The sequence below is a fragment of the Pteropus vampyrus genome, unplaced genomic scaffold (assembly GCF_000151845.1).
Source record: "Pteropus vampyrus isolate Shadow unplaced genomic scaffold, Pvam_2.0 Scaffold404, whole genome shotgun sequence".
In the NCBI taxonomy this organism is placed as follows: domain Eukaryota; kingdom Metazoa; phylum Chordata; class Mammalia; order Chiroptera; family Pteropodidae; genus Pteropus; species Pteropus vampyrus.
In genome coordinates this window covers 2,183,848-2,255,936 of record NW_011889185.1, presented here as the reverse complement: position 1 = coordinate 2,255,936, position 72,089 = coordinate 2,183,848, and the positions used below count along the sequence as shown (strand labels likewise).

At 36.6% G+C, this 72,089-nt stretch overlaps 3 pseudogenes; all 3 read left to right on the top strand.

Moving 5' to 3' along the window:
- Positions 1 to 21,615: 21,615 nt before the first annotated feature.
- Positions 21,616 to 22,892, top strand: LOC105305923 (annotated as a pseudogene).
- A 9,547-nt stretch (positions 22,893 to 32,439) lies between these two features.
- Positions 32,440 to 33,012, top strand: LOC105305922 (annotated as a pseudogene).
- Positions 33,013 to 47,021: 14,009 nt separating this feature from the next.
- On the top strand, positions 47,022 to 47,140 carry LOC111731857 (annotated as a pseudogene).
- Positions 47,141 to 72,089: the final 24,949 nt, after the last annotated feature.

Genomic DNA, 72,089 nt, shown 5'->3' with positions numbered 1-72,089 from the left:
CATACATTTATCAAAACTAAAAATCAACATGGGTATAAAACAATTAACTAAACTACTGGCGTTATTAGGATTTCATTAGATATTTCCACAGTAGGCCATAAACATATACATCACCTGAAAAACTTTCCTCTCACCTATTTGGGTTAATCTTTTCTGGGACTCTTTGACCTTCCTGGGGTTGTATTTATACTTCCTTTACTAAGTTAGAGAAGTTTTCCATTATTATTTCTTCAAATAACTTTTCAACTTCTTGTTCCTCTTCAGGTACTCCTATGACCCGGATGTTTTTACATTTAATTTTGTCTCATTGGCTCCTTAAATTGCTATCATAACCTTGGCTTCTTTTTTCTTGCCATTCTGATTGAGTGTCCTTTGCTTCTCCATCCTCTATATCAGTGTTTTGATCCTCTTCTTCCTCTACTCTTTTGATTCCTTCTAATATACTCTTCATCTCACATAATGTATTCTTCATTTCTTACTGGTTCCCTTTTATAATTTCCATTTCCATTTTTATGTTTTTTTAATCTCTTTGTTGAAGTTCTCACTGAAATCATCTACACTTCTCCTAAGTTAATTGAGCTTCTTTATAACCAGTGTTTTGAACTCTGCATCTGTTAGATTGCTTGACTACATTTTTTCTGAATCTCTGTTCTGTTCTCTCATATGGTTTCTGCTTCTTTGTCTTCTTATTTTCGTTGCCTTTCTGTGTTTGTTTCTATCTACTAAGCAAAGCTCTTAAGTCTCCCAGTCTTATTACCATGGCTTTGTGTAGTAGGTGTCCAGTGGCACAGTCCTGAGAGGGTTTCAACTGCAGGCCAAGTTTAGCCTCAGCCTGTGCCCCTCCGGGGCCACCTATTAAGATTCAGCAAGCAATCCACAGATGTCGTGCTTATAGTTGCCTCAAGAGGCCACACCAGAAACTGCGGTCAGCTGCCACCAGTGTGAGTGTTGAAGTTGACTCAGTTAGGAGCACTAGGCTCACCGAGGATACACTTAGCAGTAGTTTGGTTGGGGCTGCAAGTTGGGGGAGGCATCATTTCAAGGAATCCTCAGGACAGAGAGACTTCTGTTATCCAGTTTGATGACGTCTCAGCTATGGCAGCTCTGCATCCACATACTGAGAGGGCGGGAGGGCTCAACAGGGGAACAATGGATACCACCTGCACTTCTGCCCAGGAGAGCTTTGCATCTAGCCCTCTCTCTGACCACTCTGTCTCCTTGTAAGTCCCTGGTACCCCCCGAGCTGCCAACCTGGCACTGGTGATCAAAGAATGCAGATCTATCACCACACAATTTATGTTGCAGACACAGTCCCTTTAAGAGGCATCTGCAGCTGCTAGCTGCCGCTGCCATAGCCTCTGTCCCACTCAGCTGCTGGAGACCGGGCAGCCTCACATTTTCGCCACATCCTACCTCCAACCATTGCAAAATGATTTCTTATTTCTATCCCTAGTTGTAGAGCTTCTGTTCATCTAAATATCCAGACAACTCTGCGTGCTGTTTGCTCCGTGCTTCTCTCTCAACTTTGATGTGGTCACAAGAGGGGATGAATGAAACTTCTATCATCTATGCCATTTTGCCTGGTTGATCTTTTTAATGTATTGTTGAACTTGGTTTGTTAATATTTTGTTGAGGATTTTTGCATCAATGTTCATCTGAGAGGGCGAGAGGGCTCAACAGGAATATTGGTTTATGGCTTTCTCTTTTTGTACTGTCTTTGTCTGGTTTAGGAATCAGAGTAATGGTGGCCTGATAAAGAGTTAAGAAGCCTTCTCTCCTCGAATTTTTTTGGAATAGTTTGAGAGGAATTGGTGTTAGTTCTTCTTTAAATGTTTTATAAAATTCACCTATAAAGCCTTCTGGTCTAGCACTTTTGTTTTTTTGTTGTTGTTTTTGGGGTTTTTTTGGAAGTTTTTAAATTACTAATTTAATTTCATTGGTGGTAGTCAGTTCAGATTTTCTGTTTCTTCTTTACTCAGTCTTAGGATATTATATGTTTCTAGGAATGTATCCATTTCTTCCAGATTGTACGGTTTGTTGGTATATAATTGCCAACAAACTGTAGTATTTTCTTATAGTCCTTTGTATTTCTGTGGAGTCTGTAGTTATTTCTCTTTTATTTTTTATTTTATTTATTTCAGTTCTTTCTTGATGACACTGGTTAGAGATTAATCAACTTTTTATCTTTTCAAAGAATGAGCTCTTACTTTCATTGATCTTTTGTATTATTTTTCTAGACTCTATTTCATTTATTTCTGCTCAAATCTTTATTATTTCCTTCCTTCTACTCACTATGGATTTTGTTTACTGTTCTCTTTCTAGTTCTTTTAAGTGTAAGGTTAGGTCATTTATTTGAGATTTTTCTTGTTTCTTGAGATATGCCTGTATTGCTATAAATTTCTTAGGATTGCTTTTGCTGTGTCCCATAGATTTTGAGTCATTGTGTTTTCATTTTCATTTGTCTCTAGGTATCTTTTGATTTCTTCCTTGATCTCTTGTTAACCCATTTATTGCTTGGTAGCATGTATTTAGCCTCCAAGTGTTTGTGTATTTTTCAGTTTCTTTCATGTAATTGATCTCTAGTTTCATACCATTGTGATTGGAGAAGTTTTATATGTTTTTAATCTTCTTAAATTTATCGAGAATTGTTTTGTGACCTAACATGTGGTCTATCTTGGAAAATGTACAATGCATACTTGAAAAGAATGTATGTTCTGCTGCTTTGGGGTGAAATGCTCTGAAAATTTATATTAAATCCATCTGGTCTTGCGTGTCATCTAATGGCAAGGTTCCTCGTCGATTTTCTGTCTGGGAGATCTGTTCACTGGTGTCAATGAGGTGTTAATGTCTTCTACTATGTGCATATTATTGTCAATCTCTCCCTTTATGTTTGTCAATAATTGCTTTATGTATGTAGGTGCTCCTATGTTGGGTGTGTTTATGTCCTCTTTTGTATTGATCCCTTTATCATTATGTAATGCTCTTCTTTATCTCTTATTATAACCTTTGTTTCAGAGTCTATCTATTTTGCCTGATATAAGTATTGCTACCCCAGATATTTTATTTCCATGTTTACAAAATGCCTTTTTCCATCCCTTTACTTTCAGTCTGTGTGTGTCATTTTATCTGAAGTGAGTCTCTTATAGACAGCATATGTATGAGTCTTATTTTCTTATCTATTCAGCTACCCTATATTTTATGAATGAAGCATTTAATCCATTTACATTTAAAGTAATTATTGATAGGTACACGATTATTGCCATTTTATTATTTGTATATAGGTTTTATTTCCCCCTTCTTTTTACAGAAATCCCCTTAACATTTCTTGTGATTCTGGCATATATTCCATTGTCTTCCTCCTGTCTGGGAAGGACAGTATCTCTTCTACAATTTCAATTGATAGCCTTGCTGTGTAGAATAGTCTTGGTTGTAGGTTCTTGTTTTTTATCACTTTGAATATTTTGTGCCAATCCCTATTGGCCTGAAAAGTTTCTGCTGAGAAATCAGCCGGCATTCTGTGAGACTACCCTTGTAAGTAATCGGCTGCCTTTCTCTTGCTGCTTTTAAGATTCTCTCTTCATCTTAAACCTTTGGCAGTTTAATAATGATGTGTCTTGGTATGGATCTGTTTGGGTTCCTCTTGTTTGAGGCTCCATGCTTCCTCAACTTGTATGTCTATTTCCTTAATGAGGTTAGGGAAGTTTCCATCATTATTTCTTCAAATAGATGATCAATTCCTTACTCTCTTTCTTCTCCTTCTGCTACCCCTCTAATGCAGATGATGGTAATTTTGATATTGTCCCAGAGGTCTCTTAAACCTTCCTTATTTTTTTAAATTAAATATTCTTTTTGCTGTTCCATTTGGGTGTTTTCTACTACCTTATCTTCCAACTCCATGATTCAATACTCTATTTCATCTGATTTACTATTGATTTCTTCTAATTTCTTCTAGGGTCTTCTTCATTTCAATTATTGTATTCTTCTTTATGGTTTCTATGTCCTTTTTTATACTTACTATCTCTCTGTTGAAGTCATCACTGAAATCATCTATTCTCCCCCTAAGTTCATTGAGCACCTTTACAACCAGTGTTTTGAACTCTGTCTCTAGTAGGTTGCTTGTCTCCATTTCATTTAGTTTTTTTTCTGGTGTTTTCTCCTGTTATTTCATTTGTGGCATGTTTCAAGGCATGTCTCCTAGCCTTGGCCAGGTAGTCTTACATAGTAGATGTCCTAGGCAGCCCAGTAGCACAGTCTCCCTGATCACTTGTGCTGGGGGCTCTGTGTGTGTTCCTTGTGTGGTTGTGTGTGTTCTGTCATAGCTAAGCCTTGATTGCTGTTAGCACATCAGTTGGTGGGATTGACTCTTGGGCTATCTGGCTGTGGGTAATGGCCATGCCCATAGGATATGAGCTGCTGTATGGGGCCTGATCCCTCAGAGTGAGATTCACCCCAGCAGTCTCATGTACGTGTTGAGACCACACTTTGCATATGCCTCTTATGGGGTAAATCTGGGACTCTGTTGTTGTCTGACACCAGTGTTCTGGTGTGTTGGTTCTGTTGCCCTTGGGAGGGGCTCCCCTGTAGGCTAAGGTAAGCTGCTGCCCTTGATTGTTTGGGGCTATCTGGTAGGAGCTACACAATGATCCACAGATGGTTGCTACCAATGCTGGATCTGGAGGCAAGTGGGAGAGACCATGCTGTGAGCTGAGGTTGATTACCTCCATTACTGGGCCTGGGGTAGCTTAGCAAAAGGACCAGTGCATCTTCATGCTTGGGGCTACCCGCCAGGTGGAAGAGCCTTTGGGTAGTATATGAATTGGGTGGGGTGGGGACCAGGGAGTCGCCAGGTTAAAAGAAGTCAGTTTCACCTGACCAATGCGGAGTCAGGTTTTGGACCAGTGCTGATTCTGTGGCTTCCAATAAAAGTCTCAGATCAGAAAACATGGTGGAGTAAGAGACTTCCTCAGATCTCTCCCCTTGAAACAACAATAAGTTGAACTTCTAAAACTCAACAAAAAGAAACCACCCAAACTGCATACCAGCGTGTATACCATGGGATCTGCACATAAGAGCTACCACAGGTCAGAACTGCCATTTGCAGATGGCGGACTGGGAGAAATTAAGAAGATTCCTCTCGCAGCCACCAGAGCTTCATGCAGGAGAAGGGGGAGGGGTGAAAGTACGACGACTTCCCTGATCAGCCTACCTGGAAGTGCCAGAAATTCTAGCAACTGGCAGGAGAGCCCATTCATCAACGTAGAAAGCAGAGAAGGGGGACGGGACAGCAGAGAAACAACAGTTGATTTTTGCTGCCCCAGATTCCAAAACCGAGGTGGAGCCACAGCTCCCAACCCCTAAGCCAGAAGGCCCCTCCCCCCATACCCTCTGAGATTGATTACCATGGAGCCCAAGGGGAATCTAAGCAAATGCTACCGAAACTGTTGCTAACACTGACAGGGACTGAAACTGAGAGTAGCAAGTGTGATTAAATCTCTACAAGAAAATTAAAAAAAAGATATTTAGGCTTTATATAAAGCTGGGGTCCAAGAGGCTTAGACGCCACCTACTGGAAACCAAAAGAAAAGTGCCTTCATTGCAGCAGGCTAAAGAGACACCTTTATATAATAAATCTTCTTTCTGGAAAAACAACAGAATACACTTACATTAATTCCTAGGCAGAGAAAAAGCCCATTAAACACCATTAATAATCAAGATGACAAGGTATCTCAGAAAGAAGGAGAAAAATCTCCAAAAAATAAGCTTACAAACATAGAAATATGCAACTAAAATGACAGAGAATTCAGGATGGTACTTCTGAAAAAATTCAATGAGATTCAAAATGATTCAAATCAAAAATTTCAGGAATTGAAAAAACAATTAGATGAGTAGAGCAAAAAGATTGAAACCCTCAAAAAGAACCAAATAGAACTCCTGGAAATGAAGAACACACTGCAAGAGTTGAACAATGAAATAGCAAATTTGGAAAATAGTCCACCAAATGGAGGAAAAGATCAGTGATATTGAAGACAGAAATCTAGAAATAAATCAGAAGGAAGAAGAGATAAACCAAAGAATGAAAATTAATGAAAGAGAAATACAAGAACTAGCTGATACCATCAGGAGAGGAAACATAAAAATAATGGGCATTACTGAAGACAAGGAAAAGGAGCAGAGACTAGAAAGCATTTTCAGACAAATAGTGGGTGAGAATTTCCCAAATCTAAGGAATGAGCTGGAGCTTGGAATTCAAGAAGTCAACAGAACACCCAATTACCTCAACCCAAAAAGGCCTTCAACATGATATTAAAATTATCAAAAATCAACCAATAAGATAGAATTCTCAGGACAGCCAGAAAAAGGAAGACAGTAACTTATAAAGTAAAACCCATTATATTATCATTGGACTTCTCAGTGCAAACCTTACAAGAAAGAAAGGAATGGAATCAAATATTTAAACTATTAAGTGAAAGGAACTACCAGCCTAGAATAATGTATCCAGCTAAGCTCTCCTTTAGATATGAAGGAAAAATTAAGACATTTCCAGACATACAAAAATTGAGAGAATTCTCCACTATGAGGCCTGCACTACAGGTAATACTGAAAGGGGTCAGGTCACCTAAAAAAATATAACAAAACAACTAAAATACATAATTAGGAGTAAAGTGACTATCAGGCAAATATAAGCAGAGGAGTGCAACCCTTACTAAGAACAGGGCATTATAGGCTTAAAAAAATAAAAAGAGAATTGCTATAGCAATATAGTAATGAATAGTCAGCATACATAGGGACAAATAGAGATAACGATGACTGAAAAGAGGAGGATTCAAAGATCCAAATTAACAAAGGGGAAAGGAGATAAGGCACACGCAGAATAAAATGAACGTCTGTGTATATGACTATCCTTTTCATATTCATAATAGAAACCACACACCAAAGATTCAGAATTTAAGTATATAACATAAAAGAAGAAGAACCAGAGGGAAAACCCACAAAAGCCAACCAAAATAAAGAAAACAGAAGCACAAAGACAAAAAAGCAATGGAAATACAGAGCTACCAGAAAGCATAAGATAAAATGACTATAAGAAGACCTCATATTTCAATAATCACCCTAAATGTAAATGGATTGAACTCACCAATAAAAAGGCACAGAGTTGCAGAATGGATCAGAAAACTACATGCAAACATATGCTGCCTCCAGGAGACACATCTCAGCTCCAAAGACAAATATAGACTCAAAGTGAAAGGGTGGAAAATGATATTTCAAGCAAATGACATTCAGAGAAAAGTGGGAGTAGCGGTACTAATATCGGATGAAACAGACTTCAAAATAAAAATGTTAAAGAAAATACAGAGGGACACTTCATAATGATAAAAAGATTCATGCACCAAGAAGACATAACACCTACTAATATCTATGCTCCCAATCTGGGAGCCCCGAAATATGTAAAGCAATTACTAAAAGAACAAAAGAGAGAAATAGACCAAAACACTATCGTAGTAGGAGACCTAAATACCCCACTGTTGAATATGGACAGATCATCTAAACAGAAAATCAGTAAGGAAATAACATCCTTAAATGACATATTAGACCAACTAGATATAATTAACATTTACAGAGCCTTCCATCCCAAATCAGCTGCTTATACATTCTTCTCTAGTGCACATGAAACATTCTCAAGAATCAATCACATACTGGGACTCAGAGATAGCCTCAACAAATATAAGAGTTTTGAAATCATACCAATCATATTCTCTGATCATAATGCTTTGAAACTAGAGATCAACTGCAAAAAGAAAGCAGGAAGAACCACAAATACTTGGAGATTAAACAACATGATACTGAAGAATAACTGGGTAAGGGAAGAAATAAAAAGAGAGATCAACAGATATATAGAAATGAATGATAATGATAGTATAACATATCAAAACTTTTGGGACATGGCAAAAGCAGTCAGAAGAGGAAAGTTCATATCAGTACAGGCCTATCTCCAAAAACAAGAATGAGCCCAAATAAACAACTTAATGGTTAATCTTAAAAAAATTAGAAAAGGAAGAGCAAATGAGGCCTAGAGTCAGAAGAAGAAATCATCAAAATTAGAGCAGAAATAAATGAAATTGAAAACAAAACAAAAAAAAACCAATAGGAAAAATAAATACATCAAGGAGCTGTTTCATTTGGATGGTTAATAAAATTGACAAACCCCTGGGTAGACTCGTTAAAGGAAAAAGAGAAAGAACACAAACAAAATCAGGGATGAAAGAGGGGAAATTATGACTGACATCGCAGAAATACAAAAGATTATACAAGAATACTATGAAAAATTATATAATAACAAATTTAATAACCTAAAAGAACTGGACTAGTACTTAGAAAAATACAAACTTCCTAGACTGAATCAAGAAGAACTGGAAAATCTAAATAGATCGATCAGCAGTATGGATATTGAAACAATCATCAAAAACCTACCATAAAGTAAAAGTCCAGGGCCAGATGGCTTCATCAATGAATTCTACCAAACATTCAAAGAAGATTTAATACCTATTTTTCTCAAAATCTTCCAAAAAATCGAAGAGGAGGAAATACTTCCAAACTCATTTATGAGGCCAATATTACTCTGGTACCAAAACCCGGTAAAGAGAACACATAAAAAAAATAATACCACAGACCAATATCTCTCATGAACACAGATGCAAAAATCCTAAATAGGATACTAGCCAACCAAATACAGCAACATATTTAAAAGATTATACACCACGATCAAGTGGGTTTCATCTCAGGGCACAAAGATGGTTCAATATACGCAAATCAATTAATGTGATACACCACATACACAAATTAAAAAATAAAAACCATATGATCCTATCAATAGATGCAGAAAAAGCCTTCGACAAGATACAGCATCCCTTTATGATCAAAACAGTTCACAAAATCGGTATAAGGAAAATAACTTAGCATAATAAAGGCTATCTATGACAAACTCTCAGCCAACATTATACTTAATGGTGAAAAACTAAAAACCTTCCCTCTAAAATCAGGAAAAGGCAAGCCTGTCCACTATTGCCACTCTTATTCAGTGTAACATTGGAGGTCCTAGCAAGTGCAATCAGCCAAGAGAAAGATATAAAAGGAATACAAATAGGAGACAAAGAAGTTGAACTGTCACTATTTGTGAATTGCATGATTCTCTATATAGAAAATCCTAAAGACTCCACAAGAACACTACTAGAAACAATAAGCAACTACAGTAAAGTCTCTGGATACAAAATCAACGTTCAAAACTCCATAGCATTCCTATGCTCTAATAATGAAGTGTCATAGAAAGAAGTGGAAAAAATAATTCCTTTCGCAATTGCAACAAAAAGAATAAAATACCTAGGAATAAATTTAATGAAACATGTGAAAGATCTATATAATGAAAACTACAAGACTCTATTAAAAGAAATTGAAGAAGATACAAAGAAATAGAAAGATATTCCATATTCTTGGATTAGAAGAATCAACATAGTAAAATTAGCATATTACCTAAAGCATTATACAGATTTAATGCAATCCCCATCAAAATATCATCAGTATTTTTTCAAGAAATAGAACAAAAAAAATCATCAGATTCGTATGGAAGCACGAAAGACCCCTAATTGCCAAAGCCATCCTGAGAAAAAAGAATGAAGCTGGAGGCATCACTCTGCCCTACTTCATATTACACTACAAAGCGACGGTAATCAAAACAGCATGGTATTGGCAGCAAAACAGACACACAAACAAGTGGAACAGAATCGAGAATCCGGAAATAAACCCATATTTATATGGGAAAATAATTTTCAACAAAAGCCAAAAACATATAGTGGAGAAAGGAAAGCCTCTTCAATAAATGGTGCTGGGAAAATTGGATGGCCACCTGCAAAAGAATGAAACTAGATTGTTGTCTATCAGCACACATCAAAATTAACTCAAAATGCATTAAGGATCTGAATATAAGACCTGAAACAATCAAATGTATCGAAGAAAACATAGGAACTAAACTCAAGGACCTTGGACTTAAAGAGGATTTTTTAAGGGTAAGGGAAGTAAAAGTAAACAGATGGAACTACATCAAACTAAAAAGCTTCTGCTCAGCAGAAGAAATCGTCAACTAGGTAAAGAGACAGCCATCCGAATGGTAGAATATATTTGCAAACAATGCCTCCAATAAGGGCCTAATATCCAAAATATACAAAGAACTCATACGACTCAATAACAACAAAAAAAACAAATGATCCAATCAAAAGTGGAAGAGGACTTGAACAGACTCTTCTCCCTAGAAGACATACAAATGGCCAACAAATATATGAAAAGATACTCAACATCACTAGCTATTAGGGAAATGCAAATCAAAACCACAATGAGATACCATCTCACACCTGTTAGAATAGCTATAATCAACAGGACAAGCAATAATAAATGTTGGAGAGGATGTGGAGAAAAAAGAATCCTCATACACTGCTGGTGGGACTGCAAATTGATACAGCAACTATGGAAAACAGTATGGAAGTTCCTCAAAAAACTAAGAATTGATCTACCCTATGATCCAGCAATCCCTCTACTGGGTATGTATCCCAAAGACTTGAAAACCATATCAAAAAAGATATTTGCACACCGATGTTCTTAGCAGCATTATTTACAGTGGTCGGGACATGGAAGCAACCGAAGTGTCCTACGATAGATGATTGGCTAAAGAAGCTGTGGTACATATATACAATGGAATATTACTCAGCCATAAGAAGAGATGAAATACTGCCATTTGTGACAACCTGGATGGACCTCGAGATAATCATGCTAAGTGAAATAAGCCAGTCAGAAAAAGTTGAAAATCACATGATATCGCTTACATGTGGGATAGAAACCTAAAAGCAACAAATGAACAGGACGAACAGAGACTCAGGGACTTGGACAATGGACTATTGGTTACCAGAGGGTAGGGGTTCGGGGAGGAGAGGTAGAAGGGGTAAACGGAGTCAAATATAGGGGGCTTGAGGGAGGGTGAAGTGAGTAAAGGGGACCAAATATATGGTAGTTGAAGGAACCTGGACTTTGGGTGTTAATCACACAATAGTATATATATATATATATATTATAATATGCACCTGAAAATTATATAATTGTATTAACCAATGTTACCCCAATAAACTTGAAAAAATGTCTCAGATCACAAGAAGGCCAGCCAATGTCTGCCTCAGGCCCGCAGATCCCCACAACCTATCAAGAGATATTGCAGCTCAGGCTGGCAACAGTGGCCCACCACCAAAGTCTCCTCCAAAAAGTGCAGGCTGTGCATGTCAGCCATGTGAGCTGATGGCTGCCTCCTGACAATAAATGTGCAGTCCAGGGAAGGTGTGGCTGGTGCTATCTGGCAAAGGACCGCTGTAAGCAATGTTGGCTGGGTGGGGTTACCATAAGATTTTATATAATGAATCATCTCTCTTAGGTATTCTGCAGAAATAAGTACAAAGAAAAGCATTATTTTATTCATCAGAAAAAGCAAAATACATGATCCAAAGAGATCAAATACTTTTCCACCTATAAACTTCTAACATATATACAAAATTTCAAAATGTTTACTAGATGCACTCTTTTTTTCTGTACTAAAAATTTCTTGCAAGAAACAGTTTCCCCTTTTACTAAGTGTCAAAGCCTTGTAAAATTATCATGACACAAAATATTCCTTCCTACTGCTACAAACAATAAACAACAGTGAGAACTGAAGAAGCAATGTGACTTCCTCTAATGATCCACCTCAGTTCTAAGGCAAAAAAGATATTGTATCAGAGCCATTTGATCCTATTTCTATTTTAAATTAATTTTCAGTAAAATGTTCATATTTTCATCTTTGAAATGAGTTTAAATAAAACACTAATTATTAAATGTGTTTATGAGTGTATTTGTTGGAGTGAGCAAAGTTTTGTGAGTGTATGTGTATATTCTAACTCCCTTACCACCATCACCAGAAATTCATGAACAAATATTTCATTTTGGTATTTCATCAGACTCACTAGGGCTATTTTACATTATAAACTACATTTGAGAACAAAATATACAACCTATCAATAAATATTTTAATAAACAAATATAATGTAATGAAAATTACCATAATATGAATTAATAATATATTCAGTTCATTGGTCTATTCATTACTCATTTTTTGTTTCTGCCTCATAGGGTCATAATCAATAATGCCAGGAAACATAAAAAATAAGTATAGTAGTCATTAATACATTTATGACTGATGTAACAATGTGAGCAAACTGGATAAATATTTTCAATAAGTATTTATGAGCACTTGTGCTGTTCTCACCATGGTCTCTTCTCTTAAAAAATGTATTGTGCGGGTGCAGAAAAACTGCTTTTTGTATAACATTCCCTTTGCCAAGAACACCTTGTCTGCATCATCTATATTCCTCCTTTAGAATAAGGGTCAAATAGTAGATTTTTTAAGCTTTATGAGGTATGCAATCTCTGTCACAGCTACTCAACTCTGCCCTGGTAACTTGAAATCAGTCATAGACAATATTAAATAAATGTATATGGCTGTGTTCCAATAAAACTTTATTTACACAAACATGCAGCAAGTCATATACAGCTTAAAGACCATAGTTGACTAACCCATGGTTTAAAACTCTCTGCATATATGGAAAAGCAATATAATGTAATGGCTAAAACATGGGCTGTAGAGCTAGTTAACTTGGTTTCTAATTAAAGCTCTGCCACTCGTGAGTTGTGTGAACTTGAACAAGTCATATGACTCTCTATGCCTGTTACCTCATCTGTAAAACAAAAATTATAAACCTATGTATCTGCATAAAGCTTTTGTGAGCTGTAAATGAGTAATGGATTTTAATGAGGTTAGGAAAGTGCTTGGTATATAAGTGCTATATAAGGGTTATCTGTTATGACTATGTAGCACTCCACATATTTCTTATCCCAGGAGATTTAAAATATTGCTTCTTTAGACCACGGATGCAAGAATTAAACAAGAGACACAGATAGAGTCAACATTAATAAAAGTGTTAAAAGGCCTTGAAATGAGAACACCAAGTTTAATCTAAATAAGAAAAAAGATAGCCCACTAAAAGGAATAAAAGGGTATAGGAATATAGCAATAACTAAACAGAAGTCTTCAGTGCAGGATTTATAAAAAGGATATAAAGGAGAAAAATGTAAAATGGAGAAAAAATATTTTTAAAATGACTGGAGTAAAAGCAGGGAAAATAAGTAATAAGTAAACAACTTTAGTGTAAATGAAGGAGAAAGGAGGTATCTAAATTATAGCCCATCTCTTGAATTCCAGGTTTCAATGGCAGGCCACCAGTTCTGGTTACATGAAGACCCATTTGACCTCATGGAATGAATGTTAGGTATAAATGTCATGACTGACAGCCAGATACTGGAAACAATGATTTAGCAGGAGAAAGACAGTTTCAGGTTCTAAGAGGAGTGCCTGGATGTACAGAGTTTCACAATTAGCAAGGCCTCTGCACTGAGATCATTATTTGAAATAACTAAGAAGGAATTACTTTAGAATGATGCCAGGTAATGCCTCTCATATTATTTCTGTATCAGATAGGCTAGAATAGGTAATGTTTTATTAGCATATCACCCCAAAATCTCAGTGGCTTAAAATGACAAATGTTAAAAGCTAAAAACATTTTCCTTAAGGTCAGGAACAAGACAAGGATGTTCACTTTTACCACTTTTATCCAAAACAGTGTTGGAAGTTCTAGCCACAGCAATCAAACAAGAAAAAGAAATAAAAAGCATCCAAATTAAAAAAGAAAAAGTCAAATTGCCCTTATTTGTATATTAAATGATACTATATAGAGAGAACCTTAAGATTTTATCAAAATGCTATTAGGACTAACAAATGAATTCAGTAAAGTGGCAGGATACAAAATTAATATTCAGAAATTGGTTGGTTGCTTTTTTATGTACCTATAATGAACTATCAGAAAGAGAAATTAAGAAAATAATCCCATTTATAATTGCATCAAAAAGTAAATAAAATTCCTAGGAATAAATTTAGCTAAGCAGGTAAAAGACCTGCACTCATAAAATTATAAGACATTGATGAAATTGAAGAAGATACAAATAAATGGAAGCATATATCGTGCTCATAAATAGGAAGAATTAACTGTTAAAATGTCTATACTACAGAAAGCAATCTACAGATTCAAGTAATCCCTATCAAAATACCAATGAAATTTTTTTCTTTACAAAACTACAACAAATACTCCTAAAAATTTTATGGAACCACAAAAGAACTTGAATAGCCATGGGAATCTTGAGAAAGAACAAAGTTGGAGGTATCATGCTACCTGATATAAAACTATATTACAAGTCTATAGTAATCAAAACAGCATGGTCCTGACATAAAAACAAACACATAGAATAATAGAAAGACTAGAAATAAGCCCATGCCTATATAGTCAATTAATCTGTGACAAAGGAGATAAGAATATACAATGGGGGTAAAGACAGTCTAATCAATAAATGATGTTTAGGAAACTGGACAGATGCATGCAAAAAAAAATGAAACTGGGCCACCTTCTTACACCATATATAACAATAAACTCAAAGTGGATTAAAGACTTAAATGTAAGACCTGAAACCATAAAACTCCTAGAAGAAAACATAGGCAGTAAATTCTCTAACATCGCTCTTAGTAGTATTTTTTTCTGTTATATCTCTGTACCACGTGACTCTCTGAGACTTAAACTAATAGAGGAGCTACAACCTGGAACATTACCTATCATTTTGACAGTGGGAAAGATAACTGTAGAAGGTGTCACATTGGCAATTTAATGTTCCAGACTGGAAATGACACTCGACACTTCCAACTGAGTTTATAGGACAGAACAGTCAGGTGGCCTGACCCAAATACAAGAGTACCGAGAAGACAATCATACTAAGTGATAAGAAATTTGAGAACCAGAAGTATTTGATGAGCAGCAACTAGTGATTCCCACAGTTTTCAACCTAATATGGAAGATACTTATCACAGCTTTCTTTAAAGAGGTTCTGAAAATATTAAAAGAGCCAGCTTTGTAAGCCTATTGAATGAATTGCAAACACTACCAGGGAGAGAAACCCTCTTCCTCCCAAGCAGTCATGACTAGTTGAGCAAGCACTGGAAACAGTAATTGCTATGGATGTCACCATAGGAGGACATGACAGCAGCATTGGTGACAAAGAATGTGCTAACCTGCAGTTAGCAAACACTCCAACCACCCAGAATCCACAGGCAAAAGTAGGAATGGGGTATAGCGCAGAAGAGGATTTGAGGTCCCAGCTTTTATCTTTGTGGGAATTTGAAGCCACAGGCTTCCAAAATGACATCCATGTCCTTGAGGATGCAGACACCTGGGGCAATGAAGGGTTTGTTAGTGCTGCCTCCTAGTGGACACAATGATTTATTATCTTTGTTTAAAAGGCTTGTGTTTTGCCTAGAATCTGGCAAGAGACTGTAGAGTAAATATAAAGCCTGTATCCTCAACTTAAAAGTGAAGTGAGGAGAGACTTCCAATACTGCAAGGATGGATTAAGCCTATTGATTGTATCAAAAACTCTGGACATATTAGGCAGATTGGGGAGAGGAATCAAAGATGCCTCTCATATGGAGGGGCAAGTTATCGAGGTTTGTTTTTCTCTTTTCCCTCATGGTTTTGACCCAAATATGGGCACTGGTTAAGATGTATGGCAGTGGCTTCACAAACAATAAAATCTTCAAGACAAACACCATTTTTCTTGTTATAGGACCAGAAAAAGCAGTCTCTGCAAGCTGAAGGGATGGGGGCAGGCAGAAGAATCCCAGAAAAGAAGGTACTGGAGAAGATGATTTCTGAATTCTGTGTATCAGTCCACACAAGACATCAGCTCACACCTGAGCTGTGCATGCCTGGGACAGACACAAATTAGTATAAGAAAAATTTTGAAACTGAACTAAAATATAAATTATCTCCAAGTTCCAATATAACCCCTGAGAGGCATTTGCAGGGGAACAGAACAAAAACAAGACAACAAAAGCCTTAAGAATGGAAATACAATATAAACCACTCCCCACTCTGACTCCAGAATTGCACATGTCTGGGACAAACCCAAAGAAGCAAAGTGAAGCCTTTGAAAAATGTAACAGACATTGGAACTACTGCTAACAGAGGATGAGACAGAACTTATAGTCTAAACCTAACTGGAGTGCTTTCCTGCTATAATGAAACATAAACACATACTCATCAATATCTTCAAAATGACCTTTAAAGGATTCAGAGTTCTACTTCATAATATTCAAAATGTCCAGAATATTTCCCAAAATTACTCAACATGCAAAGAATTAGGAAAATGTGGACCATTTCCAAGGGAAAAGACAATCAACAGATGTCATCCCCAAGATGGCTCAGATGTTGAAATTATCAAAGACATTAAAGTAGCTATTATAACTATTTTCCTTGAAGAAAAGGTAAAACACACTCGATGAGAATGGAAAGATAGAAGTTGACAGCTGTGATATGGAAACTTTTTTAAAAATGGAAACTTTAGTATAGAAAAATGTGATTTCTTAACGAATTCACTGGTTGATCTCAATAACAGAAGAGAAACAACAGAGACAGAGTAAGATAACTTGAAGATGGGTTAATAGAAATTATCTAATCCAAAGAAGAGAAGAAAAAATATTTTAAAAAATAAACAGAGACTCAGGAACCTATGGGACAATATCAGAAGATCTAACATTTGTCTCAATGTGTCTCAGAAAAAGACAATAAATAAAGAAAACGGTTCAGAAAAAATTAAGAAATAATTATCAAAATGTAAAAGTTAGGTGAAACATATAAATTTTCAGATTCAAGAAGTTCATTACACCTTAAACAGGATGAAAAATCCAAAGAATACCACACTAGAGACACCATAATCAAGCTTCTGAAAACCAAAAATAAAGAAGAAAATCTTGAAATCAGCCAGAAAATAAAATTGCCACATTGCAAATAAGATAACAATTATTTGAATTACTATTTATTTCTCATCAGAAACCACAAGGCTATATGACAGTGGAACATTTTAAATTGCTGGAAGAAAAGCATTTACCTGAAATTCTGTATGAAGCAAAAATGAGGACAAAATGAAGACAAAATAAAAACATGCTCAGATGAAGGAAAACTAAGAGAATTAGTCACCAGAAAATCTGCTTTAAAAGGAGTTTTTAGGCAGAAGCAAAATGATTAATGAGGGAAATTTGGAACTTCAGAAATGAGGAAGAGCAACAGAAATCATAAGTATCAAAGTATCAATACTATCAATACTACAAGACACTATTTTTCTCTTCTTAAGTTTTTTTCTACCATAAAAAAAGAAAAAAATCTTGCCATTTGGGACAACATGGATGAAACCCGAAGGCACTCTGCAAAGTAAAATAAGTCAGACAGAGAAATACAAATACCATATGATCTCACTTATATGTAGAATCTTTAAAAAAATGTTATAGATGCAAAGAATAGATTTGTGGTTGCTAGAGGCAGGGATTAGGGGTGGGGGAAATGGGTGTAAGTAGTCAAAAAGTACAAACTTCTAGTTATAAAATAAATGAGTCATGGGGATGTAATGTACAATATGTTGACTATTAATAGTACTGAATTGCATGTTTGAAAGTTGCTAAGAGTAAATCTTGAAAGTTCTCATCACAAGAAAATAATTTATAACATTGATGGTGATGGATGTTAAGTAGATTTAATGTGGTGATCATTTTGCAATATATATTAAAATCGAACCATTATGTTGTATACCTGAAACTAATATAATGTTATATGTCAATCATACCTCAATTAACAAATGAAAAAATTAGAGAGTGGGCAAGATGGCAAAGGAGGTTAACACTGTGCTGGCCACCTTCCATGACCACATTCAAATTAAAACTATAGAACAATTACAATTATAAAATAATCAGCCTGGAGAACCATCTGAAGACTAGCTGAATAAAAGTCCTATAATCGAGGATGTAAAGAAGTCACGTCAATACTGGTAGGAGAGGCAGAGACACTAAACCAGCTGACCCACACCCACATGTAGCAGTTGAGAATCAGGAGGGATCTTTTGGCTTTGGATATCCCCCCTGAGGAGCAAGGGGTCCCAGTCCCACACCAGGCTCCCCAGCCAGGAGCATCAGTGCCAGGAAGAGGAGCCTTTACAACATCCGACTGTGAAGAAGAGTAGGGATTTCATTCATCCATGTGAGACAGAAGACTGCTGGAAACCCAGGTGTCCTCTTAAAAGGTTCATGTACAGACTCACTTGCTCACACGCACTTACCCTGGACTCCATTGCAGGAACTGCAGCTCAAGACGTGCCAGAGACATGAAGGGAGAGATAGAGTCGTATGCCTTCAGGGTGTGAGCTGGAGGGACAGCTGCCATTGTCTCTGTGTTAATCCCTCCTTTTGTGCAGCCTACTTACAAACAGGCACCATCTTTCCTGTGTTGAGCCCTTACCCCGCAAGTCCAAACCTGAATCTGCATTGGCCTGAAATTTGCCCACTTCATCCTGGGGCTCCCTGAGATTCCGCCCCACCCAACTAGCACACTGCCCGAGGCATTTTTGGCTGACCATAGAAGGCTCTTTCAGCAGCAGGCAGCCAGCCCTAAACCATGCTGCTGTAATTCTTGGACAACTCTCAGGGGTCCGTGAGCCCCCAGTGGGAGACAGCTGGCCTCAGTGAGCCTTTTGCTAAATGGCCTCAGGCTCAGCACCAGTGGCAAACCTGAATCTGCATTAACCTGATGGAAACCACTTACCTTCTTCTGGTGACTCCTTGAGACCCCACCAACCCTATTTGCCTAAGGCAGGAAGCTCCGTAAGCAGCTGAGCCTTATGGGTAGCCAGTAGACAGCAGCAAACCTCAGGGTGCCCTGGACCATTTGCTAAGCTGTCTCAGGCCTGGTACTGGTGGCAACAGGCCTCGGTTCACATCATGACCTCTCCCACATGACTCCAAGTCCAGCAGAGGCAGAAAACAAACACAAATGACTTTATAACTCCTATCAGGTAGCCTTAGGCGAGTCACAGGCAGTGGCTTGACCTGCACAGGAGCTCCTCCCAAGAGACCTCAGAACCAACACACCTGGTGGCCAGCTTCAGATCACAACAGAGCATCACCAGATTAGCCCCACAAGCAGCACACCGAAGAATAGCCTCTGCAGGCACCAGAATCCACTAGGACAAATCCTGCTCTGAGGGGTCAACCGCTGTACAGCAGCTGGTACACTGTGAGCATGGCCAGTCCTTGCAGCCAGTCAGCCTGAGGGTCAATCTCAGCCCTTGACCTACCAACAGTAATTGAGGCTCGACTACAACAAGAGGGCACACACAACTCACATAAGGGATACTCCTGGAGCACCTGGCACAAGTGACTAGAGAGACTGAGTACTTGGGCTGAACAAGGCATCTACTACATAAGCCTGTCTGGCCAAGAGTCAAAGATGTACCAGATATATCAAATACATAGAAACAAACACAGAGAGGACGCTAAACTGAGGAAACAAAAATACACATCTTAAATGAAAGAACAAGAGAAAACTCCAGAAAAAGAACTAAATGAAATGGAAGCAAGCAACCTACCAGATACAGAATTCAAAACACTAAGTATTGGATGTTCAAGGAACTTTGTTAGAACTTCAACAAGGATATAGTAAGCATTTTAAAAAAAAGAAAAGAAAAGAAAAACATAGAAACCATAAAACTAAACAGGTCATAAATGAAGAATATAATAACTGAAATGAAGAATACACTACAAGAATTCAACAACAGATTAGATGAACCAGAGGATAGAATTAGCAATTTAGAAGAAAAGGTAGCAGAAAACATCAAATTGGAACAGCACAAAAATAAAAATTAAAAAGCATGAGGATAGTTTAAGGGACTTCATGGAAAATATTAAGTATGACAACATTCACATCAAAAGGCTATCAGAAGGAGATGAGAGAGCAAGGCACTGAGATCCTATATGAAGAAATAATAACAAAAAAAACCTTCCATAACCTGGCAAAGGAAATAGACATAAGTGTCTAGGAAGTGCAGAGATTTCCAAACAAGATGAAACCAAAGAGGCTCACACCAAAACACATCATAATTAAAATACTAAAGGTAAACAAGACAAAAGGAGAATCTTAAAAGGAGCAAGAAAAGGCAGCTAGTCACTTACAGGGGAGGTCCCATAAGACTGTCAGCTGATTTCTTAACAGAAAATTTGCAGGCCAGAAGAGTTTGGCAAGAAATATTCAAAGTGATGAAAAGCAAGGACCTACAACAAAGATTACTCTACCCAGCAAGGTTATCATCTAAAACTTAAGGAGAGTTAAAGAGTTTCCCAAACAAGAAAAAGCTAAAGGAGTTTATCACCACCAAACCAGTATTGTAAGAAATTTTAAAGAAACTTCTTTAAGAAAAAGAAGGGGGAAAAAAGGAACACAAATATAAATAATAAAATGGCAATAACTATGCACCTATCAATAATCACTTTAAATGTAAATGGATTAAATGCTCTAATCAAAATACATAGGGTAGCTGAATGAATAACAAAACAAGACCCATACATATGCTGTCTACAAGAGACCCACTTTAGATCGAAAGACACACACAGTCTAAAAGTAAAAGGAAGGAAAATGATATTTCATGCAAATGAAAATAAAAAAATGATAGAGTAGCAATACTTATATCAAAGTAGACTTTAAACAAAAGCTATAATAAGAGACAAAGAAGGACATTTCATAATGATAAAAGGATCGATCCAACAAAAGAGAAATTCACAGCAATACAGACCTATCTCAGGAAACAAGGAAAATCTCAAATAAACAATATAGACTTGCACCTAAAGGAACTTCAAAAAGAAGAGCAAAAGAAGCCCAAAGTGAGGTGAAGAAAGGATATCATAATGATCACAGTGGAAATAAATAAAATAGAATCTAAAAAATATACAAAAGATCGATAAAACTAAAAGCTGATTCTTTGAAAGGATAAACCAAATTGACAGACCCTTAACCAGACTCATCAAGGAAAAAAGAGAGAGGACTCAAAAAATAAATAGATAGATAGATGATAGATAGATAGATAGATAGATAGATAGATAGATAGATAGATAGATAGATAGATAGATATAGATACATAGAAATAAGATCACAAATGAAAGAGGGGAAATAACTACAGAGTCCAAAGAAATACAAAAGATCATAAGAAAATACTACAAGCAATTATATGTCAACAAATTGGACAATCTGGAAGAAATGTATACATTCCTAGAAACATACGATCTCCCAAGACTGAGTCAAAAAGAAACAGAAAATCTGAACCGACCAATTACCACCAATGAAATTGAATCAGTAATCGAAAACCTCACAAAAAAACAAAAGTCCTGCACCAGATGGCTTCATAGGTGAATTTTACCAAACATTCAAAGAAGAATCAACATCTATTCCTCTCTAACTATTCAAAAAAATTCAAGTAAAGGGAAGGCTCCCTAATTCCTTTTCAGAGGACATTACCCTGCTGCAGAGCTGTGGGAGGATCCACTTAAAGGGCCCACTCACTGCCATCCCCTCTTGCGCCATGCCACTACCCACTATACCACTGCTGCTCTGCCTTCCTTGCCTGGTTGCTGTGGAACCCTTTGTCTACTTCAAAGAACAGTTTCTGGACGGAGACAGGTGGCCTAACTGCTGGTTTGAATACAAAAGTAAGTCGGATTTTGGAAAATTTCTTCTCAGTGCCAGCAAGTTCTATGGTGACTTGAACAAAGATAAAGGGCTGCAGACAAGCCAGGATGCCCACTTCTGTGCCCTGTCAGCCAGATTCAAGCCCTTCAACAACAAGGACCAGACACTGATGGTGCAGTTCACTGTGAAACACGAGCAAAACATTGACTGTAGGGGTGAGAATGTGAAGCTATTTCCAGACGGTTTGGAGCAGACAAATATGCATGGAGACTCCAAATACAATATCATGTTTGGCCCTAACATCTGTGCTCTGGCACTAAGAAGATTCATGTCATCCTCAACAACAAGGGCAAGAATGTGCTGATCAATAAGGACATCTGTTGCAAGGATGATGAATTCACACACCTGTACACACTGATTGTGCGGCCCAATAACACCTAGAAGGTGAAGATTGACAACAGCCATGTAGAGTCCTGCTCCCTGGAGGACAACTGGGACTTCCTGCCACTCAAGAAGATAAAGGAGCCTGATGCTTCAAAGCCAGAAGACTTGGGTAAGCAGACCAAGACTGACGACGCCACAGTCTCCAAACCTGAGGACTCAGACAAACTTGAGCACATCCCTGACCCCAATGCTAAGAACCTGAGGACTGGGATGAAGAGATAGATGGAAAGTGGGAACCACCAATCATTCAGAACTCGGAATACAAGGGTGAGTGGAAGCCCTGCCAGATAGACAACCTGGATTACAAGGGCACTTGGATCCACCCAGAGATGTACGACCCTGAGAATTCTCCTGATAGCAACATCTATGCTTATGAAAACTTTGCCGTGCTGGGCCTAGACCTCTGGCAGTTCAATTCTGGTACCATCTTCGACAACTTCCTCGTCACCAATGATGAGGTGTGTGCTAAGGAGTTTGTCAATGAGATGTGGGGTGTCACAAAGGTGGTGAAAAAGCAAATGAAGGAAAAGCAGGATAAGGAGCAGAGGGTGAAGGAAGAGGAGGACAAGAAGCAAAAGGAAGACAAGGACAATGACAAGGGCAGACAAGGACAATGACAAGGGCAAAGATGAAGATGAGGAGGACAAGGACAATAAGGAAGAGGAAGAGGAGGAAGATGCTATTGCTGACCAGGCCAAGGATGAGCCATAGGAGCCACACTACCCCTTCCAGAGCTGGACTGAGGCCTGAGTGCTCCTGCAGAAGAGCCAGCCATGCCAAATAATGTCTCTATGAGACTTGAGAACTTTCCTTTTTTTCTAGGCAGGTTCACATTTGGGGTGGATTTTGGTTTTTATTCCCTGCTCTTTTTTATTTTTATTTTTTGAATAGTATTTCAACTGATTCTCCTTCCGTCCTCATCCCTGGACCTCACCTTTTTGACATCTTTGTCATTATCTGTTCCCTTCTCTTCCCAGATCTCTTAGTTCCTCTATAACCTGGGAGAATGGGGGTATGGAGGAGAAGCCCCAGGCCCACGATTCCATCAACTCTCCTTGCTGGATCCCAAAGCAGGGCAAGAGAAGAGGGTGGTGCCCAGCCTCCCAGTACTGAGGAAGAATGAGACTCCTAGGGCCCAAGCTCTGTCCCGCCCACCCCCACCCTCACTCTTCCCTTTCTCCCCTGCCTCCAGGTGGAGCCACTTCTGGGTAGGGCAGTGGGTTCCAGCTCAGCTCACACAGAGAATATAAGAACAACGGACAAAATTTCTATTAAGTTTTGTGTCTTAATAAAAGAAAATCAAATAGGACTACGTCAACAAAACAAAAAGACGACCTACTTAATGAGAGAAGACATTTGCCAATTATACATTTGATAAGTGGTTAATATCCAAAATTGACAAGAACTCATATGACTCAATACCAAAAAAGTCACACAATCCAATTAAAAAGTGGGCAGAGAACCTGAATAGATATTTCTCCAAAGAAAACATATGAATGAATGGCCAATAGACACATGAAAAGATGCTCAATGTCACTAATAATCATAGAAATGCTAATTAAATTCACAATGAGATATCGCCTCACACTTGTCAGAAGGGTTATCATCAATAACTCAAAAAATAATTGTTGGCAAAGTTTGGAAGAAAAAGGAACACGTGTACCCCATTGGTGGGGTTAAAAATTGGTGCAGCCACTATGGAAAACAGTTTGATCATTCCTCAAAATTTTAAAAATGGAGCTACTTTATGACCCAACAGTTCCACCTCTGGATATTTATCTGAAGACATCCAAAATACTAATGTGAAAGATATATGCACCCCTATGTTCACTGCGGTGCTATTCACAATAGTCAAGTACGAAAGCAACCTAAGTACCCATCGATAGAAGACTGGATAAAGAAGTGGTGCGTGTATACAACAGAATATTACTCAGTCATAAAAAAAAGAATGAAATCTTAACATTTGCAACAACTTGGATGGACCTAGAGTGCATTATGCTATGTGAAATAAGTCAGAGAAAGCAAAATACCATATGATCTCACTTGTATGTGGAATCTAAAGAACAAAATAAACAAACAGAACAGAAACTGACTCATAGATACAGGGAATGAACTGGTGGTTGACAACGAGAGGTAGGTTGGGGGGCTGGGTGAAAAATGTGAAGGTATTAAAAAATATAAATTGGTAGTTTCAAAATAGTCACCAGAATATGAAGTATAGCATAGGAAATATAGTCAATAATATTATAAAAACTATTTATAGTTCCAAATGGGTACTAGATTAATTGGGGAGATCACTTCATAAATTATATACATGTCTAACCACTATGCTGTACATCTCAAGCTAATATAAAACAATATTGAATGCCAAATGTAATTGAAAAAGAAAAAAAGAAAGTATATATGACTGTAAACACAACAATTACAATGTCTACTTGAGTTTTTAAGTGTGTAGATGTAATACATATGACAAGTATATAAAGGGAAAAGTTGTAAGGTTTTACATTTTACTTGAAGTAGTGAAATATTAGCTCTAAGTAGAATGTGTATGTGTATATATGTGTGTAGATAATAGATAGATAGATAGATAGATAGATAGATAGATAGATAGATAGATAGATAAATAATTTCCCTAGAACAACCATAAAAATTAATACAAGTAAATATAGTCAAAATTACATAAATTAAAACTGAAATGAAGAGGACAAACAAACAGAGACTCATGGACATGGACTGTAGACTAGTGGTTACCAGAAAGTAGGGAGTGGGGGAAGAGGGGGGAGGTGACAGGGTAAAAGAGGCCAAATATAGGGGGATAAGGGGAGGGTGAAGTGGGTAAAGGGATCAAATATATGGTAGCTGAAGGAAACTGGACTTTGGGTGGTAAACACACAATAGAATATACAGATGTCAAATTATAATGTACACCTGAAAATTATTTAATTGTATTAACCAATGTTACCCCAATAAACTTAATTTAATAAATAAATAAATAAATAAATAAATAAATAAATAAATAAAAGTGCCAAAGAAAATTTAAATAATCAAAGAGAAGGCAGACAGTAAAGGGGAACCAGAGGAACAAAAATAGAGGAAATAAAAAGAATACCAGATATACCATGCAAACTCTAATCAAAAGAAAGTTTACCAAAATAAAATCAAGTGAAATCATACAAATATGTCATCTGACAAAAATGGAATTGAACTAGAAATAGATAACAATAAATGACATACTTCTAAATAGCTCATGGACATAAAACCTTTTGAATTGAAGAAAATAAAAATATAATATATCAATATGTGTGGCATACAGCTGAAGCAATGTTTAGAAGGAAATTTGTAGAATTAAATACTTATATTAGGAAAAAAGCTGTGTCTCACATCAGTGATCTAAGCTTCAAGCTTAAGAAATAACAAAAAAAAAGAAGAAGAAGAAGAATTAAACCCAAAGCAAAAAGAAGGAAAAAAAATTTAAGATCACGAATCAATGAAATTGAAAAGAGAACTAATTGAGAAAAAATCAGTGAAACTCTTGCAAGAAATGTAAAAGAAATTCTTCAGAAAGAAGGAAAGTTATATAGGTCAGAAACTCAAATCCACATAAAGAAGGAAGAGCATTAGAAAAGATATAAATGAAGGTAAAATGCAGTTGTCCATACATGTGTGGATCAATTTCTTGAATCTCTATTATCTTCCATAGATTGGTTTGTCTACCTTGATGCTAATACCACATTGACTTGATAACTGGATCTTTACAATAGGTTAGACTCGAAATTAGGTAGTGTTAATACTCTAACTTTGATCTTTTTTTTCAAAATTGTTTTGACTATTTTAGGTCCTTTACATTTCTAGTCGAATTTTAGAATCAGCTCATCAAGGTCTACAAAAAAGTACTGCTAGGATTTTAACTTGGATTGCACTGAATCTATAAATCAATTTGGATATAATTGGTATCTTTCCAACATTGAGCCTTCTAACTAATGAACATGGTATGTCTCTCAATTTATTTATGTCTTTAATTTCTCATAGCAATCTTTCGAAGTTTTCAGTATACAGATTGTGGTTAGCAGAGCTCTAATATTGCCCCCAAATTAGTGCCTCCTGACATAGGTACCCTGTATAGTTTTCTCCCTTTTGAGTGTGAGACTTCACTCCTATAATTTGATTACTAATGGGTTGATTGAGTTAATAAAAAGGGGGATTATTTGGGGTGAGCTTGAATTAATTAGGTGAGTTTATAAAAGAAAATGAAGCACTGGGGAGATAGTCTCCTATTGGCCTCAAAAAAGAAGAAAACTTCTATGAGTTCTACAGCTACAAGGAACTGAATTCTGTCTGTAAGCTGAATGAGCTTGTAGCAGATTCGAAAGCATCAGATGAGATCATAGCTCCAGCTGACACCTTGATTGCAGCCTTGTGAAACCTAACCAGAGTATTCAAGTAGGCTGTGTCCAAGACTCTACAAAAACTGTGAGATAATAAATGGGTATTTTTTTAAGCCAAAAAGAAATGAATGAAACCAAAACCTGGTTGTTTAAAAAGTGAAGTGGGGATGAAGCCTACACACTGTTTTTTGTTTTGTTGTTTTTGTTGTTGTTGCAGGGGAAGGAGAAGAGGGAAGAGCAATGTTGAAAGAGCATTCCTTGACTCTGGGTTCTGTCACTAACTTTGGTAAGTCTTCTGACATCCTTGGATCAAAACTTCTTAATTTTTCAAATATTTGCTTTACCTACCTTATAAAATGAGATAACACCAATGTAAATGGTTTGAATATAGCAATGCTTTACTAATTCAAAACATTATTAATGTCTATTATTAATGTGCTTACATATAGAAAAGTCTGAGGAATAATGTTATCAAAATTAATTCAATTAATTTGTTTGGAAGGTGGCACAGATTTATCTATTAATTGCATAAATTATCACATTGAATTCAAAACTAACTCCCAAGCATTCTTTAGTGATTTTTATTTATCCATTTAATAGAATTCTAAAAAGCCATACATTTATTATTTACCATAAGCTTATAGTCCTAAGTAGACACTATTGAAATCAATTCAGCAGCCACCCTGAAATTAGAAGGGTAGAGATCTGTGTGACAATGAAGGTGAAGTTTCAGTGAGGCCCTCCCATCCTGTCTTTCAGTGTTTAAAATATCTGTATCTTCACAAAGTTCAAAGGAAAGATAGTTTTCGTCTTTTTCAGTAGTGGTTGATGATATCTGAAACTAAACAGTCCCCCAGATGACCTGCAGTCATAGGCAAAGAAAGGCAGACACAAAGAGTATTTCCTGGAGCTAGGGTCATCAAGTCCTAGGCTTTTTCAAATGAGAACTTGAGAAGAAATAAGAGGACTAGTAGATTCCATTTGAGATGACAGTGAGACAGTCAAGAAAGAGATTGTAGATGGAGACGAAAGTCCCAGGAAGGTCAGGGATAAAAGAGTAGACTTGCGTGTCATCTGGACAGAAAAGTTTTGCTTAGCAAAAGACAACAAATGAGCAGCGTTTAGAGTTTGCAGTAAGTATAACTTTTCCAAAACCAGGCTACTATCAACATTGCACTCTAATACGAGAGATGACTCATGCATAAATATTACAATTGAAAATGTCACCTTTTCTAACAAGCCTATATTTATGATTGTATAAATTCATCACTAAATACTGGCTTAAAATTCAAAGTTCTTATGGACATTCTCAGTTCTAATTGATGATTTTAAGAGTCAAAAAAGAAATAAGTTGTATTTTTGAAATCATGAGGTTTAGAATCAAAGATTACTCATGAACTTTGAAGAATATTGGTAAACTTTGAAAAAATGAAAACATTGCTTTTTTTCATTGTATTCTATTCTGCATATTTGTTTGAGAGAATTAAACCTGCTTATCAAGATTTGATGATGCCTGTAGTCATCACATCACCTAGCTTCAACTAATAATTCATAGCCAATCTTATTTCATCTACTGTCCCACTCACTGTCCTCCCCATCCCTGCTACTTTCTTCTTATTGAAGCAAATCCAAGATTTTTTATAATGCCATCTGCAAATATCTCAATGTTTACCTTAAAAAATAATGACAATACCAATATAACGTGTAAAAATTAACAAAAATTTTTGATATCATCAGTCAATATTCAAATTTCCCTGATTGTCTCATATTTGTATTTTTGCAGTGTTGATTGATTTAGAATCCAAATAAGATCTATATGTAGCAATTGATTTACTTATTTTAAATATCTTTTACTCCCCTATTTTTCTTTGCAATTTTTTGTTGAATAAACTAGATCATACATCCCATAATATTTTTCCACAGTCTAGATTTTGCTAATTATACCTCGTGATATTGTTTAACTTTCCCCTGTATTTCCTGTAAATGTTTTCCTGTCCCCCGTATTTCCTATAAATCAGTCACTAAAGCTAAAGTCTTGATCATGTTCTCTTTCAATTTTTTAGCAATAATTCTTAATAGGTGGTGGTGTAAGCATCCATTAGAAGGCAAAAAAAGGCTGGTTTTCTTTTTTGTTAGCAGTCACTGATAACCATTGTCAAGATCCAGTATTTTATCAGTAATTGCAGAATAGTAGTGTTATAATTCTATCATTGCTCCTTCAATTAGCTAATATTCTTTTCTAAGGAAGAACTTCTCATCAATTATTTGATTATCATGATGTGCCTTTTATGTAGAAAAAAAATATGATAAAAGCTAGAGTTTTCCCCCATCATACTCTAGTTTTAAAAATATCTCTTAGTTCCCTAATATATCCAAAAGAGATCCAAAGGTAACCAATTAGCTTTATTTTTTCAATCAAAATTACCATATAGATTAAACATATCAAAAAGATGTTTAGATCCATTAAATCCAATAATATGTTTAAATCCAGTAAGTGTTTTGATCCATTGCAATTGCTATTTTTATTGATGATCAAGTTGACTCTCTTCAAGTGGCTCTTGTGTCCTTTTGAGAAGCCCAGATTAGTCTTTGAAAGCTTCCTTGATTCCTAGTATAAAAAGATGTCCTAGGCTTATGTTGCATGTTTTCTGCCCCAGTTCTGGTATTAGCTATTTTTCCAAAAATCCTTAGTTCCTTTTAATGAAAATGGTGCTTAAAGACTACAACCTGGATACCAGGGATGATCACTACTACTGGATTAATCATTGTTTTTAGATCTTTTCAGTGTTCAGAGCTAGAAAATAGATATTTTTAAAAGATGAAATACAACACAAGTTCATACAGAGAGTTCCATTTCAAGTTCAGGAATACAAGATTTTTACTTAATTTCATCTATATATCTGTGTCTCTTGTTCTCCATGCCAAAAATCCTGATTCCAAAGACCACTAGCATAAATACTCATTTACTTTATCCCATACTCACACACAATGATATCAAAATTTCAACATCAACATTACCAAGATACTTTTAGTTCTTTCTGTCCTTAGCACATATCCCTCTAGGAATGTTAGTCAAATTATTATGTAATTGAAATCATATGGAACCATTCCTCTTCATATGGTTATGCCAAAATCTTGTTACATAGTTTGTTTCTGCTGTTTCATATTGCTTTTTTAGTTTTTAAGGGTTGCCTTTTAAATGTAATTTTATATTATAATTATGTGAAATAATTACATGTTTCCAAATTCAAATCTACAAAACAGGGTATATTCAGAAAAATTCCACTTCTATCTCTTCCCTTTCATCTTGTTTCCTTGTTTCCTGCCCCCCTTCCTCATTACTAACCTCTTTCTTAAAATTTTTAGCTTTAGGCTTATTCTTCCTTTTTAATATAAGTAAATATATATATATATATATATTATATATATATAAATACATATAAGAATATATATTCATAACCCTCTTTCTTAAACAAATAATAGCATATATACTTTTCTCCACCTTGGAATTTTTCACATAATAATATATGCTAGAAACCACTCCTAACAGTATATAGATATGCAACTCATTTCTTTTGAGAGCTACATAATACTCCTTTGTGCAGATGTACAAGTTTTCATCTCCCATTGATGGAATCTGGGTTGTTTCCAATCTTTTTCTGCAATATGTTGTAATTAATAACCTTGCATATATGTCTTCCTATAGTTTTTATTATTTTACCTTTGGGATAGTTTCATAGAAGTGGGATTAGTAATTCAAAGGGTAAATGCATATGTAATTTTGTTAGAAATGACCAAATTCTCCCTCATAGGTACCATTTAGCATCCCTGCCAGCAATGTTTGAGAGCAAGAGCATGCATTTTGTGTGGTAAAAATTGATGCTAATTTAGAGAGCAGAGAAAAGGAAGACAAGTACTCCCTCTCAAGTTTGGTTTATAGTTGGAAAATAGTCCCTTCACCCTCTCCTGCAGTCCATTTAGTTTAATACTTTCTGTTGGCTGTCTCCTGGCATTACTCACAATTCCAATAAATTGCTCCTTTGGGTTGTGTTCACAGAGAGCAATGGGAAGTAATTATTTCAAGGGTCTGGAATTGTCCTACCTGAAACCCTCCCAGTGGGACAGGATGTGATACTAGCTGCACAGGCTGCACATAACTTCAATGGCCAAGCTCCGATGGGGCAGAAGCCTAGCAGGCATGCCCTTAGAATGATCACACTAGATAATAGGAGCTGCAGATACACACAGGCAATAAAATAATCTGCTTTGAAAATCTTTGTCTTTATGTTACTCTCCTACTGAGCAACCTACTTGGGATCTTTCCCATCTGTGTTGTCAAGTGCAAGCTTGTCTGCCGTATGTCCAGGCCTTCGAAACGAATCAGTCTCCAGTCTGTTCACCCCTCTGTGGCATCTCTACTGTTGCCAAGCTAAGCTGTTTGTCATTCCTTACATTTGTAAAGACTCTGTGTAGGTAAGTATAGCATTTCTTGTTCTAGGGATGAAACCTAGAGTTTGGCCAGTCCACTCCATTCACCTCCTCCAAAAACCAACCAGTGCCAGGCTCCACCTGAACCCATTCTTTCCTCAGGGGTTGTCTTATGAATTGCTGGTCATTTAAGGACTGGTGTCTTTCTACATCCACAAGAAGCTCTAAAATAATTAGCATCACATTCAGCACATGACATGAGATTAATACATGTTAGAAGTCTGTCTACGAGCATTGAAGTGTATGGCCAAATATATGTCCATCTTGGAGTTAAAGCTGTAACCACAGAATAAAGTTTGTCATTCTTCCTGGAAAGCGTAGCAAATGAAAGATACTTGCTCATACATACAAGAGAGCAAGTGTCCCCACACACTATGAAGCCAGAGTAAAAAAAAAAAAAAAACTGGATTACAAAAGATCCCTAAACAAAGCACCAATAAGAAAAATAATATATCTCACTGTGAACACAACAGATACACCGAATTAAGCATCATCTAATTCACAGGCTGATAGCTTATTTAATAAAAAGAAAATTCAAAACTGTATATTCAATATAATGAAAAATATATAAGTAAAATTTATATACATGCATATATAAGATTTGCATATACACATATTTACAAACTGTATGTATATAGATGCTAGCAGCATTTCTGAGTGGTCTGTTTATAGGATTTTAATTCTTTTCCTTATGTAAACTTTCTCTGTATACAGTAAAACTATGTAAGTATGCATTACTTGCATGATACAAAAAAGACATGAAACCTTCTTTACAATAAAAGAAACCATCAAAAAACATAGAGGCAACCAACCAAGTAGAAGAAGATATTTGCAAACAACCTCTGATAAGGAGCTAATATCCAAAATATATAAGAACTTATCGACAAAAAGTCAAACGATGCAATTACAAAATGGGCAGAGGATCTGAACAGACACTTTTCCTAAAATAAACAAACAGCCAACAAATACGTGAAAAGATGTTCAACTTCACTGGCTATTAGGGAAATGCAAACCAAAACTACAATGAGATGCCACCCTACATTTGTTATTATCAACAAGACAAGTAATAACAAGTGTTGGAGAGGTTGTAGGGAAAAAAGAACCCTTATATACTGCTGGTGGGAATGTAAATTGGTAGAGCCACTACTGAAAACAGTATAGAGGTTACTCAAAAAAGTAAAAATAGAATTACCATATGACCCAGCAATCCCTCTGTTGGGTATCTATCTAAAAAGTCTGAAAACATTTATCTGTAAACATATATGCATCCCGGTGTTCATTCATGGTGGCCAAGACATGGAAACAATCCAAGTGTCCTTCCATAGATAATTGGATAAAGAAGAGGTGGTGCTTGTATACAGTGGAATATTATTCAGCCATAAAATAAAAGATGAGTTTCCTTCTTGCCAAATGCCACCAACATGATATTCAGGCACTTCATGGAATGGTCAGGTATCCCATATCTCCTTTGGGCCTCATGCTGGGAAGCTGGTCACGATTGTGGATGTTATTAATCAGAACAGGGCTTTGGTTGATGGACCTTGCTCTCAAGTATGGAGTTCACTGACTTCATTCTCAAGTTCCCACACATTCTCCATCAAAATTATGTCCAATAAGCATGGCAGAAGGCAGATATCAATATAAAATGGGCAGCCATGAGATAGGCCAAGGAGATTGAAGCCAGAGAAAAGAAATCCAAGATGACAGAATTTGATTATTACAAAGTCATGAAGGCAAAGAAATGAGGAACTGAATAATCAAGCTTACATTTAGGAAGCTTCAAAAGGCTGCTCCCAAAAAAAGCACCTGCTGCTAAAGGTACAACTGCAACAGTTGCTGCAAAGATTCCAGAAAAAAATAATATGACTGCTTCAGGCAAGAAAGCTCCAACTCAGAAGTTTCTTGCCCAGAAAGATGCAGGCCAAAAGGCAGCACCTCCAAAAGCTCAGAAGAGTCAGAAAACTCCAGGCTAGAAAACGCTTGCTCTAAAGACATCTGGCAAGAAAACATAAGAATACAAGAGGCTATTTTAAAAGTAATAAAGGTGTGTTTTTTTTTTTTGGCATGTTGGAAAATATTTTTAAAAAGAAAGAAATAAAAGATGAAATACTGCCATTTATGACAACATGGATGGATCTTGAGATTATCGTGCTAAGTGAAATAAATCAGAAAAAGTCAAGAACCATATGATTTCACTTATATTTGTAAATAAAAATGAAAGTAACAGACAAGACAAATAAATTAACAAAACCTCATAGACACAGACAACATTATAGTGATTACCATAGGGAAAGGGGGAAGGGAGAAAATAGAAAAGGATAAAAGGGTCAAATAAATGGTGACAGAAGGAGATTTGAATTTGGGTGGCGAACACACAATACAATATACAGTTAATGTACTATAGAATAGTACACTTGAAACCTATATAATTTTATTAACCAATATCACCCCAATAAATTTAACTTAAAAAAGAAAAAAAAACCTAAAACATAAAATATTTACCTGAAATACAGTACAGCAGTTGGTTTTCAAATACACTTCTGCTACATAAACACAATGTGGAAATTTAACTTAATCAGCATCTAATACAGCCAAAGAAGAAAAGGGGCTTTAGAAGTGAAAGATTCTAAAAACAACTCAAAACCAATTACTGTTTTTAATCTTGAGCCAATATTTGAATACGTATTATTTATAGTCATAATTTTCAATGATCAAAGCAGTCTTCCCTTCCCCATTGTCAAAACAAAGAAAAGAAACAAACTTGCTGAATCCACATTTTAAATGCACACAGAGAATGAGCACATGTTTTTTTTTTTCCCTCATCTGTAATGGTATGTTGTTGACTAGAAGAAAAATGAAGGCAGAGAAGTGTCAGAAACAGAAGTACAATGCTAATCTTTAATCTCCTGCCTCAGTGCTATGGAGAGATTGCCTTACACTCCCATCCAAAAGCATTTTAATAATCTCAGTGTTTCTGCAAGGAAGAAAAGGGTTTTGGGAACAAATCTATTTCAGGAGTGGGCCTTTTTGAAGAATAAACTGACTTTCCCTCTGAAGCTGATAAAGTGGTAATAGTGGGAAACAGTGGAAATTATAGGGGTTTTGGTACTGTAGTCAGGTGCTTTTTAATGAATTGCCCTGGGCAAACATACCTAATTAGCCTTCACTATTCATTCTGCTACTTCCCACATCTTTGCAAATTGGTTCTCACTTTTATGTCTTAATAAGCTAGAAACAGTGGACACCCTTTTCATTTTTAATTTTTCAAAATCTACCTAGCCATATGTCATTTCTAAAGACAACCTCTTTGTTTGGGTTGTTGGTTCCTTTAGCAAAGACAGAAATAACTCAGGGGTCTCCCAGTTTTTCCCTTCTTTTTCTTCCACTGTATTCCAGTTGGTTGTCTGTTTTCATCCAAATGGATATGTAGAAAACTTGATGGGCGACTCCAAAGTAGCCATATTTCCACCTTCTCAGGAAAAGGAAAACTGTTCTTTAAAACTGAGCATTATTTAAAAAATAAGAAAAAGTACAAAATAAATAAAACTGAACCTTACTACCTCCCATCACTGCACTAATACACTTGGGCTGCATCTCTTCCTAAAGATAATGAAGAAGAAAGTAATTTGGAACTTTTTTTTTAAATTATAGTTGACATACAATATTATATTAGTTTCAGGTGTACAACACAGTGATTAGACATTTTATGTAACTTATGAAGTGATCATCCAGATAAATCTAGTACCCATCTGACGCCATACATAGTTATTACAACACTACTGACTATATTCCCCATACTATACTCTACATCCCCATGACTATTTGTAACTACCAATTTGTACTTCTTAATCCCCTCCCCTTTCACCCACTCCCCGCTCCCCAATCTGATAACCACCAAAATGCTCTCTGTATCTATGAGCTTTTTTCTGTTGTTTATCCTGTTCCCTAGATACCACATATGACATTTATGTTTCTCTGTTTGACATACTCCACTCAGCACAATACCCTCCAGGTCCATCCACATTGTTGCAGATGGCAAAATTCCATTCTTTTTTACGGCTGAGTAATATTCTAGTATATACGTACCACCTCTTCTTTATCCATTTATCTATCGATGAACACCCAGGTAGCCTCAGTATCTTGGTTATTATAAATAATGCTGCAGTGAACATATGAATTCTCATGTCACTTCAAAGTAGTGTTTTGGTTTTCTTCAGATAATAACCTGAAGTGAGATTACTGGGTCCTTCTTTGTATCTTGTTATAGCCTTTGTTTTAAAGTCCATTTTGTCTGATATATGTATTGTTACACAAGTTATTTTTGTTTGTTTCCATTTTCATGCAACATCTTTTTTTCATTCCTTTACTTTTACTTTATGTGTGTCTTTCTATTTGAACTGAGTCTCTTGTAGGCAGCAAGTGGAAGGGGCTTGTTTTCTTATCCATTAAGCCAGTCTATCTTTTGACTGGAGCATTTAATCCACGTACATTTAAAGTAATTGTTGATAGATAAAGTTATTGCATTTTATTATTTATAATTTTTTATCTTTTTTTTTTCTTTTTCTTTCTTCTTCTTAAAGAAGTCTCTCTAACATTTCCTGTAATACAGGCTTGGTGGTGATGAACTCCTTTAGCTTTTTTTTGTCTGGGAAAATCTTTATCTGTTTTAATTCTAAATGATAGCTTTGCTGAGTAGAGGAATCTTGGTTGTAAATTTTTGCTTTTCATCACTTTGAATATTTCCTGCCAATCCCTTCTGGCCTGCAAAGTTGGAAATCTGCTGACAATCTTTTGGGGGCTCCCTTCTAGGTAACTAATTGCTTTTTTCTTGATGCTTTTAAGATTCTCTCTGTCTTTAACCTTTGGCATTTTAAATATGATGTGTCTTGGTGTGGGCCTGTTTGGGTTCACCTTGTTGGGACTCTGCACTTTCTTGGCTTGTATGTCTATTTTCTTTGCCAGGTTAGGGAGATTTCTGGCATTATTTCTTGAAATAGGTTTTCAATTTCTTGCTATCTCTCTTCTCTTTCTGGTATTGCTTTGATGTGAATGTTGGTATGCTTGATATTGTCCTAGAGTCCCCTTAAACTATTATAATTTTTTTGAATTCTTTCTTCTTGTTGCTGTTCTGATTGGGTGTTTTCTGCTACCTTATTTTCTAAATCGCTGATTTGATCCTCTACTTTATCTAATCTGCTGTTGATTCTTCCTAAGGGATTCTTTATTTCAGTTATTGTATTCTCCATTTCTGACTAGTTTCCTTTTGTTTTCTATCTTCATTTTTATGTTTTCTATCCCTTTTTTTTAAGTTCTCACTGAGTTCATCCATCCTTCCTTTAAGTTCATTGACCATCCTTATAAGCAGTATTTTGAACTCTACATCTGGTAGATTGCTTGTCTCCATTTTGTTTAGTTCTTTGTTTAGAGCTTTGTTTTGTTCTTTTGGACATGTTTCTCTGTCTTCCCATTTTGGCTCCCTATTTGTGTTTGTTTCTATGTATTAGGTAGGCTACTATATCTCCTGGTTTTAGTAGAGTGGCCTTATATAGTAGGTGTGCTATGTGTCCCCGTGTCAATGTCTTCCCTGGTCACCTGAGCCAGATGTTCCAGGTATGTCCCTTGGATGTGTCGTGTGTGCCCTCCTGTTGTAGTTGAGCCTTGGTTGTTGTTTGCTCATCAATGGGAGGGATTGACCCTTGGCCTGATTAGTTGTAAGGACTGGCCATGACCAGTAGAGGAGTTGTTGTTCAGCGGCTGACCCTACAGAGCAGGATTCATTTTAGCAGGGCTCTGGCACCTATCCTGTCTGCCCTTTGGGTGTGTTGTCCTCAGATGTGACCCCGGGTGGTGCTCCAGCTTAGACTGAAGCCAGCTACCAGTTGTGCACACTGGTGCCTCCTGGTAGAAGACCTGCTGCAGGCCAAGTTTAGCTGCAGCCTATGCCCCGCCCAGGGCCACCTGGCATGAGCCACCAAGCAATCTAAAGATTGCCGCCACTGATGCTGGACTTGGAAGTGCCTTGAGAGACCAAACCACAGACTAAGGCCAACTGCTGCTAGTGCTGGGTTTGGGGTTGCTCAGCAAGAGGTAGGGGGCATGCCAAGGCCAGATGCTGCTTGTGTAGATTTTGTGAACCTTTGAGAAATTTTAGGAAAGTTCACAGCATGCGCCACATCAGGCCATTTATATGGAAAATCCACTGGACGCAGCTTGGGTGGGCCCACAATGTGGGAGGAGTGGGGTCTCAGGGAATTACCAGGGTGGGGTGACTTTGTTAGAGAGTTTGATGGAGACTAAGGTTTGGTGACTGCTGGTGGGGGGTGGCTCAACAAAGGAACAGTAGACTTCACCAGCACCATTGTCTGGGAGAAAGCTGCTCCTCCAGCACTTGCTCTGAAACCAGACAACTCGGTTCTTCCCCATATCTCCTGGGAGCCTTTTGAGCTCCTGCCCCAGTGCTGGAGCTCAGAGTGAGTCCATCAGCAGGTAAGTCCATGCACTGGCCTATTAAGAGGGACACCTGGGACTTCCGTAACTCTCTGTCTAACTCAGCCACAGTCTCAGCTGATTTCATATCCAGATTTTGTAGGGCCTTCTCCTTCTTGCACTGGAACCCTAGGATGGGGAGTCTGGTGTGATGTTGGGACCCCTCGCTCTTCCAGGGGAATCTTCATAGCCGAGATACTCCTCCTGATTTTTAACCATCACATGCAGTGTGATACCAACCCATTCTTCGTCTCCACCCCTCCTACCAATCTCAAGGTGGCTTCTTCTGTATATCCTTAGTTGTAGGACTTCTTTTCAGCTAAACTTTAGGCAATATTCAATGATGGCTATTCTGTAGTTTAGTTGTAATTTTGATGTGGTCATATGAGGAGACAAACACAGCACCTACCAACTCTGCCATCTTGACCAGTATCTTCCATTTGAACTTCATTGTTCTTTTTTTTATTGGCTTTATTGAAATATAGAATATAATAGACAATTAGTTGCTTGCATTTACTTTGTACAATTCAATGAGGTTTTTTTTATTATAGTTGGCATACAATAATATACCAGTTTCTGTTGTATAGCATAGTTATCAGAGATCCACATAACTCACAAAGCGATCACACCGCTAAATCTAGTACCCATCTTCCCCCTTACATATTTATTACAACATTATTAGCCATCTTCCTCATGCTACACTCTACATCTCTATGTCTAATCTGCAACTATCCATTTGTACCTCTTAATCTCTTTACCTTTTTGCCATTCACCCCACAACCCCCCTTTCATCTAGTAGCCCTCAAAATATTCTCTGTATCTATGAGTTGTTTCCGTTTTTGTTGTTGCTGTTGTTTATTTTGTTCTTTAGATTTCACATGTATGTGAAATCATGTAGTATTTATCTTTCCCTGTCTGACTTACTTAATTCAGGGCAATACCCTCTAGGTCCATCAAGGCAATATGTTTTTCCATCCCTCTCTTTTAGTCTGTGTGTGTCTTTTAATCTGAAGTGAGTCTCTCGTAGGCAGCATATGTCTTGTTTTCTTATCCATTTAGTCATTCTGGTGGTTGAAGCACTGAATTCTTTTCCATTAGAGGTAGTTGTTGATAGAAATGTAGTTATTATCATTCTTTATTCCTGTTTTTGATACATGGCTTTTCTTCTTAAAGAAGTCCCTCCAACATTTCCTGTAATACTGGCTTGGTGGTGATAAATTCCTTTAGCTTATTTTTGTCTGGGAAGCTCTTTATCTGTCTTTTGACTCTAAATGATTGCTTTGCTGGATAAAGAGTTCTTGGTTGTAGATACAGGATTTTCATCACTGAATATTTTGCGCCAAGCCCTTCTGTCCTGCATAGTTTCTTTTGAGAAATCAGCTGCCAGTGTTGTGGGTGCTTCCTTTAGGTAACCAACTGCTTTTCTCTTGATGCTTTTAAGATTCTCTCTTTGTATTTAAGCTTTGGCATTTTAATTATAATGTGTCATGGTGTGGGCTTCTTTGGATTCCTGGTTTTGGTGACTCTCTGAGCTTCCTGATGTTTTATTTCTATTTCCTTCAGAGTGAAGTTTTCCATCATTATTTTTTCAAATAGCTTTTCACCTTCTTGTTTTCCTTCAAGTACCCCTATGACACAGATTTTTTACATTCATGTCCCATAGGATCCTTAAATTATTATTATAGTCTTGCCTTCTTTTTTCTTACTGTTCTGATTGAGTGTCCTTGGTTTCCCCATTTTCTATATTGATGGTTCAATCCTCTTCTTCCTCTACTCTTTTGATTCCCTCTAATATACTCTTCATCTCAGATGATGTGTTCTTCATTTCTGACTAGTTCTCTTTTATAATTTTTATTTCCATTTTTATGTTTTTTATCTCTTTGTTAAAGTTCTCACTGAGTTCATCTACACTTCCCCTAAGTTCATTGAGCATCTTTATAACCAGAGTTTTGAACTCTGCATCTGTTAGATTTTTTCTGGATCTCTGTTCTGTTCTGTTCTCTCCTATGGTTTCTTCTTCTTTGTCTTCCTATTTTGGCTGCCTTTCTGTGTTTGTTTCTATGTACTAAGCAAAGCTCTTAAGTTTCCCTGTCTTATTAGTTCGGCTTTATGAAGTAGGTGTCCAGTGGGACAGACCTGAGTGGGGTTCAGCTGCAGGCCAAATTCAGACCCAGGCTGTGCCCCTGTTAAGATTCAGCAAGCAATCCACTGATGCCGGGCTTATAGCTGCCTCAAGAGGCCATGCCAGAAACCATGGTCAGCTGCCATCAGTGTGAGTCTAGGTATTGCTCAGCAAGGGGCACCTGACACACCAAGGATACAACTGGATGTGACATGCGTGGGGCCGCAAGTTGGAAAAAGTGGAATTTCAGGGAATCGTCTGGGTAGAGCAACCTCTGTTATCCAGTTTGATGACATCTCAGTTATGGTAGTACCTTGTCAGCACACTGGGAGTGGGGAAGGCTCAAAAGAGGAACAACGGACACTGCTGGCACTTCTGCACAGAGTGAGTCTCACCTCTGGCACTTGCTCCGACAACTCAGTGTCCCCTGTAAGTCTCCAGTGCCCTTGCACAGCCAACCAGGCACTGGTGCTCAGAGTGAGGAGGTCTGTCATCACAAAAGTCCACTCATGGACATGGTCTTTTTAAGAGGTATCTGCAGCTGCTGGCTGCCACCACTGCAGCTTCTGTTCCACTCAGCTGCTCGAGCCCAGGTAAACTGTGTCCTCACCCTGTTTTACCTCTTCCCATTGCAGGGTGATTTCTTATTTCTCTCCCTAGTTGTAGGGCTTGTTCATCTAGATCCCAGGTGATTATTCTTGCTGTTTGCTCCTTATTTCTGTCACAGCTTTAATTTGGTTACAAGAGGGATGAACAGAGACTCTATCATATACACCATTTTTTCTACCTTCCTCCTGCTTTATTCTTTTGTTCTTTTATTTTGCTTTTTTTTATTGATTTGTGTGAATCCTTTTATATGTTAAAGGCATTAATTCTTTGACAAAGTGTTCTATGTATTTTTTCATTTTGCAGTTTCTCTTTTAATTTCGTTAATAATATTTGTGGGGATGGAGAAATTTTAAATTTTAGATAAATTCATCACATCTTTCTCTTATGTTTTCTGAGGCAGTATAATATAATTTAATATCTGGGTCTTTGAAGTCAGACAGATTTGGACTTGAATCCTAGCTCTCTTTATATCTGAGTGTAAAGACCTTTGAGAAAATGATTAAGCTTTTCAGATATTTGTCTCCATCTATAAAATGGAGATAATAATGCTTCCTTCAAAAGACTGTTATGCAAAGTATATGTGAAGTACATACAAAAGAGTTTAGTCCAGTGACTGGTACATTAATGCTCAATAAGTTTTAGTTATCGTTAGAAGACATAATAGTAATATTATTTTATAAAGGATCTTTCTACAAAATTTTTATTTAAATATACACATATTTCTCCTGTATTTAAATGTATAAATAAAAACATAAATCTTTATTTTAAGCATAATGATAACACTGAAACAGTTTCATATGGATGAAAATTTGAATTTGAATAATATAAATTCAAAAGCTATTATTGGGGATTTTGAAGCCTTATGGAAATTTAATCTACTGGAAATTAATTTATTTTTAAGTATAGTCTCTGTTTAATGGTTAAAAGTTATTTTATGAAGGTATTTATTCTTTATTAAATCATTCCATCTTTACTTTTAGTGCATAAAATAAATTACTGACTATGGAAGAAATCAAATAGATATTTTTCATATTCATGTGTGGTCTGAAAGTGTTAATTAAAAAATAATTTTAGAGATTTCATAAAAACATTAGGGAAAGAAACCATGGCTCCCTTTTCAATACTTTCCTCTCATTCAATTCCTATCCAGAAAAGATGGCCATGTTTGTAAGGTTTAAGACCACAAACCAAGGCACTGAAACAGGATGGAAATGGAAGGTAAGGAAATCAAAGAGCATTTAACAATACATCAAGATATGTTAGCACCTCTCTCTCTAATGAAGAAAGCAACTCTTTTATATATTATACTAAATAAAATCTATTCATGGCATTCATAAGATAGCATCAAAGTCTGTTAATGATGTCCAATGGCTATTGTGTTATTCAGGTGTCTGTTGGCATATTGCTTGATATAACTGAATAATGAAGCAGTACCTGCAGTACAGTGTATTTAGGAATTAGTTTGATGTTTCATTAGTATTTGTTATGAAAAGGACAGATAATAGAAAGATTGCCCTGCTGCCTCATAGTAGAAACCTCTCAAGTGATGGCTGAATGAGGTAAAAGCTCATCTGGAAATTCAGGTAATCTGCCCCTTCTTTCTTACTTCCCCTTTCCATGAGAATTTCTTTCATTTACTTTGTGCTATCTGTGGCAGAAATATGTAGAAAATTACTGTTAAGACTGGAATTACAATTTCTTTACCTGAATTATAGTCTTTCAGAATTAAACAGCAGCCCTTTAAGTAGAGACCTATCTACAAAAACAACCCCAAAAACATCAAGCACTGACATTGTTCTTGACTTGAAGATACTTTTTGGTAACAAAGTGAGGTTAATATCTAAAAGGTAATACAGAGTACTTGCTAATAACCTCAGTAGTGAAGTAAGAGGGAAAAATTCAAAGGCAGTCTTCCTTTCTTAAGGAAAATGACAATTTCTTGGTGACTTAAAAAATAATTTTTAAAATTAATAAAGTATAACATTTTTTGTTCAGTTCATTATACCTCAGGTAAGATTCCTTTTTAAGACTGCAGGTACATAGTGCATTTAGAATCAGATTTAGAATAATAGCATCTAGATTTGCGTAGGTCAACCTGGTGTCTGTTAGCATAAATCGCTTGAGGGAATGTAACCTTACTGGCAAAGGTAGCACCAGATGTCTTAACATATAATTATGGGCTGAGCAGTATTGAAGTACATCTTATTTCAAAGTCATTGCCACCTCTGACCTTTTTTACTCTGATATAAAGGGAATAACGCGGGCTTCTTTAAGTCAAGTGATCCCATCAGTATCTGGTCTCTTCCAGAATGAAGAATAAATCCTAGCCCAAGGTGGTTGTTAGGATAAAATAGACCAATCTGTGTGTCAGCCCGTACTTTGCTGCTGCACATAGGTTAACTCTTCTTATTCACATTCGTCTTTTATTGTGACAAAATATACATAAAATAAATTTTACCATTTTAATCATTTTTACATCTACAATTCAGTGGCATTAAGTACATTCACATTGTTGTGCAACCATCTCCACTAGCCATCTCAAGAAATTTTTCATCATCTCAAACAGAAACTCCATAGCCATTGAATAAAAATGCTCATTCTCCCCTCACCTTAGCCTCTGGAAACCACCATTCTACTCTCTATCTCTATGAATTAGTCTACTTTAGAAACCTCATATAAATAAAATCATGCAATATTTGTTCTTTTGTTTGTGGCTTCTATCACTTATCATAATGTTTTTAATTTTATGCATGTTATAACATGTATCATTACAGACACACACACATATCTTGCATTATGTTTATCCATTAATTTGTCAATGGACATTTAAATTACATTATTTTTTTTAATGTTGCAAACAAGTGACTGGAATGCTTGTACCTGGACCGTCCGGAGTAAAGCCCTCAATCTTGGTATGTTATATTTGCTTACGATTCATCCTTCCCTCCCACCTTTATAATGGTTCATTGTGAACGAATTATATTTCACAACTCTGTTGATGTTGGGCTTTGTCATGCAACTTGCTTTGGCCCAGGAGATATGATTAGAAGTTTCAGTGTGTCAGTTCTTAGCCAAGGTCTTAAGGGATATTGAATGTTTTTTGTTGGTTCCTCTTGGACTTTTGCCATCATCATGAGAAAAACATGGCCTGTGTAACCACTGTTCTCATTATGAAGAGGCACTTAGAAGAGACCTGAACCAACTCACAGCCTGGAGTCAAGGCTAACCAAGAGCTTCACTCTGCTAGGAGTCCAGCACACAATCCATAGACCAGTGAGTCACAATTGTTATATTTTTAAGCTACTGAGTTTGGGGTTATTTGTTACATTGCTTTATTTCAGCAGTAGGTAACTAATACAGGTCTTGGTGAGAGAAGGGGAAACTTCTTTCTCATAATTCTAGGGCTCTTGTAGGTTGTGAGTGGGGGAGAATTCTGTTCAGAAATATTTTTTCTGATCTTGACCCATTTCAGGACAACCCTGGCTCTTCTCTGCCCTCAAAGGCAAATGTAACAGTTTGGGCTGAAATGCATATTGAGACCCCAGGTTGTTTCCTTGCTGTCTTAATAAATGGAGCTCCAACTGGGGTTTTCTCAATTACTAACGCTCTGATGAAGATGAAAATCAGCCTATTCAAGATGATTACATTTCAAGGAAGAATTTTTCATTTGCTTCTGCTCTTCTAAGTGCTTTCTCTATGCCTCCACTTAGCCTGCATTTCAATGCTTTCCTGAAGTTGAATATTCATCATACCCGAGGCTCCTTCTAGCTTTCTTCTGCATCCTTCATCCTGCAGGTCACAGTCTTCAGGCTTGTTTTTTATTTAAGGTGACATTGGAGATCCACTATTAATAGGCTTTCCCAGGTAAGCGTTGGTGGACTTAAGACATCCAAAGTCTCAACCAGAGTGCATGTTGGGTGATGTCTGGCAGAGGAAAAATTTGCCTTATTTTGCCATGTTCTCCATGACTATTTTGTCATGATTCTCAATTATGGGAACATGAGTGGACCAAATTCATTGCTTGGAAAACATTTTAAATGAAATAAACATAGGCAACTCAAAATATAAATTTTAAAGGCCATAGCTTTTTAATTATTATTATCGTGGAATAAATTAGTTGCTAATACTATTACTTTAAAAATTGTTAAACACTGTTTTCATTTTGCCCTTTTCTTCATCTTCTTGCCACTTTTATTCATTTTTCTGGTCACATTGGCATTCGAATGTATTGTTCATGAAACATTGGCCACTGGAAATATTAATTATGAATGATTTAAGCAGCTGACAGCATCATATTGAAAAACACAGTCATATATGTTAATAAAAATAGGCATAGTGTATAACTAAAGAGTTTAGGGGTAGGGTTTGAGTTTCATCATAAACAAAACTTCCTTTGGATTTTTTACCTAAGAATTTTGGTTAACTAACTCCCTTTAAATAAAGTGAAAGGCTATATTTTAGTACTAATATTAAAAATAGTCGTTATAATAGTGTCTTAAAAAGAGCTGAAAATATGTATAATTTCCCATGGGAGTTAAGGAGCCTATCTCTGAAAGTTTTGCTTTATCCAGGATTCCATTGATAACTTTGATAACTTCAAATTCACTGATATTGTCTACAGAGATTGCCTGTGTGCTAAGGGTGAAATAAGTCCAATATTAGTATCCATTTTTCTTGATACAGGGAGAAAAAAAGGAAGCGACATGCCCTTTTGGTGACATCATGAGAAAAATCAATCTTCATTTTGAATTGGCTCTTGAAAAACCTTGCTTTAATTTAGAAGAGTCTTAGAAAAAAATATGAGTAACATTGTATAAAAAGCAGATTGAGAAATTCAGGACCAGAATACGATGTAGTGGAATGTGCAAATATGGTTTGTTTAGAGGACTCTGTTGTTTAGGAAACACAAACACACACGCGCATGCACACACACACACACACACACACACACACACACACACAGACATGGCACTGAGCTGCAATGCATATACTGTCTTCAGTATTTTACAGCTTCTGACAGTTGATACCCCAATTTTACTGGTGCATTCAAAGGCTTAGTTTGGGGTAAATAATAATCATTTAATGTATTAATCTTACATCTTAAAAATGTCATTTTATTTCCTCAGGACAAGAGTGTCAAGTCAAATTTACTCATGGACCAATCTCCCCTCCTGGAAATCCCAGTAGCGTGAACCAATATTTCACACACAAAAATATATATATATATATATATATATATATATATATATATATATATATATATATATGCCAACTGAAGTAAAGCTGTTTACAATGAGACTGTGTCATTGAATGATAATCTTCTGCAAACTGGAGCTGGCCCATGGGCTCAATGTTTGACATTTATACTCCAAGATATTTCAGGTTTATTTCTCCTAATTATCAAAGTAAGTGTTTCATAGCCTCTTACACATGGAAAGGATTTTGAGACCCCATTTAATGATGTAGGACTGAATCTTTTTTTCTTCAGTGAGATTTTTTTGTACATATGTGATACAGATGACAATATGTATCCAATTTGACAACAGTTTTGGAGAAATAGCAATAGGAAATACCATTAAAGTGGAGGACAAGAATTTTAAGTTGGATTCAAAGAAGCCACTGATAGAACAAACAAAACATATGAAAAATAGATATCAGTGTTGGCTTGTGAATCTCTCATTTTGTGGTTGCATATTTGTAAATGTAGTTTGTTAATGCATATTACACAGTCATATTGTTATGTTTTCTTTTTCTTATTACTCAGAGTAACTAAAATTGTGGTATTGTAGACTGAAAATGGCATCACAGTGAGTAGAAGCCTGACCTGGGTGAATGTAATTGGTCCAATGATTGAGTTGTTCCTTAGCCTTGTCAGACATGACAAGGAGGTGATTAAAAAGTAGTAAGCAAATCACAAGAGATAGATGTATAAATGGAATGCCAATGTATTACATTCCAATGGGAAAGATTCTTTTCTGGTGAGCAGAATGATCCTATTCTCCACTTAAGGTATCCACCTCCCAGAATCTGAACCAAATGTAGAGGGAAATGTTGGTTGTCACCTTGGCATCTATGCCATCCTTTTATATTCCTAATTAAATCTTTATTTTATCTAGGTGTCATTTGCTCCCACTTATAGCCCATATGCCTCAGGGGAAGTTGGTTGACCCCTAATCCTTTGGGTTCTGATTAGTCTAATCTAGTCATTTCTGTCTGAATTTATAGATAGTCTGGCCCAAATCAATTTGATCCAATTAGAAACAAAAAGAACTTTTCTGAGAGTTTTTGGAAATGCAACTTTCTTGTTATGATGCGAAGCTATTTGAAGTCAGTCTCTCAATGGATATAAATGAGTAGCTATTTAACTCTAGTTGCTGTAGGTAGCATTCTATAGCCATGAGTGAAATCAGCCTTAGGAGAAAGCTGACAGTGTTTGTCAGAATGAAAGATGGAAGTATTCTGTGTCCTTGATGATATCCTTGATCAATTAACCCTAAAGACTCTTTTGCAGCTGAGATTTAGTTTTGGTACCAATATGCTTCATTATTGAGAAAGATGGTTTGAGTTGAGTTTTCAATGTTATGCAGTTCAAAGAATCCTAAATGTTACAGAGTTTGCTACCAGGAGAGGGGTTCACCAGGTAACAAATCTTAAGATATGGGATTGGCTGGTAGAGAAGGTGAATCAGAGGAAAGCTTAGGTTTTCTATCATTATCATGCCAGAGTGGAACATTTGTCATTCTTCAATTAAACAATGTACCTTCTGTCTACGGCCATTCCATCCTGAACACGGTTGATCTCATCTGATCTCGGAAGCTAAGTAGGGTCGGGCCTTGTTAGTACTTCGATGGGAGACCATCTGGGAATACCATGTGCTGCAGACTTAAAAAAAAAAAGTTATAAAAAAAAACAATGTACCTTCTAAAGCTGTAGCATGAAAGCATTTGGTAGAAAAATTCAGGCTACTGACTAGTAAGGTCTTTCAAGAACAAGATAAGATTCAATGCTACTTTGGATGTTGCATTGGAAGAAAATGGGGTTTCTTACAAAGAGAAGAACCGTGAGATGCCAGATCGATCAACTGGAATTTCCTTCACTGCCATAATTGGAATTCTTGCTATCCCTTTCCAGAAATATTTTATATATCCGTAGACTGATGATCATTGGTGGCATTGTCAATTCTTCTCATTTTTTGAAAGGAAGCTTTTACTAGAGCTTCTATGCTTTATCAGTCATTGGACATTGTATGTGCTCAAGATAGAGTATTCAACTTTTAGCCATATATTGCTGGATCACCAGGAACTACTTCCTGACCTGATGGAGAAGACTCAATGTTAACCAGAGATCTTGTACTTGGAGCTAGGTGTGGCAACTGCGAAGACTCTGGGGTTGCTTCATTTTAAAAGTGGTTAAATGGAAATAATTAGGCATTCAATGTTTTATGTTTCTTATTTCCAATCTGAAGATAGCCATTACCATTGAAGAGTACTGCCTTGCTGAACATTTTGTCCCCTGCTCAATGATGAGCAATGCTGAAGTATAAATTTCTGGCCCTTCACCTCACCTTGGGACAACTCTGAAAGGCTATCCCAGCTCCATAACTGCCTATGGTTTTAACTGAAGACTTCATTAGGACTGGGTTGCCATAAAAAAAATACCACAGGCTGGGTGGCTTAGACAACATAAATATTTTCTCACAGTCTGAAGGCTCAAAGTCCAAGATCATGATGCTAGCAAATTCACTCTCTGGTAAAGGTTCTCTTCATGGCTTGTAGACAACCACCTTCTTGCTGTATCCTCATATGACTTTTCCTCTGTGTGTGCACATGGTTTGGTGATGGAGAGAGAGAGAGAGAGAGAGAGAGAGAGAGAGAGAGAGAGAGAGAGAGAGAGAGAGAGAGAGAGAGAGAGAGAGATCTGGTGTCTCTTTCTGTTCTTAAATATATCAGCCTTATCTAATGAAGGTCACACCCTCATGACATCACTGAACCTTTATTATCTCCATATAGGCCTTATCTTCAAATACAGTCAATTGGAGATTAGGGCTTAAACATATAAATTTGGGGGAGAGGGTTACAGAATCCTGTTCATGACATATTGCATGGCACTCCTGCTTTCTTGGCAGGTTTTCACAGGTGTGGATCCCAAAAGCACTCCTTAATAAACTTCCCACTTGCTAATCTCTGTCTCAAAGTTTGAGTCCCAGAAAATACAACCTGTGATGGGATTGTTCAAATTGAGGCACAAATTAAGGCCTGGCCGTGAAAATTACAAGATTTTCTAAGAAGAGTTCTCTCTGTCTCTGTCTCTGTCTCTTTCTCTCCTTTCTTTCCTCATGTGTGTTTTCATTCTCTGTACCTCACTTGGGGGTTGGTAAATGGGAGGAATTCAATAAATGTTACTTGAAAGAAAGAATTAATAGATGAATGAATAAACAAGGACAATACCTGTTTCCTACACTTGGGATTCAGAGCTATCCTGATTCATCAGTTCAAGCCAAATTATTTTCCTTGTTGAATCAGGATTCCTTAAATATTCTGTGAAATTATAAGATCAGACCCAGAGGTTGAGATGAGGCTGTGTCTGCAGATGGAAGTCACCTAAATCCAGTTTTGAAGATAATAGCTCTGTGAAGACTCAAAGTCCAGTAGCTCATAGAGAGTGTTTTGCAAAGTTAATTTTCAAGACATTAACATTTTAATATGTCAATGATTTAATTTAATGTGTCGCAAATATCTGTACTTGACATTATGCCCCTTACACCAACACCCTAGAGTTCAGGGAGAAAGTTAGGCCCTAGCATATTGTCAAATATTTATTTATTTTATTGATCATTTAAAACAAATATTTATTGAGCATCTATAATACCTTGGCACTGCTCCAGGCATTGGAGATTCAGAATCAGTGGTCAATAAATTGCAGAAGTTTTTCATCATGTTTTCCATCTTACTAAGAGTATACATGGAAGGAAAGATCAAGGTTAGAGCAGCATGGTTAATATACAAAATTTGACTGAGTTTGAACCTTGGCTCAGTAATTAAATAAACCTGGGTAATTTATCTAACTATTCTGAGACTTAATTTTTTTCATTTGTAAAATGGAAATAGCAATACTAACATATACCTTGTAGGGTTCTTGTGATAATTATTTGAGAAAGTCTTTGTAGAATGCTTAATGGAGCGTGTGATCGATCATTTGTGTACCACTGTAAATTGATAAAATAATGTTAATTTCTCTCCCAATAGATTACTACCCTCTTCAACACACACAAATAATTCAGATGTGAACTGTAAAAGACATGGTTGAGTACAATATTTGAAGAAACAACATGTATTGATGACTCTGATAGGTTGGATTATTGTTTCCAACTTTGTTCTCACCCTGTAATAGAATAATACATTCATTCATTTTACCATATGACTTGTAGTACTCCACATTTGAATATGCAGAGTATATTTCTCTACCTCATTGCTTTTTGGACTTGGCCATGTGATTTTCTTTGACCAATGGAATGTAATTTCTTTTGATCATTATAGTGATTTGAATTCTCCCCCAAATTCATCTCCCCCTGGAAGCTTTGAAAGTGATCTTATTGGAAATAGGGTCTGTGCAGATGTAGTCAAGTTAAGATGATGTCATATTTTATTAAGGTAGGCCCTAAATTCAATGACTGATGTCTTTATAAGAGAAAGGAGGGAGAGATTTGTTTACACAAACACACACAAGTAAGAAGGCCATGTAATAATAGAGGCAGAGATTGGAGTTAAGCAGCTACAAGCCAAGGAACACCAAGGATTACTGAGAGCCACCAGAAGCCAGGAAGAGGAAAGGAAAGATTCTTTCCTTGAGCCTTCAGAGAAAGCATAGCCTTGCCAACACTTTGATTTTTGACTTCTTAATCTCCAGAACTGTGAGAGAATACATTTTTGTTGTTTAAAATCACCTAGTTTGTGGAATTTTGTTATGGTAGCCCTGGAAAACATATATAGATATGTACAGAAACTTTAAATGAGTTTGTGTGTTTGGCGTGGTTTCTTTTATTTCTGCCACCTGCCATGAGAAGAACATGCTTGGTGTAGCTTCTGGTACTAGAATGAGGAGACTTGTAGACTATACCTAAACCCAACCCACAGTTTGGAGCAAAGCCCAGCCTATTCCAGCTTATCCCAGCAGATCCACAGCCAACTCACAGACTGTGAGCAAGAAATAAGTACATGTGGTTTCATTGCATTTAGGGATTGTTTGTTACACAGAATTATTGTAGCAAAAGCTGGCTAATACAGTGATAGATTAGGAAAAAGAGATGGAGAGAAGTTTCTTAGAACCTTAAAAATTTCTAGATTAAGTCTTAATGGAGAAGGCAAACGCTGTGCTTGCCTCCTCTCACAACCACAACAAAATTACAACTACAGAATAGCCATCATTGAGAGTCACCTGGAGTCTACCTGAACAGAAGTCCTACAACTGGGACATGCACAAGAGGCCATCTCAAGAATGGTAGGAGGGACAGAGATGCAAAACAGGCTGGTCTCACTCATGCCTGTGGCAGTTAAGAATAGGGAGAAATATCTCAGCTGTGGAGTTCCCTTGGAGGATCAAGGGGTCCCAGCCCCATACCAGGCTCCCCAGCCCAGGGGTTCAGTGCTAAGAAGAGAAGTCCCAACAATTTCTGGCTGTGTAAACCAGCAGAGATTGTGGCTGAGTGAGACAGAAGGCAGAGGAAGTCACAGACTTTTCTTTTAAGTGGACCACGCATGGGGTTACTCAGTGACATACTCATGCACCCTGAGCTCCAGCTTTGAGGCAGCAACTCAAAAGGCACTGGGAACATACAGGGAAGAACTGAGTTGTCTGGCTTCAGGGCAAGGGCTGGAAGGGCAGCTTTCTATCAGACAGAAGGGCCATCAGAGGCCATGGTTTATTGCGCTCTCCCTGCTTGCAGACCCAGACGGGTGCCATATCTGAGTCTCCATCAACATAACTAACACTGATATCCCTGGAGGTTCCCTAAAACCCCACCCCTCTCAGCTTAGGAGCCCACCTAAGCTGCCTCCAGTGGCTTTTCCATACAAATGATTTGTAATGGCTTATGCCGTGGATGTTCCTAAAATCTTTCAAAGATTCACAAAACCTAAACAAGAAACATCCGGCCTCGGCATGTCCCATACCTCTTGCTGAGCAGCCCCAAGACCAGTACTAGCAGTAGCCAGCCTCAGTATGTGGCTTGGACACTCGAGGCACATCTAAGCCCAGCATCGGTGACAGCCATCTGTGGATTGCCTGAAGGCTCATGCCAGGTGGGCCTGGGAAAGTTTTAGGCTGCAGCTAAACTTGGCCTGTAGTAGAGTCCATTCCAAGAGGGACTGGCCTCCATGCCTGGTGGCTGGTTTCCACCTGAACCAGAGTACCACCCAGGGCCACATCCAAGGATGATGCACAAAAAGGACTGACAGGGCCAGTACCAGAGCCCTGCTAAGGCAATTCCTCCTCCATAGGGTCAGCCCCTGCACAAGAGCTCCTTCACCGTAGTCACTGCCAGTCCTTAAAACCAATCAGCCTGAGGGTCAATCCCTCCCATGGACAAGAAAACAGAAACAAGGCTCAACTATAACAGGAGGACACACACAACCCATACAGGGGACAAACTTGGAGCACCCGGTTCAGGTGACCAGTGAGACTGTACCACTGGGCCCTACAGGACACCTACTACATAAGGCCACTCTACTAGGATTGGGAGACCTAGCAGCCATACCTAATACATAGAAACAGAGACAAGGAGGTAGCCAAAATAGGGAGACAAAAAAGCATGTTCCAAATGAAAGAACAGAACAAAGTTTCATAAAAAGAACTAAACAAAATGGAGACAAGCAATCTACCAGATGTACAGTTCAAGACACTCCTTATAAAGATGCTTAATTGACTTAAAGGAAAGGTGGATGAACTCAGTGAGAACTTTTTAAAAAGGGAAATAAAACATAAAAATTGAAATAGAAAACATTAAAAAACAGTCAGAAATGAAGAATACAATAACTGAAATAAAGAATACCTTAGGAAGAATCAACAGTATATTAGATAAAGTGGAGGATTAAATCAGCGATTAAAAAGATAAGGTATCAAAAAACACACAATCAGAATAGCAACAAGAAAAAAAAGAATCAAAAAAAAATGACGATAGTTTAAGGGACAACATCAAATGTACAACATTCACATCGAAGTAATACCAGAAAGAGAAGAGAGATAACAAGAAATTGAAAGCCTTTTTCAAGAAATAACGGCAGCTAAAATGAAAAGACAAAGAAGCAGAAACCCTATGAGAGAACAGAACAGAGATCCAGGAATAATGGAGTCAAGCGATCTAACAGATGCAGAGTTCAAAACACTGATATAAAGATGCTCAATGAAGTTAGGGGAAGTGTAGATGAATTCAGTGAGAACTGTAACAAAGAGATAAAAAAAAACATAAAAATGGTAGTGGAAATTATAAAAGGAAATCAGTTAGAAATGAAAAACACATTATCTGAGATGAAAAGTATATTAGAGGAAATCAACAGAATGAATAAAGAAGAGGATCGAACCATCAATATAGAGGATGGGGAAGCCAAGGACACTCAATCAGAAGGGCAAGAAAAAAGAAGCCGAGACTATAATAATAATTTAAGAAGCTTATAGAAACTATAAATGTAAAAATATCCACGTCATAAGGGTACCTAAAGAAAAACAAGAAGGTGAAAAGCTATGTGAAGAAATAATAATGGAAACCTTCCCTTACTTGGTGAAGGAAATAGATATACAATTTCAGGAAGTGCAGAGTCCCAAAGAAAATAAACCCAAAGAATCCCACAGCAAGACACATCATAATTAAACTGCCAAATGTTAAACACAAAAAGAGAATCTTAAAAGCAGCAAGGGAAATGCAGTTAGTTACCCACAAAAAAGCACCCGTAAGACTGGTAGCTGATTTCTCAAAAGAAACTATGCAGAACAGAAGGGCTTGGCACGAAATATTCAGTGATGAAAACCCAGCATCTACAGCCAAGAATAATTTATCCAACAAAGGTATCACTTAGAGTCAAAGGACAGATAAAGAGCTTCCCAGACAAAACTAAGTTAAAGGAATTTATCACCACCGAGCCAGTATTACAGAAAATGTTGGAGGGACTTCTTTAAGAAGATAAAACATGTATCAAAAACATGAATAACAGATGGTAATAACTACATTTCTATCAGCAACCACCTCCAACGGAAAAGAATTTAGTGCTCCAACCAGAAGATAGAGCGGCTAAATGAATAAGAAAACAAGACTCCTACATATGCTGCCTACAAGAGGCTCACTTCAGATTAAAAGACACACACAGACTAAAAGTAAGTGAATGGAAAAAGATATTGCTTTGATGGACCTAGAAAGTATTGCACTAATGAAATGCGTTGGATAAAGAAAGACAAATATCACATAATTTCACGTAGATGTAGACTCTAAAGAACAAAATAAACAACTACAAAAGCAGAAATAAACTCATAGATACAGAGAATATTTTGAGGGCTACTAGATGGGAGGGGTGTTGGGGGTATGGCGAAAAAAGGCAAAGAGATTAAGAGGTACAAATGGATAGTTGCAGAATACATATGGAGATGTAGAGCATAGCATGGGGGAATATGTTTAATAATGTTGTAGTAAATATGTAAGGGAGATAGGGTTACTAGATTTAGTGAGGTAATCGTTTTGTGAGTTATGTGGATCTCTGATCATTACGCTGTACAAGTGAAACAGGTATAATATTGTATGCCAACTATAATTGAAAAAAAATTCTTTGAATTGTAGAATGTAAATACGAGCAACTAATTATCTATTATATTCAATAAAGCTAGAAAAAAATAAGTCATAGGAGGAATACAAAAATAGTGATCAATCTTATTAATCTCCTTTTCTCACTTTAAAATTTCTTTGTGATATGGTTTTTGTGTTTCTGTACAAGAAACGATGAAAATTGAAACCACCAAAAGTCAAACAACTTAAACTTTCTAAGTGAAAACAACCAGCATGGTACTGACATAAAAACAGATACGTTGATCAATGGAACAGAATAGAGAGCATAGAAATAAATCCACATGTATATGCTCACTTAATATATGACAAAGGAGGCAAGGAGTACATTGGGAAAATAGGACAGATACATGCAAAGAAAAGAAACTGGGTTACTTTCTTACACCGTATTCAAGAATGGACTTAAAATGGATTAAAGACTTAAATGTAAGTCCCAAAACCATAAAACTTCTAGAAGAAAACAGGCAGTAATCTCTCTGATATTGCTACTAGTAATTTATTTTTGAATATATCTCCTTGGGCAAGAGAAACAAAAGAAAAAATAAATAAATGGGACTGCATCAAACTAAAAAGGTTTTGCACAGCAAAGGAAACCATCAACAAAACGAAAAGACAACCAACTGAATAGGAGAAGATATTCACTTATGATATATCTGATAAGAGGTTAATATCCAAAATATATAAAGAACTTATACAACTCAATCACAACAACAACAACAAAAATCAAATTAAAAAATGGGCAGAAGACCCGAACAGATATTTCTCCAAAGAGGAAATACAGATGGCCAATAGACATATGAAAAGATGCTCAAGATCACTAATATCAGAGAAATGCAAATTAAAGAGACAATGAGATATCAGCTCACACTTGTCAGAATGGCTATCATCAATAAATCAAAGAATAAGAGTTGGCAAAGATGTGGAGAAAAGGGAAACCTCATACACTGTTGGTAGGATTGCAAATTGATACAGCCACTATGGAAAACAATCTGGATGTTCTCAAAAAATTAAAAATGGAAATATCCTTTGACCCAGTATTTACACTTCAGGTTATTTTTCCAAAGAAAACCAAAACAATAATTCGTAAAGATCTATGCACTCCAATATTCATGGCAGCACAATTTACAACAGCCAAGATATGGACACAACCTAAATGCCCATCAACAGATGATTGGATAAAGAAGTTGTGGTTCATATACACAATGAAATGTTACTCAGCCATTAAAAAAACAAAAAAAGAAATCTTACTATTCACAACAACATGGATGGACCTAGAGGTTATTATGTTGAGTGAAGTAAGTCAGACAGAGAAAGATAAATACCATATGATTTCATTTATATGCAGGATCTCAGGGACAAAAAGAACAAACTAATGAAAAACTGACTCACAAATACAGAGGACAATTTGGTGATGGACAGGAGATGGGGGGTTGGGGAGCTGGAAGGTTGGGCTGAAGTATTAAAGAAGTAATTAGTAGTTGATAGTTGGTCACAGGGATGAGGAGCACAGCAGAGGGAATGCGGTTAGCATTAATATGATGGCTAGGTGGAGGGCCAGGGAAGGGAGGGAGCAACTGGGTGGATTGTTTTATGAACTATACAGATGTCTAACCAGTGTACTGTATACTTGAAACTAATAAAAAAATAAAAATAAAGAACAAGTGATTTTTGTTCTATGCCATTGAGTTTTCAGGTGACTTATGATGGAGCATTACTGTGGCAATAGCTGGCTGATGCATCAGGAATAACATCCTAACAATTGCAGACATTAGTTAAATAATCATGTATTATGCATAATCTCCCTCACCAGATTACAAGGTCCAGAGGGCAGCAATTGTGTCTATTTTGCTCTCCACTGTATTTCAGCCCCTAGCGCAGTAGATTACATAATAAATATTTATTGAATAAATATATTGAGAAAGAAAAGCTGAAGTATGTACAGCAAAAATGTTAAAATCAGATGATAGAATAATAGGTAATGTTTATATTTTCATTCTTTTCTGTATTTTATTAATACTTTTCTGTATTATAATAACACTTTTGTATATTACACATGAGCTTTTATTTATAGTCACAAATAAGAGCAAAAAAAGACATTTTCATTAAGAAAATATGTGAGGATTCTGGGAAACATGGCAGAGAGATATCCTCAAATCTCTCCCCTTGAAACAACAATAAGCTGAACATCTAAAACTCAACAAAAAACACCCAGATTGCATACCAGCATGTCTGAGCGTGGGATCTGCGCATAGAGCTACCATGGGTCAGAACCCCAGGTATCGGGCATTGGACTAGGAGAAATAAAGAAGCTGCCTCTCGCAGACACCGGAGCTCTTTGCAGGAGAAGGAGGAGGGGTGAAAGTACAGCGACTTCCCGGATCAGCCTGTCTGGAAGTGCTGAAACTTCTAGCACCTGGCAGTAGGGCAGAAAGCAGAGAAGTGGGACAGGACCGCAGAGAAACAACAGTTAATTTTCACCACACTTGGTTCCAAAATTGAGGCTGAGCTGCGGCCCCAAACACCCAACCCAGAGGGCCCCTCCCCCCATACCCTCCGAGACCAAACACCACAAAGCCCCAGGGGAATCTGAGCAAATGTTGCCGAAACTGTTGTTAACACTGACAGAGACTGAAAATGAGAGTAGCAAGTGTGATTAAATAACTACAAGAAAATAAAAATGATATTTAGGCTTTATATAAAGCAGAGATCCAAGAGGTTTAAATGCCACCTACTAGTAACCAAAGAAAAGCAGCTTCTTTGCAGCAGAGTAAAGAGAGACATTTATATAATAAATCTTCTTTTTGGAAAAGCAGAATGCACTTCCATTAAAGCCCAGGCAGAGATATAGTCCATTAAACACCATGAACAACCAACGTAACAAGGCATCTCAGAAAGAAAGAGAAAAATCTCCAGAAAATAAGCTTACAGATATAGAAATACATGACTGAAATGATGGAGAATTCTGGATGGTACTTCTGAAAAAGCTCAATGAGATCCAAAACAACTCAAATCAGCAATTTCAGGAATTGAAGAAACAACAAGATGAGCAGAGCAAGGAGATTGAAACCCTTAAAAGAAACCAAATAGAACTTCTGGAGATGAAGAATACACTGCAAGAGTTGAACAATGAAGTAGCAATCTTCGGAAATAGAGTTGACCAAATGGAGGAAAGGATCAGTGATATCAAAGACAGAAATCTAGAATTAAATCAGAAGGAAGAAAAGAGAAATCGAAGAATGAAAAATAATGAAAGAGAAATATGAGAACTAAGTGATACCATCAGGAGAGGAGCAAGAAAAATGGGCATTACCGAAGTCAAGGAAAAGGAACAGGTACAAGAAAGCATTTTCAGACAAATAATGGACGAGAATTACCCAAATCTAAGGAATGAGCTGGAGCTTGGAATTCAAGAAGTCAACAAAACCACCAGTTATCTCGACCCAAAAGGCCTTCACCAAAACACATTTTATTAGTTATCAAAAATCAATGACAAAGACGGAATTCTCAAGGCAGCCAGAGAATTAAAAAGGTAAAGAGAGATACTGAGGGACACTTCATAAGGATAAATGGAATCATGCATCCAGAAGATATAACACTTATGAATATCTATGCTACAGCACTGTCAGATATGGACAGATCATCCAAACAGAAAATCAATAAGGAAATAACATCCTTAAATGACACATTAGACCAACTAGATATGACTGACACTTACAGAGCCTTCCATCCCAAAACAGCTGCTTATACATTCTTCTCTTGTGCACATAGAACCTTCTTAAGGATTGACCATATACTGGGACACAGAGATAGCCTTAACAAATATAAGAGGTTTGAAATCATACGAACTACATTCTCTGATCATAATGCTTTGAAACTACAGATCAACTGCAAAAAGAAAGCAGGAAGAACCACAAATACATGTAGATTAAACAACATACTACTGAAGAATAACTGGGTCAGAGAAGAAATAACGAGAGAGATCAAGAGATACATAGAAATGAATGATAATGACACTACAATATATCAAAAGTTTTGGGACACGGCAAAAGTGGTCATAAGAAGAAAGTTCATATCATTACAGGCCTACCTCCAAAAACAAGAATGATCCCAAATAAACAACCTAATGCTTCATCTTCAAAAACTAGAAAAGGAAGAACAAATGAAACATAAAGTCAGCAGAAGGAAAGAAATAATCAAAATTAGAGTAGAAATAAATGAAATTGATAACAAAAAAAATAGAAAAAATAAATGCAACAAAGAGCTGGTTCTTTAAGAAGGTTAATAAAATTGGCAAACTCCTGGCTAGACTCCCTTAAAAAAAAAAAAAACAAAAAGAAAGGACACAAATAAACAAATTCAGGGATGAAAGAGAGGAAATTACAACAGACACTGCAGAAATACAAAGGATCATACAAGAATACTATGAAAAAGTATATAACGCCAAATTTAATAACCTAGAAGAAATGGACCAGTACTTAGAAAAATACAGTCTTCCTAGAAGGAATCAAGAAGATCTGGAAAATAAAATAGACCGATCAGTATTGAAATTGAAACAATTATCGAAAATTTGCCAAAAAGTAAAAGTCCAGGACCAGATGGCTTCACTAGTGAATTCTACCAAACATTCAAAGAAGATTTAATACCTATTCTCCTCAAACTCTTTCAAAAAATCAAGGAGGTGGCAATAATTCCCAACTCATTTTATGAGGCCAATATTACTCTTATACCAAATCCTGGTAAAGATGTAACACAAAAAAAGAAAACTATAGACCACTATCTTTCATGAACACAGATGTAAAAATACTAAATAAGATACTAGCAAACCGAATACAACAACATATTAAAAAGATTATACACCACGATCAAGAGGGCTTCATCCTAGGGGCACAAAGATGGTTCGACATATGCAAATTGATTAATGTGATACACCACATAAACAAATTAAAAAATAAGAATCATGTGATCATATCAATAATGCAGAAAAAGCCTTCAACAGGATACAGATCCATTTATGATCAAAACACTTCACAAAATTGGTATAGAGGGAAAGTGCCTTAACATAATAAAGGCAATCTATGACAAACAGTATGAAGGTTCCTCAAAAAACTAATAATTGATCTACCATATGATCCAGCAATCCCTCTACTGGGTATTTACCCCAAAGACTTGAAAACCCATATCCAAAAAGATATTTGCCACCGATGTTCATAGCAGTATTATTCACAGTGGCCAGGACATGGAAGCAACCAAAGTGTCCTACGACAGATAATTGGCTAAAGAAGCTGTGGTACATATATACATTGTAATATTATTCAGCCATAAGAAAGATGAAATACTGCCATGTGCGACAACCTGGATGGACCTTGAGATAATTATGCTAAGTGAAATAATCCAGACTGAAAAATGTTCCAGGAATTAAGATGTGGACATATTTGGGGGACCGTTATTCTGTCTACCCCAGAAGGCAATAGCAGGAAGCCATTAGCATCCCTAGGGCTGAAGAGGCACTGGAGAAAATAGTATTAAGGGAACTCCAGCAGAGCTGGAACCTAGGAACTGTCTGAAAGATGATACAATGAGAAGGGAGGGAACCATTACCAGATGTTGCTCAAAATAGCAAGTATATGGGGGGAAAATACCCCAACCTCTTCCATTCCATCCCCATTGTCCTGCCAGTGCCTCTTATTGGGCAAAAGTAACCAGAAATCAAGTAGCAAAGGAGCTTGGGTAATGTACTCTGCAGTGGTTGGCTTCCCAAGGCGGACAGAAAAGGATGATATCCAGTATTCGTAGGGGTGGGGTTTAGGACTTGGGGGAAGAGTTCAGGGAAGCAAATGAGGAATAATCAGAATATATGCCCTGAGCTGGGAAGAGTGATAAATTTAATTCTCTGTTCTTGAATTTTTAAAAAAAAGAAAAAAAAATGCTCTTCTAGCAACATTAGCTGCTAATTCAAAGCAGAATCAATATTGTGGGAGGGGGGATTGTGGAGGAAATGCTTTTTTATTTTTGTTTCTTAAAATGAGCAAGGACAGATTTGGAACAAGAAAACTTAGTATGCAGGCTACACCACAAGTCTACCCTCAAATCTAACCTTGTATCGCAGTGGAGCCAGGTAGAAATCACCAAAGCAAAAGATGGTCGAGTGGTGGGGAGAAGTACAGGAAAGATAATGAAGATATGGTAAGAAGAGAGACAAGTTAACATTGAGGGGGGTGCTTTTTTTAAAACAAATCTTTTCCAAAGTGGTGCAAGTAGCAGAAACTCCTCTTCACAATGTTGGTGTGTGCTTTTGACTTGGAGTCTGGTTCGCACTAATTCGTAAAATGCTTAGAGTCTGTGTGACTGGAACAGGATCTTTTACTCTACAAACTGCTGATTTAACTATGAGATGGATTCTGTTATGAATCTCTCAGAGGTATCACTTCTAAGACCATCACACTCTATTCTCTGATTATGTTATTTTTAGAGAACACTTGGCCCCATTTGATATCCACTTCATTTTATATCCAGGCTAAAATTCCTCCTTAGCTACAGTTCCTGTCTGATTTTGAAGCTCTGAAAAATCCCATCATAGTTGGCTAGGAAGCAAAATTTGACAGACTGCAAAAAGAAAGCAAAAGTTCTTCCTGTTACATATACACCATAGGTCTAAGACTATCCTCAAAGCCACTATAGCTTCTCTCAGAGGCTGCAAGGGTTAGGAACCATTCCTATGTGCAGGTCAGTGACTCAGAAGGGCACCCAGCCTGTACTGAGACTTACACAAAAACAGTGCAAGAAGCTCAAAATCAAGACCAGGTTGTTGGGGAGGCGGGGAGGACCAGATAGGACAGCCATGCTACATGTTGAAATCTGAAATAAAATAGAATAAAAAACCAGAAGATCTTAGTTCTGGCTCAGGCTTAGACTAACTTGAGCAAGTCTTATAATTAGTAAGTGGCTTATTGGTTTATATCAGAATATCTAGCATTCAGTCTATAGAGTACATTGCATTTATTTTGATTGAGCGTTTATTATGCATCAAGAACTATAAAAAGCCTATTTAATCCTTCTCAATAAACATGAAGTCACTTCTATTGTTATCTTGACTTTAAAGATGAGGGAGAATTTGAGAGTTTAAGTGATTGTGGCACAAATTAACACAACTAAGTGATGGACGCAAGATCCCCACACCCTAGAGCCTTGGGGTTTAACCAGTGCAATCCAACTGACCCTAGGAAGATCCCCACACCCTAGAGCCTTGGGGTTTAACCAGTGCAATCCAACTGACCCTTGAGCTTTTAGTGGAAAAAGATAACTGGCAAAGAAAGAAAGAAAAATCTATTGGTTACTTTGCTCACGTAAATAACAAAGGACTAACATTTCGCAAGAAAAGAATTTTTAAAGTTTGAACTATAATGGAAAAACTGAATTTACTTACCACAGAAATGGCACTTGTAAGGAAGGAATTGTTCAAATGTTATTTTTATTTTTTAACAGCTTTATTGAGGTATAATTTAAATATGATAAAATTCACTCCATTTTTTGCATATAATTCAATCATTTTTAGTAAATTTAGAGTTGTGCAGCCATCACTGCCATCTAATTCCAGAACATTTCATTATATCCCCTGCAAAAAATTTTTAAAAACTCATACCAATTCGTAGTCACTCCCATTAACCAGCCCACTCCACCCCTAGCCCCTGGTAACTACTAATCTGTTTTCTGTCTCTGTTGATTCACTTATTATGGACATTTTACATAAACAGAATCATAATATATAAAAATTGTCTATTCAGATTTGTTGCTCATTTTTATATATATTACAGCTTTGTACTAAGTATAGCTTTGTACTAAGCTTTGAAATCATGAAATATGAGTTCTCCAACTTTGCTTTTTCTCAGAGAGTTCTAGCTATCTGGGTCCCTTGCATTTTCATATAAATTTTAGGATCCCACTTGTCGATTTCTGCAATATATATATATATATATATATATATATATATATATTACATCTGGCTTTTTTCCACTGAGGATAATATTTTTCAAGTTCAGTCATGTTGGAGCACGTATTGGTACTTCATTCCTTTTTATTGCCCCATAGCATTATATTGTATGGCTAGACCACATTTTATCTATTCACCAGTTGATGGACATTTGGGTCATTTCTCTGATGGCTTATGATGTTGAGTAGCTTTTCATGTGCCCATGGGTTATTTGTATAACTTCTTTAGAAAATTGTCTATTCAGATTTGTTGCTCATTTTTAAATTGGGTTATTTTTTAGTATTTTTTTTTATTTTTTAGTATTTTTAGTATTGAGTTGCAAGACTTTTATATACTTTAGATAAAATTATGTTATTAGATATATGACTTGGAAATATTTTCCCAGTCTATTGTTTGTCTTTGCATTTTATTAATGGTGTCTTTTGAAGCATAAAAGTTTTTGTTTTGAAAAAGTTTGAACCTAAGTTCGTGAAGATTTACTTCTATATTTTCTTTTAAGAGTTTTGTAGTTTTTGCTCTCACATTTAGGTTTATAATCCCTCTTTTTTTGCATTTTATTTTATTATTAGTTTCCAGTATAGAGCACATTGATTAGACATTTATATAGTTTATGAAATGACCCTCCTAATTATTGTATCACCCCTCTGGCTCTACACAGAATTGATTTTTGTGTATGATGTGAGGTAAGTGTCTAAATTTATTCTTTTGCATGTGGCTATCCAGTTGTTCCTATACAATTCCTTTGATCTATATATCTGTATTTACGCCAGTACTACACTTTCTTCATTAGTATAGCTTTGTACTAAGCTTTGAAATCATGAAATATGAGTTCTCCAACTTTGATCTTTCTCAGAGAGTTCTAGCTATCTGGGTCCCTTGCATTTTCATATAAATTTTAAGATCCACTTATCGATTTCTGCAAAACAAACAAACCAAACAGCAAGCTGGAATTTTGATAAGAATTGCATTGGATTTATAGATCAGTTTGGGGAGGATTGCCATCTTAACAAGATTGAGTCTTCCAATTCATAAACATGTAGTGTCTATGCATTTATTAAGATCTTCCATTTCTTTCAACAATGTTTTATAATTTTCAGTCTAGAAGTATTGCTCTTTCATTAAAATTACTTCTAAGTACTTTTTTGCTATTATGAATGGGATTGTTTTTTTAATTTTATTTTTTGAATTGTTCATTGCTAGTAAATAGAATTATAATTTATTTTGTGTGTATGTATGTGTGTGTGTGTGTATATACATATATATATGTATGTATGTATGTTATATCTTGTGAACTTGCTGAAGTTTGTTAGTTCTAGCAGTAGATTTTGTGGCTATTAGCATTTTCTACTAATTCATGTTGTCTGCTAATAAAGACAGTTTCACTTCTTCCTTTTCAACCTGGATGCTTTTTATTTCTTTTTTTTCCCCCTTATTGCACTAAGACTTCAAGTATAATGTTGAATAGAAGTTCTGAGAGAGGAAATACTTTCCTTGCTCCCAATCTTTAAAGGAAAGCTTTCAGTCTTGCACCATTAAGTATGATGTTAGCTGTTAAGTTTTTCATACATCCTCTTCATCTGGGTGAGGAAGTTTCCTTCTATTTCCAATTTGTTGAATTTTTTACCATGAATAGATTTTGGATTTTGTCAAATGCTTTTCTGAATCTATTGAAATGATCATGTGGTTAAAAATTTATTTCTTTTTCCTTTTGAGTAAAAAAAAAAAGGTAGTTGTGCATTGCTTCCACTACAAAATTTATAAGGAGAATTTATGCTATTAAATTTGCAAATATGTTTCATTGCATAAAAGATGGAAGAACTTATCAAAAAATTTGTAATTTATTCATGTTGATATTCTTACTGAAAACCTAGACAGATAAGTAAAAATATGCCACGCAGCAGATCTCTTCAACAAATATATATAATCCACCCATCCAAATTAATTCCACAGATTAAGTATTTTTCTATACAAAAAAGTTTTACGGGGGTGGGGGAAGGCTTATTTGGACATTTAGTCAGGTACAAGTTTTCATATTCAAACTGACTGAGCAAATTGACATTAAGACTGCATTTATTTTGTATAGATCCCATTGAATTTAGTGTAGCTTAGCAGACTTTAAAAATTATAGACTTATTAGGTAGAAACAAAATCGCGATTTCAGAAGAGATTTGTACAGTTTTATACATTGAATCATACTTTAAATTTCTATAGTTTTCTTTGAAAGGCAAGCCCTACAATGTATCTGAATTATTAAGCACCTATCCTATAAGAGTGGCTCAGTTTCAAGAGGAACTTTTTAAGCTGAACATGAACTATGCCCCTTAAAAAGATATGCAGTCCATGTAATTTGAAGATGTATATGATTTCTAGTATTAAACTGAAATTTCTGATCACGTGGCCATACTCTTGCTTCACAAGACTTTTAAAAATATAAATTATATTTCATAAAAATATAATAACAAAGATGAGAATTACAGGCATTAATTTAACAAAATTTACTGATTACCTACTATGAACCAAGCACTATGATGGGCACAGAAAATACAATGGTAGGCAGCATAGAAAGAATCCTTGTCTTAAGAAGCTTACATGTTAATAGAAGAGACAGATACTTAATAATTGCACAAATAATTATAGTCTAATCATATATGGTAAACTCTATGAAAGAAACATAAAAAGAGAGTATAAACATGAGAGGATAAATAGGGGGACCCAACTTAGTCTAGAGAGTGAGAAAACTGTCAATTAAATTGAATTCTAAAGTATAAATAAAGATTTGTCTGGAATATTCTTCCCCTTCATTCTGTCTTAACTCTTCTATTTCCCTCTTTGCTCCTGGCTAAGGTATATACAAGTGTAAAGGTCATGAGATAGAAGGAGTGTGGTTCTTTCAAAGAACTGAGAGAAGACCAGTGTGAAGGTAGAAAAGTTAATGTTCCTCCTAAGTTCTGGTTGGAATAATAACCAAATTAACATGAGACAGACTAACAGGAAACAATAACCAAATTTATTATGTTTATTATAGAACACATACGGTGTTCTATAAGAACATGAGGCCCAAAGACAAACAGGAAAGTTGAGGTTTATATGCCATTCCGGTGCTAAGGAGAAGGTGGGGTAGTTTGGGACTTCAAAAAGCAGGAAGGCAATTCACATGGAGACGGAAAGTCAAGTGTTGGGATAAATGTTTGCTGGGCCATCTTTAACAGTGGGACATAGAGAAGACTTTGATCAAATAGACTTGATAGGTTCCTCACACCTAGTTCATATTAAACTATAGTTACCTATGATAATAGCTCCCTTCCTAGGACAGGTCTTCTATCTAAATACTTTTAGGCAGTTAGGGGGATGGTCAAAGATTTTTCCTGAGTCTTTTGTTTCTTGAAAATAACAAGCTTAAAATTGTCAATATCCCAGAAAGCAAACTTTGGGGTGGCAAACTCTGCTTTCCCTCATGAGTAAGGCTTTTTAAAGAAACTTCAAAAAGTAAAGAAAGGAAAGAAAAAGAGGAGCTAGGAAAAGTGACCAAGAAAGAGTGGCCAAGGAGAATCTGGTGTCATAGAAGCCAAGAGAGTAGAATATTTCAAGGAGGGAGAATCATAGACTGTATTGAATGCTTCTGAGAGGTCAATTAAGATAGGATTCATTGTGTTTAGCAATATGAAGGACATTGGTGACCTTAAGGAAGGCAGTTTTGGTAGATAGTAATTAGGGAAAATGTCAGAGGGGAGTGGGTTAAAGAGTGAATCCGTCACTGGAAGGCAGGTACTGCTGTTGTAAAAATAAACTCCAAAATTTCACTGGTTTAACACACAAAACTTTCTTGCTTATTTAACATGTATTGTGCAGATCAGCAAGGATTTCTGCTATAGTCACTTGGTTATCTAGGGTGACAAAGGTTCCATCATCCTAAAGTTGGACCATCTATAATATGCACCTGCCTCAGTAGTTGTGGCAGAAGAAGAAAGCATGGAGAGTTGTGTACTCACTCTTAAAGTTTTTAGCCCAGTGACTAGACTAATCACATGGTCCCATACTGCAAAAGAACCAAAAAACGAAGTTTTCCATGTGCTGAGGAAAAGGACCAGATACTGATGACCTCTAGTAATATCTACAAAAATAGATTAAATAGAAGTTAAAGAAACAGAGATAGTGAGTGTAGGCCACCATTTTAGGAAGCTTAGTAAAAAAATAATAGAGATACAAGATGAGAGCTAGGCAGGGATATGAACCTCAAGGAGGTGGGGCATATGAGTGGGTATGTGTCTTTATGTGTATGTCTTTTTGTGTCTGTATGTACTTTGATAGCATTGCATAAATCAAGTTTAATTTTTAAGAAGAATCCAGCACAGAAAGCAACAGACTAAAGACACAAGAGAAATAAAGGAAAAATAATGAAATGAGGTTCCCTAGGAAGCAGGAATAATGGAATCTAGAGGATAGTGAAGGTTTTGACCTTTATATAAGGAGAAGCACTTAGCCCATTATAAAAGGAAGAAAAATGTGCAATATATTAAGATGCAAGTACCTTTTGAAATTTAATCGCCAGAGGTTAAGGGAGTGCTCTTCCATTTCTGTATGAAATGTGAAACAGTTATCCACTAAGAATGAGAGGAAAGTAGGGGTGGAAGAAATGATCAGAAGTTTGAAGAAGATAGAAAAGATGTGAAATAGTGATTTCAGAGGATAGAAGATGAGCAAGTAGGTTTGCCGGGTAGTGTTTAAGACCTCATTAGAATTGGTGATAATAAGTTTATCATAATTTGGTCTGTTGTGAAATTCCTCCAGCAATACTGAATTTCACAACCGACCCTTATGGAAATAACAAGTGACTGGATTCACTCAGGAAAAAGTTTTGCCAAGTGATAGTGACTCAAAGAAAGGGGAAAATAGTGGCTAAGAATATTTACAAGGAAATGTTTTTAACCATCTAATCTATACTGGATAAAGAGGGAAGCAAGATCAGGAGGAGGGTGGTATATAGGGGCAAAAGTGGCCAATGGATTGAGGGACTTTAAGAACTGTTACAGTGAGTATATTTGAGCAATACGCTGGAAAGGTAGGAAGTTGAGAATAGTGAGATGTTCAATGAGTAAATGTGGAGATGGTGTAGTGGTTTTCAATGGTGATGGCATGCAGTGTGACTGTGGAATTGGGTGGCTGAGGGAAAGTGGGTGAAAAAGTCACTGAATATGAAGAGATCAAAGAACTGAGCAGCCAGGGTGTTGAATGGGTCCTCTACAGGACATTTTAATTTACCCCTAGAATAATGAAATGAAAACTGACATAGGAGCTAAAATCTTTAATAAACGAGGAGGAGAGTACACAGATGGTTAATAGATAATCCCAAGGAAAAAAAGGAGAGGATAATCACCCTCAAAAGAGATGAGAAGGGAACAATGGTCTAGAAGTGACAAATGAATCAGAACGTACTTTAATTAAGCTCTTCTTAAGAAGTGTAGTTCCTTTTCAATCTGTAAAACATCAAGATTCACCTCACCTTTCTCAAAACTTGATTGATGACCAGCACTTGACCTAAAAATGCATGAATTTGTACAAATAAAGTTGATTATACTGTTTTTTGACAGTTTTGATATTAGTATCAAAATCAACATTTCTATATAGCTAAGAATCTATGCTTCACTATTGTTGTTGTTGTTGTTTTAATTTTAAAAATTTGTTTAGCTGTTATCCATAGAATTCTGATGACATGGTACTGCACTCCCTGCCTGAACTAGCCACTTTTACTCATCTTCTCACTCAAGAAGTTACCAGTCTACAAGGAATGGCCTTGATTCTTTTTAAATTTATAAGTAAATAATTCTCAAAAATTACTTGCTTCTAACCTTGCAGTTAAATCAGGGCCCCAATTTGTGAAGATTCTTAGCATTTTAACACTATTTATCTAGACCCCTCAGGCTAGTCTTGTGAAGTTCCTTTTCTCCTTTGTTGCCCCTATTGCCCAATATGAAGATGGAGTTGAATCAAAGTAAAAAGTAATGCATATTTAACCTTCCACAAGGTTTTCTGTGTTCTCTAGAGCTAGCCTATGCATGTTTACAGTTAATTATTTATAATTATTATTTTCCTTACTTACAAGAAGACAAAGGTTTCATTTCAAATTTGTCCTTAAACATGGTTCCTTTCAAGAAACTCAGAATTGTATCTGACTTTGGTACGGCTTTCAAATGTGTCATTTGAAACACTGTCATTTAATTTTATTTTCATGGAAAAAAAAGATGAATTGGCTTTACAATGAGAAATTCTATGGTATTAACAGCTTCCTGATATTGCTATTCACTGGGTGCCTCCCCATCTCTTTTGGTTACCTCAACCTCACTCCCACCTCAATAAGCTCTCTGTTAAACTCTCTTTCAGTTAAAGCCCTCTGAGAGTGCCACTTGTTCCCTGTTGGGACCCTAACTTTACCCTTACTAAAGAATTCGAATTATGTTCAGTGTTCTCCAAACTCTACTGACCCAGACAATTGGGTACTTGGGACCAGTAATGACAGGTCAAAATGTGCTTCACTAGAGCACTAGTTCTGGGGTGCACCCTGCCCAGGCCTGCAGTGCTGAATTTCACTTAAACCTCATAAAGAGCTAAGCAAGTATGTGTATCCACAAACTGGTCTTCCTTATGTAGTTGCAATGCTACTGCACATGGATGATGCCTGCTCATTACTATATACACAGTGAACAAAGGAGCAAGATAGAGCTGGTGTTGTAGAAATTGTAGCCAGAAGACAAATGACAGGGACTTGTTTCGCTAAAGACAATTTTTGCAATCATATGTACAGGAGGTGTTTTAGGGTAACATATTTGGGAGCAAGAGGGGTTTAGTCCTGTGATCTGGCTAAATCTCTCTCCAAAGAGGCAGAATATTTAATTACCACCAAGCAGGGCAAGTCTTCTGCTAGAAACTGGGGAAACACAAAATTTCTGTTCACCAAACATCCCTCCTCAGCCCCCTATCTCCTGGTATGTTGTGCTGGGGACATATTCTTTGTGCTTATCAAAGCAAGCCATGACTTTTACAAGACTTACATATTGGCGGGTTCATTTTCACAGAGCCTTCGACCTTTGTGAAGTGTAAGCTCTTTGGGAAGCTGTTAAAGGTTATTAGGGAAAAATAGGCAGTATGGTCAAACATATCTGAAAAACACTGTGTTAAATAAAATGAACCAGTTTTCTGCAGAAATGCTCTGAAGGTTTGATATGCTACTTTGCATTAGAAATATGGTATGCCAGGTTTCCCAGCCCATACATAACAGGGAACATTTTTGTCAACAGCACACCTGTGGTTGGAAACCTTGCAGGTGTTTGGGTAGAGTGGGGTGTTATGGAAAATAGGACAGAAAGCAGGTATTCAAAGGAAGGGGTTCAGTCCTCATCTATCCCCAGATCCTTACTCAACCAGAAACAGGAGTTACTCTGAAGCTGACTGAATTGTACAGTTTATTCAATTTACTCAGAACAGTTCATTTGAAATTTGGCAACATCCCTGATTGTCAGAGGTTTTTAATCTGGTACAAAAGGTTACAGAGGAATGTTACTGCCCAAATCTGGCAGCCCATGGAAAGCTTTTTAATTAACTTTAAAAGGTCTGCATGAGTCCGTGCTTGGCAGGATATCTAAAACATCCACACCCATCACCAGAGTGAGAGAAGCAACTGGAGTAACTCCAAATCCATTTCACTAACATTTTTAGGAAGAATGAATTTTTTGTTTTGAAATTCAAGTTTGCAGATGATTTGATTTTTAAAAGTAAAATAGTCTTACCAACAACACAAGTTACAGGGTCAGCAAAGCCTTTATTCTGACTTTGTTGCCCTTTCAGAATTAAATACACACTAAGCGTTTGTTCTTAAAAGGAGGTGCCCGCCATATATGGGTGACACAAGCAAGAGAAGATCCTCATGGGAGAGATTATAAATGATGACACTGGAACAGAGTGACCTTAAGACTTAAATAAATCCTCAGTGAAGATGAAACAGCAGGAAGTCATCCTGAGCAAAGCATAGTGACTCTTTGGCAATGCAATGTGGACCTGGCATAGTGACATCAGGTTGAAAATTTTGCACAATGACCCCAGATGGGTCCTAGTTGCTCCCTGTTGCTACGGATGGTCAGACTCCAGTAGTCATTTTAAGGATATTTTTTTCTTACTTTATCCCTCCACTTTCAGGATGCCATTGCAAGCGCTCGACAAACTGTGTGTTGTTGAGAGTGGAAGTGGAGAGTTACTGGGTGCAAAAGAGTTCACTCTGGAAAGCTGTCTAATTCTAAAGACCCAACCACTAACCTGTGGGAGTTGAGAGTTGGGTGAAAACTATTAATTCATCTGTGGACTAGTTAAATAAACTATATAACTCACACATACATGAGTTATTTATTTTCTTCAAATCACTAGTAGATGCTATTGTGACAAGACAAATTAAAAGCCTAAGTAAGCAAATTAAGTAATGTTTTTGAATGATTGTATTTGTTATATATTTTCTCAATCGATGGATCCTAAAAAGAATAACCGCCAGCAGCAGTTTCTCTAAATATATGAATTTTAAAAAGAGGTTCTTTTTAATAATAAGGGAAGAACCTGAAAAAGCTTATAATTGCTGGCATAATCCTACTCTGGTTTTTAGTCAAATCTGCTCTGAAACCTCCCACACACAGGCTTTCTTAAACATCCCTCAATAGAGGAATTAACCACAGCCAATGTAGAGTGCATCATTCAGTGTTGAATTGTTCATCTTTTATTGTATTGAATGAATACCCAGAATTCAGTAGTTGTAAACTTTGCATTAATTAAATCTCACAGGTTTTCTGCAGACCTGTTGACAGAGTATCACAGTCCAAAGGGATGTCTGGAAATGTATGGAAATAATGACCCTGCCCACTATGGTGAAACCCGAGACTGCCTTGCAAATACTTCCCAGTACTGATTAGAAAAATAGCCCCTATGCTTAATCCACTGAATAAATCATCATTTCTGCCATACTGGTTATGAAAGAGTGTGCTGAGGCCTGCTACTTCCAAGCAGAGGTGGGTTTTGTTTAACCTGAATCAAGACATTTAGTGCTGACACGGAAAAGTCCAAAGCTGCACATCAGCAGGTTCCTTTCATGATCACTTGAAGCTCTCCTACAGTTATTACCAGCCAAATTCTCCAGCCCTAATTTCTATTTGCCTTGATATAAGGAACAGCCTGATTTATTAGCTAGGGTGAAATTATGCACCGTGAGATCTTTACTAATTTTCTTACATAACCAGAAGGAAAGGGTTGCCATTAAGACATCACATTACAATTTTTCCAAGGAGTTACTCATGATAGAAAAGTGTTCAAGCCTGAAGTTAGATGAAAATGAATTTAAGCCATACACAATTAAAACCACAAAGACATGGAAGTGTTGAGGTAAGGCTGGCAGACCAGCCTCACTCATTATCTATAATTCCTTCTACTGGGCTCAGAGCTTGCACCATTGAACATGACTTCAGAAGGCTCCACAACATTTTTTAAAACTGAGGGTTTGCAAGCAGAAGAAATGAGTCCCATCTTCCACTCAGGGTGCCCTGCCTTCTTAAAACTGCATCCCAGCTTTATTTATATTTTTATATTATAAATAAGTTTTACAAATATATACTATACAAATAGACATATAGATATAAGTATAGAAAAATTATAAATATATATTATAAGTAAAATAGACCCCATAGAAGCTACCAGCATCACTTCAAACACAAATGCAAATACTTTCGCTTTCAAAATTAGCTAGAGTTCTGCAAGTCCATTGCAGATAGTTGCAAATAAAGCACATTCTCGCTACACAGGTTTAAAAGAGATATTGAGCACTGAAGGCACACTCTCACTTCAGAGCATCTGTTTGATCCTACTTGTCTTCTGCCTGGAACTTTTATTTCTCTAGTTATCTGCACCGCTCACTCTCTTGTCTCCTTCAGAAGTTGGTTCCAGTGTCACATCAGTGAAAACTCCCTGAGCATCCTATTTAAAATTACAACCTCCTCCC